At 40.5% G+C, this 72,089-nt stretch overlaps 1 protein-coding gene across 4 annotated transcripts; it reads right to left on the reverse strand.

The window, feature by feature from the left end:
* Positions 1-15,940: 15,940 nt before the first annotated feature.
* On the reverse strand, positions 15,941-41,818 carry HMGN3 (high mobility group nucleosomal binding domain 3). Of its 4 annotated transcripts, none has more exons than XR_012653027.1 (7): positions 41,598-41,818; positions 26,937-26,987; positions 20,926-20,955; positions 20,211-20,258; positions 17,770-17,883; positions 16,523-17,652; positions 15,941-16,101 (listed from the first exon to the last, which is right to left on the reverse strand). XR_012653027.1 is itself a non-coding variant. In XM_075046481.1 (7 exons), exons 1-7 carry the CDS (start codon positions 41,610-41,612, stop codon positions 17,242-17,244), a joined length of 372 nt encoding a protein of 123 aa, XP_074902582.1. In that variant the 5' UTR covers positions 41,613-41,818; the 3' UTR covers positions 15,941-17,241. The 4 variants fall into 4 exon arrangements, 3 of the variants coding, with proteins under 3 accessions (XP_074902582.1, XP_074902581.1, XP_074902583.1); XM_075046481.1 differs by having other exon boundaries at positions 15,941-17,255; positions 17,553-17,652; XM_075046480.1 differs by having other exon boundaries at positions 15,941-17,652.
* Between the last annotated feature and the right edge of the window lie 30,271 nt (positions 41,819-72,089).

Below are 72,089 nucleotides of genomic sequence, written 5' to 3' on the forward strand. Positions count from 1 at the left end.
ATAAAAGCAAAGCAAATGTCCGCTGATAATTACCTTTAAAAAAAAAATCGGTATCCGATGAGGAAGGGGGTTTAAAGGAGCGTAATTACTTGTCTTTATGGTTTGCAGTGCATCTGGGCTTTTTCAGGTCGAGCTGGGGCCTTGCAAGAACGAACGTGTTTGTGGACAATAAAATGGATTTAGCAGGGATCGATGTAAACGGGGGAAGCTGTCATTTTTTAATATTTATTTTGCCCCGATTATTAACTAACGCAACTTGTGAAGCAAGGCCAAAAGTATGTTTGAAATCACATAGAAACTAGACAAAGAATATTTTGTGCATAAAGACCCTGAAGGTCGCAACTATATAACTTTTAATAAAATTCAATTGAAACTGTATTTCTGGGCAACTGAGGGGAGGCCAAGTTGAGCTTTTTTTTATACATGTGTTTCCAAGGCCCCTGAGCTCGGTGTACGAGCCTACTGCTTGAGCTTTGTGCTTGGCACGGTGAGAAAGCTTGCTGCAGCCACCCTTCTGCTTTATTGCACAAATGTAACCGTGAAAGGTTAGAGAACGGAGGCTAAAATGTCACATATTTCCATAAAGTCATGTTACAAAAAGTGATAAAAATTAGATGCCTAGTTGCTGTGTATTTTGACATACAATTATCAAATGTGGTAAAAATCATTAAAATCGTAATCCAGCATGTGGTCTGTAATCGTGAGGGTAAATGTATTTTGTAGTACGGATTTTATTTATTTTTTTTAAAGTAAAATCATGCATACTAGATTTGATCATTTGATCTGTAGCTATGCTCACTTTATATATTTCAGAATGTACGGGTGTCTCCCTTTTCCTAGTTTTTATAACAATAACCACTCTGTGTTTCAGCTGTATTTTAAATCCACACTTCGAATAATTGAAATGGCAATGAAATCGTATTTACCATCTAATAAAGATTTAAAAAATAAAGTGACTTGAGTCTTTTCTTAGCGATGTAAAATATGTATTGTCATATCTCTCATAGGTGGTTCTCGCAACAAAGGGCTACGTGAATAATGTGATTAACATTTTAATTTCTGTTGGTGTTTACATAAAAGAAAGTATACTTACATACAACATCACTAAAACTATAAACCAAGGAATAGAGAAATTTTAGCAGTTAGAGAGTCTGAAAGTAGAGGAAAACTATCCTGAATATATTGAACTTCCCTGTTCTTTTGGCAGCTCTTTAACTTTTCCTGATGCAGTTTAAAATACAGCCCACAGAATCAAAATGTTCTTGGTGTTTTGACAGTAAAATAAGGATTGTGGTTTTGGTTTGTTTTGTTTTTTAATTTTCATAGAGCACCAAGCAAAATGGAATCCCGGTCCCTGCCTTGGGCCTGAGCACCGCAGTACTACAAATAATATTTAGTAAACAGCTTTTACAAACACACATTCCACTTCTTCTTACAGATGAAATCTGATAGGTTTTTTTCTTTATTTGTGGCTTAACATGGAAGTCACACAGGCCACAACAGAAGATGCAGAATTATTATTGTTTGGTGATGCATGTTAGAATGAGTCTTAAGAATTCCTGCAGCAGTAACAAATACTCCATTAATTTTTCAGAGATATTTTAAAAAAAAATTTTTCCCTGATGCAGTTAAACTGAGGATGTTTTTGTTATGTACACAAGTGCAGAAAAATGTCCTCGTCTCTGAATTTTTACTATCCGATTGTTTTGCTTTCAAATAATTCCTTTTCTTTCGTGTGATCTTGTCACCTTACATTATCCTTAAGTAAAAATAGATCAGTTCTGCTTTGTCAGTGAGATTTAATAGTTTTTTAGGAGATATTTCTACTCTGAAAGGTCTGCCTTAAAAAAGAAAAAAAAGTAGTAATGGAATTATTTTCCTTTTTCAGCTGTAACAATTGTTAGTTAAAATCTCAGATTTTAAACTAGTAATTAGACTGTTTTAACATCTGATAGTTTTACATACTCTTTTTGCAAATGTTGTGTCCTGTTATTTTATTTTGTGACTTTCAAATGCGAATATTCACACATGTTCACTAAAACAATTTTACAAAAAAGCAAGAATAAATTTTACTAGATTTTGCTGTTAATAAAATTGATACGTAAAACTTGCAGTCAGTTATGGACTGATCCCAAGGGTTGTTTGTTTTTTGGTTTGTTTGGTTGTAGGGGTTTTTTATCCCCTACCTTGGCCTTTTTTTTTTTTTTCCTACCTTGGCCTTATGTTTTTTTTTCTTCTCCCTCTTCCCCCCCCCCCGCCCCCCCCGCAAAAGTGCTATAAGCACTATAAGTATCCAAATACAGAAATGTTAGAATTTTCTTGAACTACTGGTTACTTTTGACAGCTAAGATTGTGGTATCTTTGGTGTCTTCTTGATTTTTCTGTATCTTGATCGTTTGGGGGGGGGGACTTTTTACAGATACTTTTTCCCTCATAATCGTTTCTGTCAGTTGTCAGTATGGTTTAATAGCTTGCAACCAGGAAGTGTGTTACTTGAAACTTGGTGGTAGCAGTTCTTGACATGAAAATCCTTTCTGTTTCTTGTGAAATTTGCTCTTTATCTTTTCTTTATAGACAAAGGAAAGTATTTAGGGTTTGTAAATTGTTAAGCTGAACAATGTAGCTAAATATTTGAAGCATGAAATTGGGGGGGGGGGGTCGGTTGAGAGAAACATAAAGCATCGACTAGGCTCTCCTCAGGTTTTGTTGGGTGGCTGGTTTGGGGTTTTGGTTTTGTTTTTTTTTTGGGGGGGGGGGGGGGGGTCACCTCAAATGAGAATTACCACCACCAGTTGCTTGCCTTTTTGTGACTGTTGATTCTTACTCTTGAAACCGACCATTAGTCTTACAAGGGCAAGAAGTGAGTGATGGTACTTAGGAGGCCAGCCAACTTTTTCATTATTGCCGTGTATATTAAATACCTGAAGAAAGAACCAAATGTGCCAAAATACAGTACTACTATGAGTAAATTCCTTCTGCAGTTTTAAACAATAACCTACAATTTAAGTAGCTTCACATCAAAATTCTTTTAAATACTCACTTGTTCATGCCTTGTGCCAAGAATATATTCTTCCTGCACCCTGCTTCCTTATAGAGTGCTTAGCCGCTGTGTGTTCTGCCCGTATCAGATGCTAAATAATGAACTATATGCTTCTATTCTTTACCTTTATTTCATTTTTTAGTGCACACGTTAACCACAGAACATGGCTGTCTTCCCGCTCCAGCCAAAACACACACCATTTCACCTTTCATTTGCTTCTCCCTGTTGGTAAAAAGTAGCGTAGAATTAGGTATCTGTATTACCCAAACCACCATCAGAATTGACAAATTAACATTTTGTAAAAGCACACAAGTAGATTAACCTCTGACAAGCACGTTTCTAGGTGTGCTTCTCATGTGCAGCTAGAAGGGTAAAGCAAATTCAAGTCACTTACGAAGACATCATTCATTTTTGTGTAAGAATAAATAATAAACCGCAAATTTACTGTCAAGCTTCTGAAAGTAGATCTATACGCCATCTATATTTTGAGCAGTAAATAAGTCTGGCTGAAATTCATCCAATGACTCTAAGAACCTCTTTAGTTTGTTGTTACCCAAATAAATATGAATTGCACTAGCCATGACATTCTTTTGGTTTCACTATTATATCTCTGAGTACAAAAAAACTTCCCTTACAAAGAGAAACTAAGAATTAGGCCTACGTAATTCCTACTGAATGAAGGAATTCTACTGTTTTATGGTGGGGTTTTGTTTGGGTTTTTTTTTTTTGTTTTAAAGCAATTTAATTTGTGCTCCTGTACTTTGTAAAAGACCTTCGATTAAATTTACTGGATCAGTTTGACAGTACAACTTTCTATGCTGAATACATTCCCTAATTACCCAGAGAATTTTGAGAAAATGATTAAACTGCTGTACTTAATTGTTTGCTATTGGGCTTTTCTTCACAGAGAATCTTGGCTATTTGCCATGCTCAGTTTCACATCCATTTGATGTCTCCAAAGTTTTCTGAGAATTCTAAGGATTATGTGGATTTTTTAAGTGGAGCTTTCAAAAAATTTATATATGGGGTGTATTTTAGAGGAGAGCTATTCCATAATGAAAATAGGAGCAGAAAGAAGGAATGTTTACTGTGTTGCTTTGTATATTGACAATTATTTTCTTAGATTATTACTTCCAGAAAACTTGAAAATGTTTGCTGTTACTACACTTTCTAGTAAGGTATTCCAATATGCTAAGGCAATTTTTGCTGAGCAGAAGATTCTCAAAATAAGGTGTGTCATTGATTTGTTTCACTGGTTTCATATTAGAGTTCTAAGTCTAACGACTTATTTTAAGTCTTAAGCGACAAATTTTATTTATATTGATAAATTCTAAAGTTTATTAAGACACAATTTAATAGTGTCCTTCAGTGACAATTTATCTTTCTGTTTCTCTAAATGAAAGTCTAGATTTCTGTTTAACCTAAAGTTTTAGGGCCATTTGTGATTAGGGGTTTGGATTTGATTATTTCAATTACAATAGTAGCCTGTTAGAAATGCAACTTATTAAAATACAGATGAGGGGTTATTTGTCTGACTCTTCAGAATGGGGCTGGTTATCAGTAGCTTTGGTATAGACTTGGAATTGCCCTGAAGTTAATACAGTGGACTATTAAAGATTTACATCTGTGTAATAACTTGACTGATTCTGTCATATTCTGTCATATCAGAGATGTAGCCTGATATACTTGTTAATGTATAATTACAGGAAAAGCCGAAGGAATAATATTTCAGTGTTTATAGACACTCATTGTGCAATTTAGATAAAACCAGAGAAGGCCATGAGAAATATCAGAGATCTACCCAGAGAAAAGATGAGCAGAACAATGTAGGTAAAATTTCACGATGTTACATTCAAAATAATCTATTGGAAGAAATAATATGAGGCAGTCGTGCTCCTTATGGGCTCCTAAACCAATGTAAGGAAAAAAGCTCTATTCGATAGCCGGTAGTAAATCTTTTTAAAAGACCATTCTGTTTATTACATACTCAACATTGAGAATATGGTAATTTTTTTCTAGAACTCTAGGATGGGACCAGTGAGATGAAACAATGACACCTCTTCTGTTGGAATACTGCGTTGAGTCTTTCACCTTATCTCCAAAGAATTAAAGTTCAGAGATATGCAAGGAAAATAGTTAGGATCAAGAAAAAATGCTCTAGGAGTAGGATTGAAGACAAGGAAATCAAATAAAATGTTTGGAGGAGGTAATATTTTAGTATGGCATACAAAAGTTCTCTGTTTCAGAGAAGATAAAGCAGGATCTTCTGTAAACTCCAGGACATAGTTCAAGAACTGAAATAGTTGAAAGATTTCAAATTAAAAATGTTTTCCCCCATCACGAAGTATAGCCATCCTGGTTTTACTTTTGCCTCAGAAATCACTAAAGCAAGGATTTCAGCAGTCTTCAGAAGAACTGACACTTCTATAGGTAAGAACATCCAGTGACAGTACACATACCTAGTTAGAAAGATCATTAGCCTGATCCAACACAGCCTTGCCATGTTTCTAGCTTTAAGACAATCCTTAGTTTTTCCTGAGTGTTTCCTTCCAGTGGTGTTTGAGTATTTTTATTTGTGTAGTTGAAATAACTGCTTTCCCCAAAACAGTAATGATGTAGTGCAAGTAGTACCAATATTTGCACTTACAGTAGAGATTTTAGTGCTGTTAGCATTGAACCATTTGGCTGACAGTGCCTACTTTTGTGTAGCATATGTGATTTGTCAATCATCCATGAAATACACATCACTGAGATTCTGATCTTCATTTATTGTTCAGCCTTCTGAGAAAATACTGGGCTACTGATCCACATTTCTCAATACTTTGTGTTCCTCTATAGCATCGACTTGGTGCCTTGAAAGGATTCTTTTATATTTTTCAGTTTGCCCAGATAAACTGTAGAAGAGTTTTGGTGTGCCAGGTAGGCTTGGTGGCTAATTGAGATATAAATTGTGTAAGGTAACCACTGATTTAAAATCATTGAACTAATCTCTTGATTTTACAGGTTTTAGAGTACCAGAGACAGGAAGTGCGATTAGACCCCAAATGACCCTTGCATATACGTAATGCTGGTTAAGATTTTTTGTTTACTTTCTTGTTTGTAACCGAATACTAATGTAAGATGGAGATTGGCATGTGTGCCTCCCTTTTCCAGGTGAGGACTTACTACAGGATTAAAAGATTGTGATCACTCTAGCTCAACTAATGTGTAGTTTTCCCATGCAAAGTGGAGCAGCTTATTTAACAGAGGCTAAGAAGAACCCTCTTTCAAGGATATTTACCCAGGTGGCTAGCTCATTCTCTTCAGAGATACAAAATACTGTTTTCTCTTCCCTGTGGAAGATTTTGAACTGAAATTGGATCCCTCTGTGCACCAGAGTGGGTGAAAACTACGGAGTTGTTAGATGAAAGGCACAGCCACCACTTTGGTTGGGACCTAGCTTGGTAAGCGTGCTCTGGAAATGCTCCATGAATGGGGCGCGCAAGCGAGACAAGCAGAAGATTTGTGGATTGTGAGCTAGTCGGAACAGGCAGCTTTGGGCACACTCATAAGTCTTTCAGGCACCCAGAAACTTTTACTCTTGGAGAATTAAGTATCTACATTTTGAATGGTAACATAACGTAAAGATTATTTTATAGTTAGTCTGTTACGTTCTCACCCAGCTTTGGGTCAGCTCATCACCGATGGGTATTCTTGCAACAAGCTCTGGAGCATTAGCACACTGCGAGTTTCTGCACGTGTGCGTTTTATTAAAGCTCAGGCTTCCAAGCTCAAATAAAAAAGGAATTGAACTTGATCATTCAGCGTCAAGTTTGACTACTACTAATTGCCTCTTGGCAGGCCCTTATAAGTAAAGCACTGAATAACACTAAAACTCAATCAACTAATGTAAAGAAACACGATGTCTTACAAAGACTAGATTGAGCATTTAAAGAAATACACGGGTATTTGTTTTTAACATAGTTCTAATTTTAGAGTTGGTTATTCTGGCTATAATAAAGCTAAGTTTATTTAGTCCATGTATCAGGTGTTATGTGTATAGGTTTGAAAGTGCTTTAAGAGAAAAATGACTCTGTAGGATTCATTAATCTTTCTACCTAAGTACAACTGAAGTTTGAATCCCCTAGTTAAAATGTTAAGTCATGCCAAACCTGCTCGTCGGCATTTGAGGAGTTGGGACCCTCCAAAATCCTTATCTAAAAATACCCAGGTTCTTTTTGTTTGCATGCAAGGTATTTTTGTTCTTAAAGAGCAGTTGAGCAATGTTTTAGGTTTTATCTGTTAGAAATGAAAGCTGAGGTTTTCAGTTTACTTTCTTCTAGATCTGAACAATAAAGTAGAATAGCAAATTCCCCACAATTTGAGAAATAAAAATAGAAAACATAATTTCTCCCATGCAGTCTAATACAATTCATAAAAATCATAGGGTTTGAGAAGAACAAGGGGGGGGGTGCTCTGTTGAGCTGCAAGAGGAATTACCCACATGAAATCTAGGTAACATTAAAAATAATATACTGACTTTTTAAAGAAAGGACCACGTGGATCCTGTTAATCACAATTTCATCAGAACTTAATTTTCATGTCTCAGAGCTTAAATTTCAAGACATAGTTAAGTTTCAGAGAATTCTGGAAAATTTGTTTTGTACAAACAGAGAAGAGGGTTGCCTAATACATTACCAAAAATATTTCCTGCAGAGCCTGCTAGTTGTCAGGTTTTTCTAGTTTTGGTTTTGCTGTTTTTAAGGGATGAAGAAGGAGTGTAGCAAGAAAGTGAGAAAGTAGTGAATAAACCAGCAGAAATCCAGGGTAAGTAAATGACCTGTACTATAGGAAAGCCATTTAGAAATGGGAAAAAATAAAAAAAACTGGACAGTCCCTTAGAAAAATGTTATGGCAGCTTTCTATCCTTCAGGTAAATGGCCAAGTTAAGGAAGAATTGATTTATGCCAGAGTTAGGAGTCAGTACCTTAAAATCACAGAGGTTCCCCCTGAACTTCTACTATTGACGTTTCTGGTTACTGAGAGTTAAACATTACAGTAGGGTCTCAAACCCCAGCAGGACGTTCCTTTTGCCAGACTGGCAAACTGGTGACGACAGACGAGGAGAAGCCTGAGGTACCCAACAACTTGTTTGCCTCAGTCTTCACTGGCAACCTCTCCTCCCACACCTCTCGAGTGGACGGACTGCAAGACGGGGCCTGGGGGAGCAAAGTCCCTCCCACGGTAAGAGAAGATCAGGTTCGAGACCACCTGAGGAACCTGAACGTACAGAAGCCTACGGGACCTGACGAGATGCATCCCGGAGTCCTGAGGGAATTGGCTGATGCAGTGGCCAAGCCAGTGGCCATGACACTTGAAAAGTCACAGCAGTCAAGTGAAGTGACTCCACTCCACTCCAGTGAGACCCCACCTGCAGCACTGCAGGGGGGTGGGACTAGGTGACCTTTAAAGGTCCCTTCCAACCCAAACTGTCTACGATTCTAGGATGATTCTTGTCCTCAGACCCTGCGTAGCAGCTGCTGACAATTTTAACAACATAGGGCCCTGGGGCTGTTTAAGTTATTACTTAAAACTTATTTTCAAAGTAGTAGATGTTCTTAAAAAATCAGGAGGAGGTATTCACCTACCTAATCCCATTTAAAAACAAAACAAAACACTGCACGCTTCTTAAATTCTAATAACATAGCAGCACCTCTGCTCTGTTTTTTCCAAAGTCCTTTTCTTTTGAAGTCTTCTACAAGTTCTAGCGAAAACAGTCCAAATTAGAAGCCCTAAATCCCCTTTCTTTGGGTCTTTTAATTTAAGCTAAGTAATTAACATTCAAGTAAAATTAGAAAACCCCTCAACTGAAATTGACTTTTTGATTTACGGTCCAGCACTCTCGGTGCATCCAAGATTTCGTCACATTAAGTGTAACTCTGAAACGTGTTGTTCCCGTATTCTCCCAACCCTGATTTTCCATTTGAAATTTTTCAGCAGCCAGCGTCCTTGGATTTTTCTCCTCCCTCCAGGAGAGTGGTGTGTGCACCTCTCAGTTCATTCACTGTTGGATGTTTCCAATAGCACAGGACTCTCTGCAGGAGGGCAGGTCATGGCATATTTACAGACAACAAAACTTTGAATTCCAGTACGCAGCAGGTAAGGAGTACTTCTTGCAGTATTCCTCCATTTTTAATTTTACCCATACTAGTAAACTGAAGGGTACTAGTGCCCACTCTATTTCTGAGGCCAACTGCCTCACGCCAGCGGCCATATCCATGTTATTAAACTCTTTTAACCACGAAAGCAGGATGGCTGCATCTGCGTTGTCAGCTGGGGCTGAGCTAACCCCTCAGCCATGCCAAGGGTTGCTTGGGAGAGCGCAAGGAACCCTTGCGCTGCAAGTCCGACGGCAGGGACTCTCCTGACAATAATTTAACGGTGTAAACAGCAGGCTTCAAGTCTCCAGCTCTGCTCCCTGCCACCTTTTAATTTGCTAGCGTAGTCACAGCCTCTGCAACAAACAAAACCACAGACTGCCCACTGTGCTTTACTTCTGAAAAATCGGATGTCTTTTTCATGAGGTATAGTACATAAAATATGGAATACGTCCAACACAGGTGTTCTTTTTTTAGGAAGTTCTAGAGGCTGAGAGAAATCCTAGCTAGTTTGTAACAAACCCTAACGCGTCTCAGTTCATTTTTGCTCAGCCTCCAAATTATCTGATTCTTCATTCTGTCCAGCAAATAATCAGAAAGTTCTGAAATGCTTAAAATGATCATAAAAGCTTCTCAGGGCCACACTACAGCTCACTGAAGGAAGAGTTGATGTGGAAGAAAAACCTGGGAAATAGAAAGTACAAAGCAGCTGAGAAGTTGAAAGAAAACAATGTAACATTAAATGGAGGCAAACATAAATTAATAGCTGTCGGGGAGAGTCACAGCATGTCTCAAACATTTACAGTGTTCTGAACTGGTAACTACCTCTAGTTAGAGGTAGTCAAGAGCTGGTTGCAGTTGTTTGCAACAAACCTATTTAAAAACGCCTGGGGGATATTGCAAAGGAGATGCTACGTGAATCAAAGACTCTGTCAGACCTTACTAGGAACAGGAAGGCTAGTGCATGAAAAGCACTGAAAAGAATCCTTAAAGGGGATTTGGGCATAAAGCTTCCTGCTACGTTGTTCTTCATCTGGTGAAAACCGGACTGTTAGGGGAACACCAAGTTTTGAAAAAAGTAATAGATAACAGAGCTCTTCATTCATGGTCCAACAATAACATAAAAGGTAACAATCTGCTAAACGTGACAGATGCGCTGTTGTAAAGAGAGAGATGACAGCAAATGCACTGTCTAATTGCTTCATGAAATAAAAGGGACAGTCAGCATCTTCCATGCTTGTCGATATAAAGCAAGGTTATTGTTATTAGTGATAAACTGAATCACTCATTGAATTTCGTAAGAATGCAGTATTTGTGCTGCAGGCTGCTCCCTGCGTATTACTTCAGGAGTTTTAGGATCTATAGACCTAAAGCACCACTCCACCACGAAAGGGTGAACCCAACGCTAACACTGAAGCATTCATCAGATAAGGAGCATTATCGTTATTTTCACCTAAAAGATCCAGCATTTTAAAAGTAAGTTGAGACAACCCTGTGATCATGCAAGTGTGAATGGGACAGTGGCTTGACAGAGCCAAAGAAAAGTGTCCCAACATCAGACACTGAAAACTTATGTGGCAGTGATCCCCCTCCCAGTTTCATCACTGAAGGTGACATCTACTTGGAAATTGTTTCATTTTCTGCTGGCCTTTGGGTCACCTTTACAACTATATGCAACTGCTGCTATAATTGACACTTGCAACTCAACATTTAAAATCGGTTTCATACACGTCCCATAGTCCTACCGGCATCTCTACTACCAGAGAACTAACCGTCGCTTGTAATTAATTCCTATTAACGTTATCCATCCACATCCACCATCTTCAAATCATTTCTGCCAGCTTCCTGACTCACTGTGGTCATTTAACAGAGCCAGCTGCCAAAAAAGTCCCAACCAACTCTATCCTTGCGCAACCTCTGGGAAGCGTGCCCTCTCCCTGCTCTTGGCACCAGAGCATCGGCAGCAGTCACACCGCTCCCTCAGAGGCACCACCACTGCGTGCACGCGGGGAATTCGTGTCCCACACCTCACCTCTGGCTGCTGAGGCCAAGCAAACCTCATCTGGTGCACGGCCACTCTATAAAGAAGCCTCAGGGTAGCGGCAGAGGTGCGACGCTCACGAGGCCTTCTCCTGGCTCTCCGTCTTTCTTTGCAATCCTCCGTCTCACCTCAGAGGCTGGTATCTCTTGTCACCGATGCAGATCGCAGACTTCTCAGTAGCATCTCCGTGCCGGACAGACTGCTTATCCTGTATGATCACCTCCATGCCAAAAAAAAGGGCATTGAAATTTTGATCTTCTATCCTCATTTTAAGATGAGGTGAAATGTTGCCGTGGGCTTTCATTCACGTCGCGGAGGATGCTCTCCTGCTGGCTTTGGAAGGGAGCCTGAACTCACTGAACCCTCTCACCACGAATGCCAGGCTTGGCTGGAGACTCACAAAACCTGTTTTCAAATTGAGTATAATGCATTCATAAATCTGTGTAACACAATGTGGTAAACTTTAATAAACAGGTTCTGGGCGCTTTGTCTCAGAATTACCTTAGAGTTTCACATACCTAGTTCCCTTGGCAGGTGAAACAGGCAAAGCTTCCTAAAAAACTCCAGAAGTTCATCAACACAACTAGTAGTTATCCTACAGGTGGAAATTTGGCACCGATAAACAAATGATACTTAAATGCAAAAATGCCCTCAAGTAGAAAAAATTGTTAAAGTTACAAGATTTACCAGAAGTATATCCCAGAGGAAACAATAAAAATAAAGTACCTTCTATAACTGGATTGTTGATAAAAGACCTGAGAGGGAAAAAAAAAAAAAAAAATCTAGTGACATTTGAGGCTCGCTTACACATGCAAAGAATTCTGCTGCGTTTCGTACCTCTTCCTAGAAAAATGTTTCTCCCGTGTTGTGCGAGATCTCTTCCTCCGCACCCACCCACCAGATTACAGGGTCAGACTTCTTCCCCCCCAGCTTATCTGCCACAAAACAACATTGCTGCGCAATCGCTGCAGAATATTCGCACGTCTCCTCCCCCGCATCCATCCGGGAGGGAACTTGCTTCCAACCTCACCCCGGGACAACCCGCAGCAGCCACAGCAGCAGCTCTCCTCCCTCCTGGGAATTCCACACAGCCATCCTTAACGTGACTCTGAACAGAATCACAGAAATTCTCCAGACCCGCCACTCGCTTTCTTATTCTCAATTCTTCTAGATGCAGCTGATGTACATACATCGGTTTCTTTCTCTCTAATGGGTATGAATCCCTTCATGTTAAAAGTTCACAACTTCCACCTTCTTACAGAATATTCCTGATATATATATAACATCAGAAATTAGGAGGTTTGGTTTTCAGAAATCAGACCCTTAGGATATTTTATTCTGATACTTCTAAAGAAAGCTTAGAATGGCCTTCCAGCTTAGTCCCAGGATAAGGCAAAAGTTCTCGTTCTACAACCTTTATTTTGTGAGGAACTACAGTAACATTTCACATTCATTTTAGAAACAGACTGAGGACTTTGACAAGAGTGCTACTTCCAGTCACTCCATTGTCATCTTAAATTATACTGCTTTCCATTAAATTGTTCATTATTAGAAGATTCGTATCGGACAGCTTAGTACCTGAAATCGTCCAATACAAATTCAGTTTTTATGGGCCCCTAGTCTGAAATTTGCTTCTGAGTAAGAATCAAAACAGTGATAAAAATTCCTACAAGTTATACTACTGTAACTTAAATGCAGTACTAAAATTAAGCACAACGGCCTCATGCACTCACATTTCTTTTTTTGAGCATGAATTTAAATTACTACCTTTATCCTTATCTTAGCAGGTATGCAAATATACTTTTCCATTCACATCTGGAAAAAACCCAAGACTAATTAGTATCAATAGACAAATTTGAAATGTTATTTTTCACCAGAACTCATTTATAGGCACTTTCAAAGGTGCTTACAAGAGGAGAGTATTTTGCTACACTAGCAAACACTTGTTGTATGCTTGGTACATATGAACGACTTTGTTGCTAATACTATGGTTCATCACAAAGGGAGTAATATATCAAAATAGTTACTTCTCATCTTGTCCATTCTCTATAGGAAAGCCGTAATTATTTCATTCTGATTTATTATAAATGCAGAATTGGGACATTATAGAAGGCAACTGGTGGCAATTTAGCAATATCTAGCCAAGTAACAGCTTTATAGTAAGTTCAGAGTTTCTGAATAAAGCAAAAAGTATGTTTATTATGGAGAACAGCAGTAGAAAATTCTTGCCTTTACAAAAAAATACTGGCACTGAACATTCTAGTGCATCTCCTGACTGTTATGTATGCAGCAATTTAACCAGCAGTTAAAGTATTCTTCAAGTCTTCCTACAAATAAAAGAATGATAATAAACCTTCAGCTAGGAGGATGACAGAGTTCTTGCCACGGGTTTCCAGACAGTCTCCTCTAACTTTTTGTGCTTTGATTCAAATATAGAAGCTTACCGAGTTATTTAATGTAAATTGACATAGTGGGTTAAATTGTCGCTTTAAATCTGATACCAGTCAGCTGCCCAGCAGTATTACAGATACAATGACACACGTGAAAATACAGGCCCAGTAAGGCAGCCGGGTCAAAAGCAATTTATTCAGAAGAGACACAGACTCCTTCACATTTCAGATCATTTTGCTGTTTCTCATCTGATGACACCTTACCTTTACAGAATACAGAATGGCCACTTGCTTCTCAGTTGTATAATCTCTTTAGAGTTCTATAAATTTTGTATAATTTCAGTAGAAATTTAATCAACATTGTGGCTGTTGAGGCTTGGTATCATGATGTACACCTTAGGATTGTAGAACTGCTTTATTTTAAATCACGTTCTCCCTTGTGACCTTATTTTCCCCTTCTAAAACTACATTAAAAAAAACAAACAAACAAAACACAGAACTGAGCATACCAAAAAAACCTTTTCCTGTTCCACTAGAAATTTAACTCTTACATATACAAGTAATTTATTCTAATAATGGATCTTTATTTTCTTGCTATTCCTTCTCCCCTTCCCTACTTTTTTTTTTCAGTTATGAACAGAACAAATAACTCTCAAACTTTTGAGAGCTGAGCAAAACATAGCAAAACAACTTAATTTTCACTGCTGTTTAGCATAAAGATTAACTTTCCACTGGCATTCCCATTAAATGCTTGCATCTCATCTGCACAGTTCTCCATTCAGAAAAAGCTGCCTTTGCCATTTAGAAGAGACAAAATACCAAGTGTAACCTTGTGCTGACATATCCAGTTAGCCCAAGGTCAGTTAAGGATAGGGAAGCAGCAGAAAGTCACAACCGGGAGAAATTATATAAAACTAAGGGAAGGTGGACCTTTAACTACTCAAATTACCTTTTTTTGATCATTCATTGTCTTGTTTCTGATGTACCTGACTTCTTTAGACTTAAAAACAATCCATCCTTCCCAATTTTTTTTTTTTTTTTAATTAAATGTACCTTGAACTACCCATCTGTTACATCCCACAAAGGGCAAATACCCCTTTCAGGGATCCCTCCAAACCTTGTGTTCAAGCGTGAAGCAGCTAGTCATTAAATACTGATGATGCAAGTTTCTTCATGGCTGAGATGCAGCACCTGGCACTTTCAAGTGCCACTTCAAAACTAAAATACTTACATACTTCCTGAAGGTGCTCTGCGGATCACCAGCTGCCCACGAAGACTCTAGCTACATATGTTTGAATGTGCAACCATTCTAATTTTAAAAAATGTGTTCTAGAACTTGATACAGTGCTTTGTAAGTTTTTCTGAAAACTTGACACATAGAGGAAAAAAAGATAGGAAAGCATCACATTTACAAAGTACTTCTGAAAAACCAGAAATGTTAAGTGAAATCAGCAGGATAGTGTGTTTCACTAAACTTCACCCAAGTGGATCTTCTGTTGTTAAATGCTTCTAACAGAGTTCTGGCACTGAGCTGAATCTCGTAATCTGGTCAAGCCAACAGAAGAATTTTGTGCCAAAATTACTAGGTTAGGATACTGTGTTTAAGGACCCAACTTCTGCCCACCTTTTAGGCATTTATTAAAAGGAGCTCTCTTAAAATAAGCCTGTCCAAAGATGTGGCAGTGTCTTGTGATGCCCGTGCCTAAGTTAAATCTACGTTAAAAGGGTCATTTCAAGAACTCCAACTGTCTAGATAGGATTAGGCAACTAATCTCTCAGTTATCCACACAAAATGGTGAGAGTATAGAAAACCCCTCCTCACAGGAACAATAAACCTGTAAATCGACAAATGCTTAGGAACAGCACTGATGATTCTGTGAAGAAGTTCAGACTGTTAAACTTCCCATGACTGTAGTGTCTAAATTAACAAACTTTCAACAGGGTCCATCAGAAAGCAAATCAGAAGTACTGTGCAGAACTACAAAGTACCTATCACCGAATAACAATATGGACTTTCCTTCTCATTAGGCTACAAGTTTTGTTACAGCCCTCTGCCTTCCATCACCAAAAGCAGAGAATTAGTTTAAATTTTCCTCCAAAACTAAGTTCATGATGCAGAGAACAGCTTCCTCTTATTTGGCTGTAGCAAGCCTATCACAAGAGCACAGGTGGCATTCATCTCAATGCAGGTCTTAACTACTGCTCTAGTTAGCATATAGGGTTTCGGTGATCAATCTTCAATTTTTAAGTATAGAGAGGCTTGGCTTCTTTTCTGTTTTAATTAAAAAAGGCAACTGGAGATTTCTTCCCAAAGAATAAATAGAACGCTAGGTCAGGCAACAGTCATTTATTTATTGACTTAAACAAGCAAAAGATATCCTCAGACATAATGGCCACCACTTGAGCAATACAAATCAATGTTACTGAAGAACAGGGAACATCTTTTCTCTCACCCCTCCCATCCCAGAAGTAACAATAGAAATACCAGGGCCCCTAGAGAAAAGAGAAGGAGAAAAATTATAAAAGGTGCTTAGAATGAGCTGCAGAATTGAAACATGGACACTAAAAAAATCATTAGCTAATCTACCATATCACCACAATCACCTCAAAAATAACTTTCATTGTTCCATTTCTACCAGGTACCAAATATATAGCGCTGTTTAACAGCGATTTCAATGTATTAACAACTGTCCTCAGCTGAAGCAGAACAGCAATTACTATTTATATTAAATTTGAGGCTGCAGATAGAAAGAAAGGTTTCCACAGAGTACGATGCAAATGAATGAAAAGAGCGTGGGGGAGAAACAAAGCTACTTTTAAGTTACTGTACGTCCCTATCAATCAAGCAATTCATTCTGTATTGATAGCTCGTTACAGACACAATATCCTGATAGAGTATGGCAACTCTACTCACCCTGTGACAGCATATCTGAAGAATGTATCTATGAAGAATGTATCTATAAGTCCCTTAAGTTGTGGGCCACAGAAAATCCCAGCCTCCTACTCCTGTGTGGGTATTTTTTAATCAGACATCAGCAAAAAAGCAAACAGACTGCATGCAAAACAATTGTTGCCAAATCATGTAGTCTTCCTTGTAACAGTTGAAAATATGAGTAAGGCATTCCTCAGATCTAGAGAAAACATTAGGAGGCTGTAGTTTTGCAGGCAAGGAGACCTTTTATTTTAATCCATTAAAAGAACCCAAAATAGTCAGCAGGTGGCCACATCTATCCATGTTTCATTAAAATCACATAAACCCTAAGTACAAAAGCACCACTGATTATTGCTCTAGAAAAACTGCATGAAAAATTCAAATACGCACAGTAAAAACATCACCATATGCACAAGACTTAATTTCTTAAAGCAAGTGTATGGAATGCTGATCCAATTTTACACATACCTTGCAATATTAAGTTGATATTTATATTACTTGGCAACAATGGGAATTTCTAAAAGCACTGTTATGAGAAGGGAAATGTTCATATACAGTTTAATATGTCAACTATCATAGTCCTAAAAAAATTAGCATTTACAAAATACTTGATAAAAATATCTTTTAAAAGTTGTCCAAGAGGTACATAAAATCAACCCAAAATTTTCATGATATTTCATTCATTCTTGTCACCTACAGATTCAGTTTTCTGAGCCTGCGGAGAAGAAAGAAATAAATTAATTACTATAGTAAATTGCCATTACATACCTAAACACCCCAACTACCCTTACTCCTTCGACTTCTTATTTGCAACAGCTCAGTTTCAAGCCTATGTCCATATTACATTTACACAAACGAAACAGGTACATTCACACACTTCTCTTAAATTATCGGTCCCAGCTTTTCAAAAGCAATACAAGCCTTACCTGTCAGCTTCCATTGTTCACACTGAAAAGCACCACACTACTATCTGTTTCTATTCACTGCACACATGCTGAATGCTCTACCGTACCCTTAACTTTCACTGTTTCAATCTGCCCTTTTACTGACAGTGTGCTGGGTGGGGCACCTCTGGATGTTGAAACACTAACAGTTGAGCGAGAGATGCGAATCTGCAATAACATTATGGGCAATAAAAAGAAACATTATGAACATGCTATCAATGTCTGAAAGGCTGAATAATTAAAAAAACACTGATTCAATCAGCAGGAGGTATGTGTGGAAAGTACCTCTTCAGCTTTATTGTCACCATTTTCAGATGGTGTAGTACCTTCCTTTGCAGCTTCTTGCTTTTCATCCTTCTTCCCTTTAGCACCTTTGTTGGCCTTTGTCCCAGGTTCCTTCTGACAGAAGATTAAAAACATGGACATAGACATTGTATGAGTAGCCAGCACCCTACATCTTTACCCAAAAACCTTCATATGAACTGAAAAGCAAATCTTGGCAAGCTACATGTGCTGGACTGAAACAGAAAACCAGCTAAAGACTACCTGGAAAAATGTATATCCACAACAGTCATATAGAGACTCTCAAAATTTCTAGAAAATGCTGATGTCTGCTTCATTATTGTTTCTGCTAGTTTACAGGGATACAAAACCCCCTCAAACTACTTTGGTAGAGCTGAACTGTATTATACAGAGGTATATACAAGATATCTGTATGAAAAAATCCAGTTACAGTATATTGAAAGCTTATTCAGCCAAGCACAAACAACACAGTTTGTGTAACAGCACCACACTTTCGATTAACATGAAATATTAAATTAGATTTAAAAAATTAAGCATTTTTGTTGGCTGTCCTTTTGTTGGTTTGATAACATGTGATGCTCATTCCATGTCAATGAAAGAACCAACCAATCCACAGGGGAAGCAAACACTGATAAAATTCCATCTGCAGCAACACAAAGCAGAGAATTTATCAAAAGGAACTATGCTAACAGCTACAGTTTCATTTGGAGATTTGCTCTTAAACAATTCCTATGATGAAATCTACTTTTTTTTTAATCTTTGCTCTATGTACATATTTACATTTATCATCTAAGACTAGTAGAGACATAGGTTAAGGATTTTAAGGGCAATGGGATAAAAATTTAATTGGTATTTAACTGACTATTCTACATTAGTATTTAAAGTAGTTCTGATAAACACTGTGGAGAACTTCCATGTTGATCATTTGCTCCAAATTCTCCATGCAAATGGCAATAGTAGCTGTGAACAGGGATATTAAGGTCAGTCCCCCTTCCTTAACTACCTTTCCCCAGGGATCCCCAATACAGGAGTGGGGCAGTGAGGAGGGAGTGCCAGTACTCCTAGTTCCAGGGCAGCCTGAATTACTCCTTTCACACTTCAGCTTCAGCATTACACAGCAGTTGTGGTGCTTAACTGAGAGGCTTATTGGTGGTGTGAGTATAGCCCTAACTCTGCACCTACGAAAGAACAAGCTAAGGACTTGACTTAGTAAATCCATGATCTGCAAGCTTTTAACACTTAAAAATTATCTCAAATCCATACCATCTTTGGTTTTTTACTAGCAGGTTCAGAGCACACACTTGCTGTTTTCTGTTTAGGAGACCAAGATTAACATACTCTTTAAAATGCGATCCAGTTAAGAGTTTGGAAAAAAGCAGATTACTGTATTAAAAAGTTACTTAGAATAATGTTGTAAAGGATTCGAGTTGCCTGAAATGAGCAGTTTAGACTGACTCCATAACACCTAGCTCATTTCACAACATGTACACGAAGCTATAGAAGCTACCATATTCCCTTCTTTATTAATACTGGTTTTAGGAGGGGAGCAGGATGGACTCGGCAAGACTTTATTGGTAATTTCATTTGATAAATCATATGTGTTCAAAGTCATAGAGTTTTACTTTTACACATGGACTTTGTATCCTGATACTTGCCCAACTGAGATACCAATAAAAGGACTTGAAAAATTTAAGCATGAGGAGTGCTAGACTCAGTTTCCAGCATGTTTTTTTTCCAATGAAGCAATTGCTCTTGTTTAACATTGCTCTTGGGCACAAATAAATCTACAGTTTCTGAAGTACGTGATTTATATGCAGAAATCCTGAAAAGGTATTTCAGACGCTAATAAGATTTTAATTTGACTGTAACTGGCCTAGAAAACCCAAACCATTCAATTTAAATATACTTAATTTCACCTTTAATTCTAATTGTGCATTCTCAGCAACAGCCAGGCTTCAAGAACAGATAAGAGTTTCTCACTATGAAATGAAGTACTGCCCTTCTAGACAAGGCAACAGGATGGCACAGAGTGATCTCAAATCCTATTGTAGAAATTGCTAGGTTTCAGGTAGACCTTACTCAACCAAACCTGTACATTTCAGGAAAGGTATAGGAAAGGTAAATATTCTTCTTAAACTAGGAATTCACTACAAACTAACATGGTCTGCATATCAAACAGGCAAGACGTTTTGTTTGGGCCAGTAATGAGGCCAGGAAGGGGTGGAACAGAAAGAAAAGAATGATCTAATTTGTTTTTTTTCCGGGGGCGGGGGGGGGGGGAGCAGCAGCAGGGAGCTGCAGGGAGGGCAGGGGAGCCCATGCCTCACAAAAACGCTGTGAATTGAACTGTTTGCAATGCAAAGAAGAAGTATACTTGCTTACTATTGGCTACAGTGATGGCAACTAAAAAGAAGAGTATTTACCTTCGTGGTTTTCCTTGGTTTGGGTTCAGGTTTTGGCGGAGCAGGTTTCTATAAAACATTTTTAGTTGCACAATGTGTTAGACATTACCAGAATCCAGGCAGCCACCTCCACACCCCAGCTTCCCCCCACCCCACACCTTCCCTTACTTCCTGCTCATTAGTATGCATCTAGAAAAAAGACTGAAAAACCTTAATGCACAAAAATGCACCTCATCACTATACACACCCATTTTCATTAGCTCACTCATCCAGCAGTCAAAGCAATTTGGGGGTCATTCTAAGAGTGAAATGTGGAGATTAGTAGTCACTAAAAAAAAAATTAGAAAAAAAAAAAAGATACGTTCTAACAGAGAAGAGGAACTAAAACTCAATACTAGTAGTGGCATCAAATTAAGTCCTTAAAGGACTGCTCTTTCTCCTTCCCAGAGACGTAGCTGCATTTCCACAACTAACATCAGCCTGTAAAACGATACGAAGTCATACTGCACGTAACAGACAGTGTTGCACTGAGGTGGGGAAATACATCTTTTGTCAGAACAACCTGAAACCTGAAAACCTGAAACCAAGAAAACACAGATAACTTTAGCTCTAGAGTTCTTAAACATCTGTCGGCAAGAATAAAAACTGAATCAAGCAAAATATAACAAACCTGTTTGGTCTGAGAAACCATATGTGCCTAGAAAAGTATATACCAAGAGCTGTTACACATACTTACAGCTGACAATCTTGCTGATCGTCTTGTGGGCTGAGAAAGAAAAAAAAGGAGAAAACACTTTTATAGGCTCACAGCAAACAGTATCCAAAGCAACAAAACATCAGTCATTTCATGGTGACAGCATAAAACATGCCCCTACCAAAATACATCTCTATTGCCAAACACAATTCCCATCTTCCTCACCTTGGATGATTTTAAAGGGACAAATTTTAAATTTTAAAGGGACAAAGTGATGTGAAAATCAGTAATAAAAACCATTCAGGAATTATAACATCTAAATCTCCATATGGTTAAATTTTTTTTTCTTCCTCTATTATACAAGTATTTCCAAGTCCCTTGCTGCTCTATGAAAGGTGCACAAATACAGCAAGCTTGACTACCTGTGCACAGGACACTGAACCTTTCTCATAAATACTTAGAATGATGTTTCTATAACCTAGCAGATGCTGCTTGTAATAGCGGGTAAAAATACCATCTAATTAACAGCAGAATAAAGTTAACATCCTTCCCTAGAGGATATCAGTGTGCTGCAATTTCAAAACATGAAACTAAGTCCTTGCACTTCCTCAGTTCCCTGCACACTCCATCCAGTCCATGATAGTCCAGGTGCACAAAGACAGCTGCAGGATGAGAGGGAGAAATTACTTCTTCTATTTAAACACCATTCTCAAAACGAAAGAAGAAAGTCAGGTTATTCTGCTTTCCTCCACTTTTATCACTTCAACACATCATCCTTATTAAATTTTATTTCACTCTGTTCTTTGTGATAAATTTATTACTGAAGATGAATTAAGTCTTAGAAATAGTTGTAAGCTCATTAGTTTGTTCACAATATTTTTCTATTCATTAAAACAGATGAACCCATGATCCAGTTACACAGCATGGTTATCAGAGTTAAAGTCTGGTCTATGTCATAAAACTGGAATCACACTTGTAGCCAAAATAAAGGGACAACTCAACTGCAACAAATATCCAATGTAACACAGCTTAAAATGTGAATCAAAAATATCTTCTTAATTACATATTAAGCATTTAAGTTGAGCTGAAAAAACATGGCTCCACACATCTTGCAACAGGAAAAAGCTGTCGTTAATATCTGAGGAATGCAGTAATTTGTATTCATTGGAGCCATTTAACTATTCTTAGTGGAAAGCAGTAGTGAATAGTTCAGGTCTGCGTCCAGCAAATAGAAGTCTTGTCAAAAAACACCTGAAGATATTTTCAGCTATCAAATATTTATGCATCATTAACAAAAAAAAAAAAAGGCAAATCTCTTTTCTTGGCAATTTAATATATCAACTGCTTGTTAAGCAGCCTAGCACTATTTTACAACAGGTTAAATAAAGCATTTCACTTGGTCAGGTAATCAAAGAACTCCTAACTCAAGGCATCTTCTTTTACAAATCTGTTTTCTTAACTGATAATTTCTATCCCTCAGCATTTGGGCATAGGAATGTTATGCTAGCTCTACTTTTTAAAAGATAATATGGTGTTTTAGATAAATTATAATTCCCTCCCATAATCCCCAACTGTTCCTGTTCCACGACTGGTTTCACAGAAGGCTTGTATTGCCATAAGAAAGACAGCATAAACCCTCAGTTCCTTAAAAATGCCTGATGGGTAGGTCATTTTAATTCTCATTCAGAGTTTGTATGTATTTCATGTTATCTGATTATAAGGGAGGAACTGCAGTGAAGTCAGCAAAGGTCACATTTTAGCGTGCTTTTGCAACCCTTGTCCCCCTCCAAACAGCTGTACTAACCCTGAAACTAGCAGCTCACCCAACGGTCTATTTGGCACTGCCCCACTAGCAAACATCTTTGGAAAGAGTCTATGAAACAGAGCAGACACAGAACAACGCTTTGCACTTTTCTACTGCACCAGCTTCTGGCAATCTACAGTTGCGAACTTTCCAGATAGATATTAGATATAGAACTAGATATTATACCCACATCATGTGTTTAATAGTCCCTGTGGCTCATTTTTTCCATAAATTGGAATTTCTCTATAAATTTGTCTAATAACCTAGTGAACCCATTTATACGTTCAGTTTCCATAACATCCTGTGATGATGCAATGAGTTCCATAATAGGATTATGCACTGTGTGGAAAACAAAAAGCAAAACCTTCCCCTTCTGTTGCTTTTCCTTTAAACGTCTTGCCTCTTACTTTCACTAGATTCCTTTCATTTTCAGGTTACATGAGTAATAATTCCCTGACTGCCTTTCTCTGTGTTACTGATGATTTTATCATGCCTCCATTATATAAAAAGTCAAGAATCCTAGAAAATTCGGACTGTTTGGGGGTTTGGGGTTTTTTTTTCGGTTTTGGTTTGGGGTTTTTTTGTTGTTTTTTTTTTAAGCTGCATTCTCTGTTTGCTGTACTATACTTGGTGTCCTTCTCATTCTATCACGGCCTTTTTAAGGAAGAGTCAGGAGAACTTCATTTAGTAGTCCCACACCTGGGTGCACAACAAATTAATCTTGTGATACACTGATGTTTCACACTTTGTCTTCTAGTATTTTTTCCTATATTCTATATTCCTATTACCTTTTGTTTAGAAGAACTGACATTTTCTAGTAACTATTCACAGTGATTTTGCAGTCTCTACCCAATTAACAGTTGATTTGATGACCATCACTGTCTTCCCCTCCCCATGTATTAATTTGCATTTCTCCATATTGAATTTGTGTTGGTATTTTATCACCTAGTTATCAGTGACGTAACAGCCTTCTCAGTCTCTCTCACTTGACTACCCTGACAATTGTTCATAAACTTCAGCAAACTTTGTCATTTTTCCAGTACCTCTTCTAGATGATTAATGAATATATTCAGCAGCACAAGCCCAAACACAAATCCTTCCAATACTCCACTGATAATTCTCCTCCATTATGAAAGTTAACTACTACTTCCCTACTCTCTTATAATATCTTTACCTGTTACCAATTCTTAGGAAGATCTATCCTTTAATCTATGCTAGCTTAGTTTAAGAACCTGCTTGGGGAGCCTTATCAAAAAGTGTTCTTTACATGCAAGTCAACTATATCAACTGGCATACTATCATTCTTACACCTGTTGACTTCTACGGAGAACTCAACTGCCTGAAGTATGACTTCTCTCTGCCAAACTAACGTTGACTCTCCCATTATACATTTGTCTCCATCTACTCTTTGTTTTTTCTTTTTTTTTTTTTTTTAAACTACTTTTGCAAGTTAGACTCACAGACTTTATCTTCCAGAAGAATCCCTTATCTAAAGTCCTGGAAGCATTTCATCACCTTCAGTTACTCTGGTACTGAGGCCAATGCAAGCAGTAAATTGCATACTGCACTTAACAGTTTGGCAATTGCTGGTGAATACTGTCTAGTTCTCACTCACACTCAATTAAAGAATGTCCTCCAGACTCTACACCCATGAGAAAAGACTCCACTGTGAGAACCTCCCTAAGAATTCTCCCTAGCAGGAGTTTCATTACCATTTTTCAGCTTCACATTTGCCATGCTGGAGGGTTTGTGCCTTTCCTCATTATTTCCCATCAACACAAAAAACACCTTTCAAGAATAATAAAATTTCCCTTATTTTGCTATTAAGCCATTCTGAGCTTTGGTGGGGTTTTGTTGGTTGGGGTTTTTTTTTGGGGGGGGGGGGGTGCTTTTGAAAAATAAATACACATTTACACATTTCTGGAAGCCTCTAGCATGGTACACCACAAAGCCTCTCTGCCACCTGAAACCACTAAAATTTTAGCTGCTCCTTTTAATAGGCTCTCATTTTTAATAAAATTTCCTTTCTTGGTATCAAATCTTACCATAGCAGAGTTTATTTGCACTTACATTCCTGCAAGAACGATGAACCTGAATATATTACAGTCATAATTACAGAATAGTTCTCTGATAACTGTCTTTTTTAACTAGCTCCTACATACTACCAAGGACCAAATAAAGAACCAATTATCCTTTCACTGGTCCTTTGATTTGTTCCTCCAGGAAGCAAGCATTTATAGTTTTAACTTTTTTGTCTTTGTAATGCCATCCCATGCCTTTTACCAAATCTCTGAAGGGTAACTGAAATCTCCATCAACACTGTTTCTGTCCTCAGAGCCTCTCTGATCTCCCTTAACATCCCATTGCCACTTCTATTATTGTGGTCAGATGACACCTGGCACAACTTCTACACTATATACTTCCCATTTACACATGGCTTGGCAATCCATAAAAGATTCTGCTGTACTTGTTGATACAATTAATCTAGAAAAATATTAAAGACACGTAACAGAAAGCCATTCTACCACTAATGCAATTTAGCTCTCAACCCTGTATAATTTGTGCCGTGGCATCACAGCCTCCCAACAAATTTCTGAGCTGCTCATTTTATCAGTGTCCTCATTTAGAGCCAGATAGTCCAAGTTGCCCAGATTTAGATTTGCGGCTTTTGAATTCTGGCTCAACTGTTTTCACAGGCATGAATTAAACAGGGCTTTATTTCTCAACACTGCTTTCTACCTTTTCAGATGCAAACTTTTATGGCTTCTGTGCTAGCCCCCCATCCAGATAGGGAGCTCTGACTTCATCCTATGTGCTCTAAGGAACTTGCCAGTTTCCGCTCAGATGTTTAATTTAAAATAATTCAGAAGATCTCCTCAGTGCCATCCACATAGGTCTCTTGGTTCAGACTGAAGCCACTCTTCCTACAGAAGTTCCACCTATTCCAAGAGCTCCCACAGTCTCTAATCTAATTCTACAACTATTTTCCTCATCCGCACACTAAGAGCTACAGGTGTATCTACTGAGACTATCTTAATGTTGTGGGTTTTTTTCTGTAGCATCAACAGCCACTATTATCTCACCTTGACTGAAGACTACTCTAAGAGCCCTCATATTTCAGAGTCAGCGGGCTCTCCCCAGAGAGCCTGTGTATTTCTGTAAGCTTTTTGGTTTTTTTTCTTTATTGTAGCAATCAGGTCTCAGATTTTTAGGGAAAAAAACTTTCATTTTTCTGGCTCTTGACGACATAATATTTAAACTTGGACAGGGAAAAACATTCATTGAGAGCAAAGGAGATTATATTTTTACTATGATTTAGTCAGCCTTTTCATACTTTATGAAGAAGAAACTAATTTGTCTTCTAGGAAATTCCATAGGAAGATACTGAGGTATCAAAATCTATTCCTCTCAGACCTCCTTTCTACTCCACCTGTTTCTTTCAGGAGCTTATTGTAAACAATACTATTGTTTGAAATATTTTGACATTTCCACTGTACCATCTTTTTCTGCCAGAGCAACAACCAACTTCTCAATTCAGAAAGTGTAAAATTTCATTAGACTGTTTTTCCTGTTCAAATGTGCTCAAAGATTTACAAGAACAACAATTAATTGTTAATTCATTTGAATATTCACCTATTCTTTTCAAGGTCCTGATTTAACTTTGCCTGCCACAAGTGATGACAACCTAAGAAAATGAATCCTCAGAATTCTCTACCTGTTTTTTAAATTTTCATTAAGGGCTGTGACACACTAGCAAACTTTACTGTAAAGGTCAAGGTATCGCCAGCTATATCCTTGCCTTCTCTGACAGAAGTTACTGCGCCCTTAAATTCAGACAAAGAAAACACACAATTATGTCAGCTGCTCCAGTTTACAGCCTGGTATCTTAATTCAAGACACCCTTCCATCATTAATAGTTTTGAAGTAGACTGGCTGAGGTGTGTGCATTAACCCTCTTCTGCCAACCCGCTAGAGACTGTTGCCACAAGATCCACCAGAGCTTGTCTATCAAAGCCCTAAGTGTTTCTGAAATTTATTTTGTGTACTACTAAGTTGTATGAATCCTCAGTGCACCAAAACCAAATTATGCCAGATAAGCTACAAATGTAGTTTACTGTCATTATTCCCTCTGAAAACACCTCACTAGAAGTGCCAAAGCAAGGCAGTCTTCTGATATGCAAGACTGCAGATCTCCAGTTAAATAATTACATGCCACAATAAATTAAAAAAAAAAATAAAATACACTTGCCTCTTGTTTAGTTACTTTTGCTGCATCCTTGCCTTCAGCACCCTCTGGAGACTGAAAGAAAATATTAAGTCAGTGTTTTTATTACAGACTTAAAAGCATCCAGGCAACAGCAAAACAAAGAGTATGGTGAAGATTCTTCTTTCTATACATTGCACCAGTTTAAAGCAGCCTGGCAAATGTACAGTAGTATTTACAAGCAGCATTGTACCAAAGCCATTCTAGATTTTCCAAGCAAGAACACAAGGACTGATCATCACCAGGTACATACATATCATATCACGCAGCATCCCTCGGTGGTCCCTCTAGCCAATTAGCTAAAGCATCCACAGGCTCCAGTGGGAGCTCCATCTAATCAGCAGTTGGTAGCACAACTGGACTGGAAATCTTAGGTTTGCTCTACTAGGGCTTTTGAAATCCCTGAGAAATTTAACACCTTTCTTCCCAAACATGAACTTAACTAGTAATGAGATGTGATAAGATGAACCAAAAAAGCACAGCATTACTGAGATGAGTGATTTCTTTACCTCATTTACTCCTTTTGTGCCTTAGGCTCACTCAGCTGGAAGCTTTAACAGTATCTTTCCCTCATCTCCTCCATCAGAACAGCAAAAATCAGTAAAACACCAAGACATTGACAGGAAAGCTAGGGACAAACATGTTTCTTCACAAGAGCAAAGTATCAGCCCGACCACCTCTAACACTGGTCTTCCAGAGGTACTAGAGAAATGTTAGTTTAACCACCCAAGGCGGGGGGGAGGAGGGGGAGAAGAGGGGGCAATCAAGCTTCTGCCTTTTGTTTACAACTCAAGATGTATTACTTCACATTTTGCAAATGACTGGGTTTCCACCTAGGAGCAAGCAATTCCTGGAAAAACAGCAAGGAGCAGCAGCAGTTAAAGAACTGCAAGAACGGCATGTGTTTCAAAAAGGCATTTAACAGGCAGCAGAGAAGGCAATTTGGTTGCTGTTTCTTTTTTCAGTCAGTAAAGGAGCAGGCTAGTTATCTTTTCCTTTGTCTTTCGATTTCAACCCTAACCCAAACCTCCCCCCAGATTTTGAGACGGAATGTCTCGGAGTTAGACATGGTTTGGAGCAGAGAAAAAGACCAGCTAGTTCGCAGCAGTTGACCGCTGCCTTCTCCTGGCATTGGGCTCTAACAGACTTACAGAGAGACACTCTTCAACCCCCCCGCCAGAGAATAAAACGTGCCTTTGTTACTGTGTGCTCTCCTGACAGAAAGGAAGCATGCCACAAAAGCAGCCGGTTTAAAAAAAGCCGAGGACTGATCATCTAAGTAGCTAGAAAACAGCAGGAAGTTAAGCGGCACTGCGCAGCGTAGAGCAACTCGGAATAGCAACCGAGTCAGGCATCCAAAATGGAGCCTGACTGCTCCCTACGCTGCTGCAGCCTCACCAGCCGCCTGCAGGATTGTTTCAGGTTTGCATTCTTAAAAGCCTTTCAGTTTGGTTACTAAAGAGTTGCTACAGCTTGATGGAGCGATGCTGGGAGCATCAAAAGGCATAAGGAAAACAAAACCAAGCAGTTCCATGATCCCTGTCAGTAACGCCGTCTTATTTCCTACAACTTCCCTCGTCAGCTCACGATAGGTACAAGCTCTGGGTATAGCTTCTCCGTAGTCCACAAATTCGTAACATCTGTTTCTCCTGTATGAATTTTCTCAAGCCTAACAAACTTTGCGCTGCACCCTTTCCCTGGGAGGCAACTCGAATAGCATCCCTCCTGTCCTGGGCACCTATTTATATGGAAGTTCTCTCAGATTTGATATTCTTTTCCTCAGGGTGGCCAAGAGGCTCAAGCCTTAACAGGGGTAGGGACAGAAAGACGGCATGATTCATTTACTTCAGAAGCCAGGCTAAAAAACTCACCGTAAACAAAACGCAGCTGACTGACACTCCACCATCGGGCTGTTTTACCCTGCTTCACTTTTAGGAACCACAGAGCTTTGAAACAGGGCTAAATCATCACAAGATGGCATTGCCCCATGCCAATAGCCTTGCCGTAATTGCCCAGGAGCAAACTCTCACCCTGCAACACTGCGCAGCCAACACACAGTAATCTACCCCATTCTTTTTAGCGGTAGTGAAAGACAAGTCTCCTACACTTCTGATAGACATGGCAGCCTGATTTTAGATGCCAATATTATTGCTTGACAACAGATTTTAAAAACTGCTCATGAGGCTAACTTCAAGGGGGAAAAAAATTATATTGAAATACTCTTAATGCAACCACAACCACTGTATGCTACTGTGATACGTTACACAACATACTTCAATTAACGAATTAGCTCAGCATTCCCTCTCAACTTAGAAAATCCAACAGCAATTCTAAAGGCCACATAACTTTCTCCACGGAGGACATGCACAGTAGTAATCTCAGAGGTGTGAATAAGCAGCAAGGGGTTCTGACACGCTCTCATTTCCATTTCAGACCTGCTCCCTCCTCTCTGCAATCACTACAAGTCCAGGTGTTTGGAGGCTGCGCTCATCCTCCCAGGGCCTTGGCTCCCCAGTATGCTGGCAGAGCTGCGTGGGAGGCCACGTCATGAATAAGGTAATTGATCCAGCTGAAAAATAGCCTGCTGCTTAAACAAATTCATAAACATTATAAATATATATACAAATTATAAATATATAGTCTTCCCTGCTCCAGCAGAATCATTTTACTGCACAGCTGCACAAACAATTGAGCCAGTACAACAGAATGAAGTGGCACGGGGCAGTTGCAAGCAGCCTGGGACTCTTTAAGCTGACACACACCAAAAAAATGTCAGATGTGGCTACAGCATATTTGTTAAAAGAGGAACAGAAACGTATCTTCCCTTCTGTGAGTCCTGCTTAGACATTCCAGTGAGCCCCAGCTGATATGGATCTTCATGCTAGTTTTTGCAGTACTTTCCCCTCTCCCTAGGGACCTGAGAGATTTGTACACAAACAGATTTGAGCCAAGAATGCATGCCACAAGCGGTGACTGTCTGCGCTAGTACCTGAAAGTCACAGGACTTCTATGTAGATACCACCAAAACCTTAAAGTCCTTGTCCCTAACTCTTCCACAAGAACCCACCCCCCACCTTTTGTCCTGGTGACAAATTACTGAAGGACCTCTGGTTTCAAAGCAACAAAGTACTAAGTATAAGTAACCCATCCCCTTGGCATGTTTTTCCACATGATGTAATGCTATGGCTCACTGTATTTCACATGACACCCCAGTCACATTAAAATGCTCCCTGGATACTGTGCCTTGCATCGTAAACTGTCAGGAGCTGGACTGTCCACACTGCAAGTTTTGTGCAGCAAAATCAAAGACCAATGCAAGCACTGAATCACTTGACAAGGGCAGTACTCCAACCTCAGTAATTCTTCAGCTGTACTCCATCATATGCCTGTATTATACTCATAAAGTAGTCCCTATAGGCCTGCTGTGCCTGATAGTGTATGGATGCCTGCAAGAGACAAGATGGATAAAATAAAAAAGCAATTAAGGACAGAAATAATACTGATTTCCCCCCCCGCAATCATAGAGGTACACAGAAGGAAAGAAGCTGACTGGCTAACTCTAAATATGCTTTTGACATTTAAACCAACAGCAAGTTTTAGGTTCAGATGACCACACATTGTGTCATACCTCAATTAGCACTACATATTGGCAATAAGATTGTAAATTAAGCTGTAGCTAAGCTTTGTAAGATCTGTCAAAGCTGCATAATTTTTATACCACAAGATTAAGCTGGAAGGTTGAATACAAGATTCCCTGTGTCTATCAGCAGCCAGCTTTTTTTTTTTATTTGCTTTTCTCCACTTCTTGTTAAGGACAACCTAGAAAATTATTTTGAGAGGATTCAGGGGGAAAAAAAAGGTATGTTAATAGCTGATAGAAAACATTTAAAAAAAAAATCAAAGGAATATTAAAATTGAGCTTGTTTGTATACACAGTTCTTGCATTTCACCAGCTGTGAAGTATACATAAGAGCCAGTGTTTCCACACATCAGGACAATACTGAGGTATCTGCAATGCCAACACCATTACAGAACTTAAGTTGAAAACAGAAACCTAGGTAACTGTTTTATACACAAATTCCTTTTTTTATTGTTCTTAAGGCTGGTTTACCTGGTAGAGATGCACCACAAAAGAAACAAAAAGCTTCAGTTTTTCTAATCAAAACCCTGTGATATAAGCAGGATGTAACGAGAGTACAGTAACACAAAGTAGTGAAGTTATTGATATCTGAGAGATCCAAAGGTACATATTTGAACTTGCAGTGTTCAGCTTTTGGATAAATATTTCATTTGTACTTAAATGAATGGATTGTACTATTATAAAGGAGTACATTAAAAAGCATGAAGAATGAGAATACAAGTATGTGAGAAGTAACACTCAGTACAGAACGTTGCTTATAAAATTAAATAAATGGTCATTCTCTGAAGGATCTTACTACTACCTGAAACTCAACACCTTGGCTCTGATAGGACAGAAGTGAGTCCTTTCATATCCGCGTGAAAAAAAAAAAAAAAACAACAAAAAAGCAGATACCAATTTCATTCTAAGTACCACGTTAAGAAGTTAGAAAGGCAGAAAGCCTTAACCGCCCTAGCACTTGAGTATTCTCTATAGCGTTCACTCCCTTCTTTGCAAGCTGTTTTATTCAGCCACATCTCGATACGCTGCCTGCAACGGGATTTGCCCGTAGATACTTTTCTGGCTCGCTGTTCTAACTGCAATTTCCATGATGTAATGCTTTGGTCATTCCTCCGACAACTGTTTTCAGCAAGCAAAATACGATAAAAGCTTGCAACAAAACCACAGTGCAAGAAAAGATGACATATCCAGTCCTAAGCCTTTTTCAGGGTTTACTGCACTGTTTTCTAAAATTTCTCCTCCACTCATTTCCCTTTGAGTAGAACTCTGCATTAGACTAAATTTAATTCAGTGAACTGTTTCCCCATACATGCTGGATCTTCTAATTATTTGTCTTCAGAGCAGCTTGAATTTTGTGCCAGTTCATAAATGTAATTAAAATGCTGTTTATTTCTTGGTTTAGATTAATTAAGACTACGTGCTGACTAATTTAACACCAACCAACTCCTTCAACACCTTCTAACCATTGTTTCCTCATTTAGCTCCTCAAGCATCTTACTGTTAACCTTTGTTTATAGCTAGTTCTTTGATCTGTTTTCAGCAGATATAACAGTGCCCACTGCCAAGCCAATGTGAATGAACTTTGCAAGTAAAATTAATTCTCCCTAATACAAGCTTTAAGAAATCAGGTATTCTACCTACTACACCCTTTCATTTCTTTCTTCTACCAAGAGCCTAATCCTGGAGGCGGGGGGGGGGGTGTGGTGTGTGTGCATGCCACTAATTTAAAAAACAAGTAATTCTGCCAGAACCACAAGTGAAGTACAGAGTAAATCTAGTTAGTGGCTGGATTTTTTAAATACTTATCCAAAATGATATCTGTCTTGCACTCTTCCAAAAAATCTGAGGGTGGTGGGTTTCTTGTATATACTATATATATATGTACACATATTCTTCACTAAAAAAACCTGAACAACAAGAAAAACCCTGGTTAAATATTTATTCTTTAAATGTATCATATTTTAATCTTTTCTGTTTAGAACTATGACAATGAAATATTATACAATATGTCATTTTTAGAATTTAAATCCCTCCATCTCACATCTATTAAGAGCAGAATATTTAATTTTCTAATTCCTTGGGGGAGAATGTCAAAATCAGAAAAGTTCTGAAAAGACAAACAGTACTTAAAAGTTTGTATTTAAAGAAGACCATTAATATCCCCTGGTATTAATATGCAATTAGGGGAAAAAAATCAGGGAAAACATTTCCTGATCAAAGTCTCCATTTTTGCTTAGAGATTCAAGCCAGAGTGACTGGTTAACATGCACTGCATTTTCAAAGACTATATAAGAAAATAAGAATACAAACTGCTTGGTTATAAACAAAATCAGTAGGTTCAGAAAATGCATTTTATTAAATTCTTTAATTCTTAACTGGTAACTTCTGTGAGCTTTTTGCTCTTCCAGACAATACAGAAGAGACAGAAATCAAGTGAGGCCTGGGGTATTTCTAGATATCCAAAACCAGACAGAATAAATGCTTTTCCAAAAGGGCAAATTCCTTCATTGTAGATTGAGGTTTTGCTATTCCCACTGAAAAGAGGTCAAAGATTGACCAGTATAATTTTAAATGCATTTATATTTGATGGGACATTTTAGAAGTCTCACAACTGGTTTGGCTTTTATTTTTCCTTCCAAGTTTGTCTTCCCTGTAGTCAGTTTTTTGAATATGACATCTACCTATAGCAGAGTAAAGAAATAAGAGCAGTTTCTAGAGGCTCAGATTTAATAAAACAGCATTGTAATTTAAAATTAGACAGGCAGTTCCTTTTTCAGACAGTGAAGTAATCAGCTGCATTTTGAAAAATACAGATCAGCCACAGGAGCAGTGAGCACAGTGCATTTGAAATTTTTCAGTTTCTCCTGAACACCAAACATGAGAATTCAGCTAGGTAGTAGGTAAATTCTTGTCTCAATATTTACTTAACTATTTTAATTCCACCATAAAATAAAAAGGCAGATTCAAAGAACATGATAGATGAAATCCAATCCCCAATAATACTATTTCTCTGACCTTTCAAAGCTGATGCTAGTTCTACAAGTGAGATTAAGCTGATCAACTCCTGCAAGTCTACATACAGAGGCAGTTTTTAAAACCTTGACGATTAGGTTCTGAAGACTGTATCTAAATAGAACTGATCAGATCTGCAAAGCAAACTAGCACAAAGTCCATCTGAAAAAATAGGAAAAAAAATTATTTTATCTACTTAGAGATTAAATTTAGACAACTACTTTCAGTAACAAACGATTCCTGAAAATAGCCACCTCTGACAAAGAAAAGTATTCCAAATGACTGAAAAAAAGGTGTATAATTCCTCCCCTCCCAGAGGGCATAACTGTGATAAAACCACAATAATCTAGAAAAGAACCTTTTTTGTTGTTGTTTCAAGTAACTGGTACTACAGAACATCAAACCTCCAAGATGACGGTAGCAGGCACAACTGGTACAGCGCCTTAGATACACCAACCCTTTACAACCCAGTAATAATTGCAGCTGGGGTTAACAGGAGTATTGCTCTACTACAGCAACCAGAATGGAGAGCTTCATAGACAACCTAAATGCAGCTTCAAGAGAAGGAAAAAGTAAAATGTCTTCAAGAGGGTGCAGGCAGGATAAGGAAGAAATGATGCAGCAGAGATAAAGGATGTTTTCCTACTACAAATAGAGCACTGACACCTCTCCTCAACTCCGCTTGAGAGGAACAAAACACTGCACAGGTAAAAATGTTGTTAGACACTGGATTGCCAACTATGGAAGCACTCTCTCCTACTACTAACTTGGGTAGCATTAGGATAACAGAGAAAGCTAGGTGGGAAGAGCAAACATACCCAACAGTCCCAACAAAGCCAGTGTTGATGGGAACATATGCAATTTTTTTTTTGTTCAGGCAGATCCCAACTTTCTTAGGGAACACAGCATTTTATATTTGCAGCTTTCACTGTTACCAAGTACACCCACTCTTTACTACAGGAAGACAGGAGCTGTATCTCCAAGTTACAGGAGTAATTAATTGAAAATTGGTAATTTCCAAAGACAGGAAGGGGAAAAAAAACCAAAACAAAACAAAAAACAAACCCAATGCCTTCCCCTGCTCCTCCAATGGTCCAAGGATGCAATTTGACCACTGAGTTGTTCTGATTATTCTAATGAATAAAAGAACACTCCTCTATGTACTCTTAAGTTAGGGACAATCAAAGAAAGACTGGCTAAGACTGCCATCTGATGAATGCCTGGCTGCTGCTAAGAAGAGTTCTGCCCTTCCCCACCTAATCATTCCTGCCAATAAGCCAGCTTAGCTCTTTGTGACAAGGTACGGGAAGCTGCATCAGCAGGCAGGTCTGGCCAAAACCTACCTCAAACACGTGTGACATACCGCAGGTTAAACCACAGTAAGGACAGGAATGAGTGTCTGGAATTGCTTCTTTTCACCTGTACACACCAGCTTGAAATATCTGGTGAACTACTGTCCCAATGGTGAAGTCCCACTCTGCCAATTTTGCTGACAATAAAATTGGTATAAGAGCATCTTACTTCTGCATGCAGCCAGTTCTTCATTCCCAGCTCTACTCCCTATTAACAGGTTACCACACATTCATTGTGCCACTGTGCAGCATCTCTAAATTGGATCAGTAAAATGATCCAGGATTAAAAAAAATAAAATAAAAAAATTCAACAGCACATTCAAACCTGTTAAGTAAATAAGCATTAAGAGGCTCATGGCCTCAAATCTAAGTCCAGCACCTGAAAACACCTCTTTGGCTACTGGACCATGGGATGAATCACTGTGCTACCTTGGTGCAGTTAAAGAACAGAAAATAGATAGTGGCCATTACAATCCTACAAAGTGCTAATTTCCAAGAGAAACCTCTGGATCTGGTTTACTTACACTTTACACAAAAGACAGTATTACAGTCAAGCAAAACTCAACTTCATACAATTTCTCTGAAACAATACACCTCAAAATACACCAGGCCTATACACAGCTACTGCTTGGGTATAAAACAGCAGAGGCAGTGAAGTTTTTCAAGACAGGCAGAAGAAAAGCAGCCTTAAACTAAACAGCATATACCTGCTACATTCCATTTACACACAGGACTTTATTTTTTAACCTTAACAATACTGATACTCTAGAATACAAAATAATATTACCCCCGTCATTGGATTGTTGAACTACTGTATATAAAAAGATTACCTGCCCCTGGTTAGTTTTGAACTCAGAGGTGAAGACTTACAAAGTAGATTGTACTACTGGCTACACCTTATCAGATATCACGCTTTAGTGAGTCAAGGGTGCATTAGGAATTATTTTTAACTGACAATTCAGTCAAAACCTAAGAATTTTTAGGTTGCCCATTCATTAAGTCCAATTGCATTTCAGTGTGATCTAAGAAGAAAATTTATATACATTGTCATCAATTGTTAATAAATGGGTCAGATTTTTACAGACTTGTATAAAATGATCAGAAACATTTTAGATCTATAAATCCTCAGTAAATGAGCTTTTAATCTCCACTACTCTAAAAAATATTCATAGCTAAAATTATACAATTATCTCTTTCTAAGCTATTTTAAAGTGTATCTTTAATATAAAACGTGGACAAATATTTGTTGCATGTACTTAATAGCCCTGTAAACATCATTTACTGTGACATGCCATAGCAGCACTACTCAAGCGTGTTTCCTCTTCAGTGCCACTCAACACTGCTACACTGTATTATATCTAAGAGTACCATGCGCAGATAAAAATTTGTGATCTTTTCTGCTTAATTTTTCTATGAAAGATGTGGATCCTTTGAGTCAGTCTGGTCAACAAATACTTGGAGTAGGCCAACTAAGCAGTTTGCAATTGCTTTAAATACATCAAGGTTTAAAATTCTCAATAGTTACAAATTTAGTACGAGTGGTACAATTTCTAAAAGTGGTAAGTGACAAAACATCCTTTTCCATTGCATTAGAAGACTCCTGCAATCTTTTAAGATGCTCTGACATCTCTGTGCTGTTCGCTCTGGTTGAATGTTAAGTGCATATCAGCGTAACAATCATTTTACCTGTCCCTGCAAAGGATGCCAAAGGTAGAAGTCCACCTGAGGTCTCTGCTGGCACGTTAGGTATGAGTTTGTCAGTCAGGGGTACCTCAGTGACACAGATGGAAAGAAGGTCATCTGCTGCTGCCTAGCCTGTATTCCAGTAGTTACTGAATGGTCTAGGATTGATCTAACAGGAAAAGTGGAAACTACCTTTTCAGAGCTCTGACTTCTGCTCTTAGTCCTCATGTAGCACAGGGAGAAAGGAGGAAACAGCCAACATGGAACACAGCAGCAGTTCAAGTGAAAGTCTGGAGAAAGAACTGGGACAGAATGGGAGTGGGGAGAGGGCAGCAGCCAAGACATCTGGATGTGGTACTAACCCCCTTTCCCCTTCTAGTCTACAATCACCTCCAGAGTGTGAAGTAAAATACAGAACCTCCCCCACTTCTACGTCCCACTGCTAACAGAGTGTGCCCTGCGAGTTGTGTTCTAGGATAAACTGAAGACTGCCTCTGCTACAAGACCAAGAACTTCCAACCTCAGTGATGAAACAAGTTGTTGGGAAGGTGCAGGTCCCCACAACATCACTGGAGCTTTTTTCCTGCCAAGTAGCTTCAAAATGAAAATAACTTTAGCAGAAAAAACACTTATGTTACATATGGTATGTTGAACTGACATGGACTGATACACAGCTGAAGTATCAAAACACGGAAAGGGACATGAAAAAGAGCCAAGCGGCACTTGAGTGTACTTCATACTGCCGCACTATGAACATAAACTCACCTGCTACTCTTTGCACAACATCTACACCTCATTCCACGGACCAAAGAGTGACAGTGGGATCATTCAGAGCCACAGCAAACAGAGCTGTCATCTGCAGGACCCTCAGCTTCGTTAGTTAATTGGTGTTTGATCACATACAAGTTGCTCCAACAAAATTTTAGAGAACCGGTTGTTATTCTAAGTTCCTTAGTCTCTGTGTACACAGCACAAAGCAAGATGACAAATTTGGAGAAGTAGCAACAAATACACCACTTGAGTGCAGGAGGTGTTTATTAGGGGGGAATAAAAAAAATCAGGACAGTCATCTTAACCTGAGAATCCAAGATGAAAGAAAGGAGCAGTCCAACAACGCAGCCGTTTACTTCTGTGCCCCATTTCCCTATCAGCGGATGAGGAACAACATTTCTCTTTGAATATCCATGACACTTGAGAAATGCAAACTCAAGCACGCAGAAGAATTTCACAAAGAGAACTGAGTTTAGGTGCAGACAAAAAAGCCTAAGTAAAATTCAACAACTCTAGGATAGTACATGTAAGAACGTGTATTTAACCCCAAGGATTAGAAAATACATTGATTAGATACCTGGTTGGCAAAACGACTAGCAACATAGGAGTCCCACAGGAAAACTATCATGTGATCATGTAGCTAAACGCACTACCATAGGACAACCCCGAATATGGCACCTTCTAACTTCCACTAAAGCAGCAGCATTCAAAGCAAAATATTCAGAGGGTTTGTTTTTCTGTAGTAACTACAACCAACTAGTCTCTCTGACTTTAAAGAAAGTGAATTTGCATAATGGAACAGGAACCTGCCACAGATGTTCTCTATTACATTTTTACAGCATTGACTGTACTGCAGAAACTAACATTCCTGACTACAAGAAGGCAGCAAATAGCCTATTGAAATGGCTAATTAGACCACAATATTTCTTATTTGCTCTGAAACAACAGCAATATTCAAAGATGTTATAGTTTAAAAAAAAAATTAAGAAGAAAAAGGTGCATTTAGTCCTCACATCTGATTCAACTTCAAGTCTTTTCAAAACAACACATGAGGAGCAGGTCATGTTGCACAGAGTCCTACTGAAGAACAAGTTGGGTCATTTTGGAGTGCAACCCCAACTAACTGACAGGCTCCCCATCCAATACTAGACAAGTCACCAGCTGCCCTATTAATATCCCTCAGAGATGGTGCACATTCCACTTAAAGGGGCAAGTACCGTTCATCCTGATGACGATCACATTAAAGCTGACACACATATGCTTATGCACATGGGTGTATGTGACCGTACCATGATTCTCCTTATCATGAGGTACAGAATGGTTCTTCATCCTTTTATGGCTAACACTGAGATGTTTTTATTGGGGCTGTTTCAAGGTCAAGTAGTTTTCCCAATGTGACCCAAGAGCTAATTCCAGCAAGACAAGCAACAGAACAAAACACCCCAATCCATTTCAAGGCGTTCCTTGCTATCAATACCACAACAAGCATTCTGGTTTATCCCACACTGGCATGCCATTCTTGTGAAAGGCCACGTTCGTACCACAACATGTTATTACAACAGACAAAGGGTGCAGAAGTCTGACAGAAGGAGTCCAGAGTTCAACCCCTTTTTGTTTTAGTACAGTAACCACTTCAACAGACAGAAAGTCCTTCCTTTTTCCTGTGACCATCAAGCAACGAGTAATGGTATCCCAATACCTTAGGCCGCAGACCTCTAGAGAAGGGGAGGCAGTCTACATTTTTTTGTTCGTAATATTCATAATGAACATAAGGCCGGGGACTCAGCAACTGACTTCAGTTTACATAGAGATGAAAAGAAAAGCAAACAAAAAGGACTAGCCAGTTTAGATAACTAAGGCATGTGCAAAAACAAGTACAGGTGGATTCATGCCCTTTCTGCAATATTATTTATTTATTTACTTAGCCCCGCAACTGTGACAATTTCTCATTTTGACTTTTTATGTTTACTTTCTTGTAAAAAGTCTGCTAACAAAGTTTTACAAGTTAGAAATTTTAATAGAAGAACTGACGTAGCTGCACATGATGGTTTTGTCTCCATGTGGAAGCTGACTGGTGTAATTATTCAGCTACTGCTGTATCACTAACTTATCACTCTGTGGATGTTATTCTGGAATAAAATTGACTACTGTAGAATACTTATGGCAATTCCACTTTTCTCAAAAAGCAAAGCCATTAACGACACACTTTTCCTGGAACGATTGCTTCCAAAAACCCATACTTCATATATAATCTTAAAATTTAAATGTTTACCCGTACAGTGCTAAGTAAACTAAAATTTACTGTGCCATTAAAATTCATCTCCATCGCTCTGATCCCATATGCAACATTTCTATTATTTTTTTATAATCTTCTAGAAAAAAGTCATGTTCTCGTAGACTCACTACTTGAAGATAGTTTCTCTTAATAAACATTTCACAATAGACCACAAAAACCTACACAAGCGACTTTACCCCCCTCTTAGGGAGAACAGCCTGAAACACTATCCATAGTGTAAGAACACAGGAAGGCAAAGGGAACAGGGTAGGAAGTTTGCAAGGTTTCCAAAGTTGCAGAGAGTCCTATGGGCACAGGATCGTTTTCAACTTTTTCCTGATGACAAGCAATGGCACCAAAAGAGCAGAAGCGCGCGAGGCCTACACGAAGGTGCAAAGACAGATGAGCAAGGGGAAAAACTGCCCGATGTTCCCTAACTTCAAGCCCAGTTATCCCAATAAAGGCAATCAACCCCACGGTTGTATCCATTTTCAGAACAGGAACCAGGTTCTTAACTATGAATTAAATAATTCAGCAGCGTACTTGACAATGTGATGTTTTGACGCCTCCCGTAAGGAAAGGCCAAGACCGAACACCGAGCTACGTGGAAGTCATCATCTACTGGTAACCGTATTAAAACCGATCCAAGCCCCACGGTGTTTTGGGAGGCCACAGGTGACATTTGGGAAACCCCCAAAAACACAAACTGCTTTGCCTGGGCTGACCCAGTTCAAACCGAAGGGCTGCAGCTATTCTTTCTTGCCGAAGCGGGGGGACCAGTGTCGAGCCTCTCGCCGTGCTCACTCGGCAGAAGGCGGGCGGTTAAGTTCTCTGCCAGGACCTCGGCAGGGCCGGGCCGGGCCGAGCCGAGCCGAGCCGAGCCCACCGCCGGCCGGGCACCTCACAGCGGAGGGGGGGCCGGCTGCCACCCCCCCCTCAGCCTGCCTTCTGCCAGCACCGCAAGCGAAGGCTCCGGCTTCAAGGAGGAAAGAGAGAGGTAGGAAAAAACAAACAACAAACAAACAAACAAAAAAAAACCAAAAAACACCCCCCACAACGCCGAGCCGAAGGGCCGCCTAAGTTTCTCTCCCTTCGGGAAGACGATCTCGCAACCGGCCCCCTGCCCCGAGAGCAAAAAAGAACGGACGGCGGTGGGAGCTGGGGGGTGTCCACGGCCGCGTCTCCCCTCAGCCCCCCGCCGCCATGGCTTCCCCAAGGGGGGGGGGGGGGGGGGGCGGCGGGGTTCGCGCGCGCTCCCTCAGGAGGCGCCGCCCCCGGGGGGGGCCCTGCCCGGATGGGCGCCGGAGTTGGTACATACGGGTCTGCCGCGGGAGGCGAGGAGAAGGGTGTAGTTTGTTTTAAACATGGCTTGCCTCTCCTCCCCTCCTCCTCTTTCCACCTCGGAGCCATCAACCCGGGCACGGCGGGAGGTGGTAGTGGGATCCGGTCGCCCCGGGTGGGGGCTGCCCCCCCCCCCCCACACACACCCCCCACCACCCCCACCCCACGGCGGCGGAGTTTGCAAGGAGGAAACTCCTCCCGCCGGGGGCCAGGGGCGAAGCCGCAGCTGCTGCAGCGCTTCTCCCCGGCGGCGGAGGGAGAGAGAACGAGGAGGAGGAGGAGGTGGTGCGGAGGGGGGGTAGGAGTTGTGGTAGCGACTTCACCCCCCGGGGACGGGGGCGACACCGCCCCGCGCGGCGCCGGGAAAGTAAACAGGGGGCGGCGGCGGCGGCGGGGAGGGGTGGAGGGGGCTTGCAACAGGCAGCAAAATACCCGGGCTCGGGAGCAATCCGCGGGCACCGCAACGGAACGGCGGCGGGGGAGCAGCAGGCGCTCCCCGCGGCCCCTAACGCGCGTTTCGCCCACCGGCCCGCCCCACCCCGGGACCCGCCGCACGCCCCGGGGCGCCTTACCTTTCTCTTCGGCATAATGTCCCTGCTCCGGGCCGCGAAAGTAAAGCGACGAAAAGAAGCTCCGGCAGAAGCGCGGATCCGCCCGGCGCTGGTGGTGCTGGTGGCGGCGGCGGCGGCGACACCGGCGTCGCTGGTGCCCGCAGCTCTGCCCGCGCCCGGTGCCCGCCGCGCCGCCCCGCCGCCCCCGGCGCCCCGGCAGCCCCCACCGCCAGCGCCCGCCTCGCCGACGGGGCGGGCGGAACGGGGCAGCTCCGGCTCCTGATTGGTTCCCTAATTGCGTCGCGCCCCCCTCTCCGGCGGGAGCGGGCTAATCAGGGGCAGCCCGCGCGGGTCAGAGGCCGGGCGCGCGGGCGCGCGCGGGGACCGTTGGGGCGAGCGGCGGCGGCCGCGGCCGCGGGCCCTGTGAGGAGGGAGCGGAGGCGGCGGCGGGTTCGGCCGCCCGGCGCCCTCGGGGGGCGGCGGGAGCGGGGGTGGTGTGGATGTGGGGGTGCCGCTTGAGGCCTGGCGTCAGGTACCGCGTCCCGCCCTGCCGAGGTTCTTCGTTAAAGGGTTGGGAAGGCGAAGCGGAGGTCCCGGCGCGAGCGGCATCCGCTCGAAGAAACGACGGTGCCCGTCGTAACGGCTGAATTATTTCAACCTGTTTAAATTTCCCTTCATTTTCTCCTCCCCCTGGTTCCGGTTTCTCCTCCTCGGGTGAAATCCGCCGCAGCCTTTCCCCATCGCGACCGTTCTCCCTGCTCAGACCCGGGGGTTTATTTTGCCGTGTAAATGCGTTCATCCCCCCCCTCCTTCAAATGTGAGGAAGCCGTTTTTTCAAGTCTCCTCTTCCCATACCCTGTTGAGTCACTAGCGAGGCAAACCGGTGCTGCTGAGAGAAACGCTCCATTACAAGGTGGTGTAGGCAGTTCTTCAGTGAAGTCGGAATGCCAGCAAATACCTTTTTTCCAAAATTTTCGTGAGAAAAAGAAAAACAATTGACTCCTTATCAGTTCGAAACTAAATGATCCCTCTTGAGCACCTGCAGAAGCAGCAGAGCTGAAAGCAGAGGTTTGCCAAGGGGTTGGTCACCTGCCTTTTAGCCAGGAGCTAAGCACTTGGGATGCCACAAGGATGTGGCGGCAGCTATAAGGCCTGATTTTCCCCGTTACCTGAGGGTATTTCAACTCATACCTCTTGTTCTCCCGTAACATTATTTTGGCAACAAACTACAGCATCTCTGATGTCGGAGAACTTAGATTGCCCTGTTGATACTGTTCCAACAGCTTTGTTGAATTTATATTAATTTGTACTAATGATTCACCAGGGCAGGAACCCAGCTGGGTTTGCTCCCAGTTAAAGTGTATAAACCACCAAACCAGGGAGTCACACCCACTTGTTTGCATGCTGCTTCCATACATTTAAGTAGTTTATATGAAGTGGCATAGTTCCACACAGAAAGACAGAGAAACATGCACTTCAGCATGAGGTGCCTGTGCTAATAAAAGATTAAGTCCTGCCTTACACAGTGTAATGCCTAGGTATTGATTAACATAAGAAGCAAACAAGTCAGAATAACTCTATACCTTAATCTTTCCCTATTTCTTTTTTCACTTGTTCTCCAGCGTTTTTCCCCACATGTCCTTAATCATTTATGGATGATAGGAGCAACCCCTACAGCTTCACTGTGGGCTATCCATTCAGAAAGAAAAACCTTTTTTTCCCCTCCATTGAACCTGAGTTTGGTTCAATGGAAACATCACACCTCAGGATGAAATCACTTAGGAAAGTTGCTGCTCTGTAGAACAGTCCAGTTGGTCTCTTTCTTCACTCCATCAGTGTTTTCTGGGTCGCTACAAAATTGTTCTAGTCACTTTCTGTCACTAGAAGTCCTATCAGGTCTCTGGATAGTGGCAGGTTGTAGGGGAAATTCACTGACACATGAGAATAGCAACAAGTTGTTTTTCAACTACCCATATACTCAGCCCTCCTGTGCCTGTGTTACACTCCCTCTGTAACAGGACTTATGTTCAGACTGGCTGGCCTGCTGCTGCAGCCTTCCGTAAAAAAGCATGGGAATTGTCTGGTAGTTTCTTCTTTATGCAGCAGTTTTCTTTTTCCATCATACCTGACCTGCTAGTGTTGAAAAATACCTCTTGCCTGAAAAACTCTGCCACTAACAACAAGAAAAATGCTGATCTGTAGGTTTTCAAAAGGAAAATGCAAAAATGCTCTCTTCCAATATGTGATGAAAACTTCTGTACCACAGATGAGGCCATGCTAGAAAAGCCGTATTTTGACCATATTTTTGGTGGTCATAGAATTTAGTTCATAGCTTATTTTAACTTCACAACTGTTCCTGTTTATAACTAAATAGGGGATGCAACTGTAACACAGTACCAGTTTTCTATAACAACATTAGAAAGTACACAGATCAAACTAATGTAACCCCACATCACCTTTCATGTCCAAGGGATGACACTTCTAATACAGAGCCGCCCAGATAGATAGCCTTGGAACTGTCAAAAGAAACATTATTGTGATCAGTTCCTTATAAAGGAATATGTGGCTGTAGGCTGATAATTCAAAATGGTGGCGGTAAGGGGTGATGGATATACAAGCTAAGCAATCAACATACTTCTAGTTAGTCCCGCTCTTTCAAACATAGGAACTCTGAAGTCTTGTAATTATTTTCTTTTATTATCAATATTAATATCTGGTGCTGTTTAGAAATTCCTGTTACTTCAGAATTGTTATTTTTAAACAAAAATAATCTATGACAGTTGCCTTTGAAAGGAAACCTGTCAAGCACTTCAGTTGGTATGAAGGAACACCCATAAACTGTTTAAAATTAGTTTCAGAACAGCCTTATGGTTTATCTCTGAATAAGAAAAAAAAAGTTCAAGCGCTCCACATTCACCACATTACTATCATAATGGTTTCCAAGTTATCAAGCTTTTGGAACACGTTGCAGTCCTCAGCAAAGCTCCTTCTACCATTGTTTCACGGATATCTCTACCACCTTGAACCACTACAACCACACTTTAAACCTCTTGAACTTTCATTCAGTAGTGCTCTGCACAAATACTGCAGGGAATAGCAGAAAACAGAGATATTTAGTAGCTAGCTACTACAAGACAGAAAGCAACGCCAACTTTTCTACCATACTAATCAAAGTGCAATCAGTTCCACATGCATATTAGAAAGGCAGTTGAATTTGGAAATCTAGTAATTCTCTTTTTTTTCTGTAAATTTCTCCTGATTATTTGCAGAAGTAGAGCAGCTGGTATACACCGTTTCCATAGAAGTCAACAGGAACCACACCAATGAAGTTTGGAGCAGAATTTGGCTAACACCATAAAACCCAGAGAACTTGGACTATTTTGGACACTTCCATGCTATGATCAGCCTACGAGTTGCTAACATTTAAGGTCACAGAATCACAGAATGATTGAAGTGGGAAGGGACCTCTGCAGATTGTCTAGTCCAACCCTCTGCTCAAAGCAGGGTCAGGTACAGCAGATTGCTTAGAGCTGTGTCTAATTAGGTTCTGGCTGTCTTCAAGGATGGAGACTCCACAACCTCCCTGGGCAACCTGTTCCAGTGTCTGACCACCGTGACAGTAAGTGTCTTCTTACATTCAGATGGAATTTCATGTAGTTCAGTTTGTGCCCATTGCCTCTTGTCCTGCCACTGAATATCACTGAAGAGACCCTGGGTCCAGCTTCTTTACTCCCTCCCATCAGGTATTTGTACACATGGATAAGATCCCCGAGCCTTCTTTTCTCCAGACTGAACAGTCACAGCTCACTCTGCTTCACTTTGTACATCAGAAGCTCCAATCCCTTCATCATCTTCATGGACCTTTCCTGGACTCTCTGGTATGTCCATGTCTCTCTCATACTGGGTAGCCCAGGACTGGACATGGCACTCCAGGTATGTCTCACCAGGGCTGACCAGCCTGTAGTTCCTCCTTCTTGAAGACAGGAGTGACATTTGCTCTCTTCCAGTCCTCAGGAACCTCTCCTGATCATCATGGCCTTTCAAAGATAATAGAGAATGGCCTTGCAATGACATTGGCCAGTGCCCTCAGCACTTGCTGGTGTCTCCCATCAGGTCCCATGGATTTGTGTATGGCCAGTTCCTTTAAACTTTCCCTAGCCTGATCCTCTTCCACCAACAAGGACTCTCAAGGACTTGGGACTCCTGAAGACAAGTCTTGCCACTAAAGATTGAGGCAAAGATGACATCGATTATCTTGTCTTTTTCTGTGTCCTCTGTCACCAGGTCTCCTGCCCCATTCATCAACAGGCCCATTTTATTTTCCCTAGTCTTCCCCTTGCTGCTGATATACTTGAAGAAGCAGTCTTGTTGCTCTTCACAGCCCTTGCGAGATTCAACACCAGGCTGTCTTCAGCTTTCCCAGCCCCATCACTGAACTTTCAGAGAGCGGCTCTGTATTTCTCCCAAGGCATCTCTCCCTGCTTCCACCTCTCGCACACTTCCTTTTTGTGTTTGAGTTTTGTCAGGAGCTCCTTGCTTATCTACGCAGGCCTCCTGCCACTTTTGCTTGCCTTCCTACACATCAGGATGGACCATTCTTCAGTCTTCTGAAGACCCCCCCCCTCTCTTCCCCCAGACCATATCCCACAGGATTCTTCCAGGCAGGTCCCTGGACAGGTCAGAATCTGCTCCTCTGAAGCCCAGGGTTGTGATCCTGCTTTTTGCCTTGTTCCCTCCTCACAGGATCCTGAACTCCATCACCGCACGGTCACTACAGCCAAGACTGCCCTTGACCTTCAGAACCCCAAGCAGTTCTTCATTGTTTGTAAGTGTTGTGGGTTAACCCCCGTACGCAGCTAAGCACCAGACAGCTGCTCGATCACTCCCCCCTCAACCCCAGTGGGACAGGGGAAGAGGAAAACAAGAGTAAAAGCAAGAAAGCTTGTGGGTCAAGATGCAAATTGTTTAATAAGCAAAAGAGAAGTGGAAGAAGAGAGAAAGAAAACAAAACAAGTGATGCAAAGGCAATCACTTACCACAGGCAGGCCAAGGCATATTTAGTTCCCAAGCAAAAGATGGCTAACCTCCCTAAACCAGGACAGTTGGATATCTACAACAATCACTGTGATTTATAAAAAAAATAAAGACTGCAGGACAGTAAGTTATAAAAAGCTGAGGAGAATCAGGGTTCCACAACTAACAAGTCCGTTAAGCCTTGATGCAGTAGTACAGTAGAAACACTCACCCTGGAGAGGCAAGTGAATATTGGAGTTAAATGAGAAGCACACCACATGGTTATCTAGCCCATTGTCAAAGTAAGGCAACCACCTGCCATTCTAGCTTGCTTACTCTATTACATAAATCCTTGAGGCAATTTATGACCTATTTATACAAGTGCATTGTTTTGCGTGACTTGCTGAAGCAAGAGCAAAGGCCTTCACCTGTCGCAGGTTCAGCAACACCTCCAGCCGTGATGCCTTCTAAATGCTAATATAGACACTAAATTGCCACAACTAACAGTGTTCTTACAGTATTTTTCCTGTCCCTTGTCTGAGCTTCCTCCCTTCTAATCTCCTTGTGTACAAAAGCTGGACCAAGAAAGATACCGCCTTTTGAGATAAAGTAGTATTAAAAGTAGTAAATCTTGAATTAATCTGCACAGCCAGGGGAAGAGCCTTTCTAATCTCCATTAGGCAAGAATTCCAGAGAAGTGATTCTATCATCTTAAACCTTCTCCTGAGTCATTCTACTTGCAGTAGGCCTGTCTTGAGAACACTGTCTTTTATTCTTTGCCAGCCCTTTCTAAAAACAGCCACAAACACATACCTGTAAGTACACACTCATACTTCCAGTGCGCTATTAGTATTTGTTTTCCGAATGTAGGAGACTTACCTTGAACACACTGCTTTCCACATTTATTCTTAGCCTGTCTAAGCCCTTCTAGAATGAAGTAGCTAATAAATGAGAACAGAGAAGCACCCTGAAGTGCTTTCTACATTGCAGTATACATCAAGCAAGCAGAAGTAGGCCTGACTCCTCTTCAGAAGGCTTTAACAAAGGTCTTATGCATTGCTCTATCTACCACTGAACCCGGTAAAGCTAGAGATTGCTCTTAGGTCTGTTGATATACCAACTTATGTGGCCACACCCTAGTTCACTACTTATCAAAGGGGTCACAAGTATTTAGAAGTATTTAATTAATCAAACCGTTTAATAGACCTGAGTCTGAGAGCAATCACAGATACAGTGTGGGGTTTGGGCAAATGCTAACCTCCAGTTAATGAGGCAGGGCAGTAATCTGTAGCTGGGGGCAATAGACTTCATTTAGCTGCTGCTAACGAACAGCCCGTCTGACTGCAGCTGTACTGCAGCATTCTAGCCTTCAGACAGTTAACTGCAGCGATGCCCTGTTTCAGTTGCAGCTTTGCTAGGTCAAGGGACCCCTCCACCTCCTTGACCATAAAAATCCTCTGAAAGCTGATGCCCTCAATTCCACTGGCCCAGTCTTTCAAACAGTCACTCTCTATTTTAGTTCAGGCAAACCAAAATGGACCTGCAAAGACCTGTCATTGAAAGTGAGTGGGCCTGGCTCATTTCAACACAGGTTGGGGAGCAATCAGACAAGTTACACTGGAGGAACCTGGGAGGTGGAGATCTATGGTGGGGGTGGTAGTGAGCAGCTGGGAGTGCCTCAGGTGTTCTTCACTCAGCCTCGCTACAGCCAGAACTAGCTGTGTGAACACAGAAAACTGCCCTGAGTATGCCCTTTAATTGATGGGGAGAGTTGGGCAGCTATAAGAGGTATGTCATCCTGTTAAGGTTCTGAATGACCCTTTGAGATTGCAAAAACTGTGTAAATATTGGGAAGAGATTCATAAATCTAGATTAATATTTTCCTGATAGTATAGAGTAGCATTTCCATCACTATCATGCTTCTCTGAAATACTACAGCTGATGGACAAAAACAGGGAAGAGTTTCTTCTAAATTTTAAAATCAAGTTTAATTTTAAGGCAAGTTTAGGTAAGTGATAGGTCCTCTGTTAATGTACAATGAGAAAAAAACACCCCCCCCCAAAAAAAACTACTGACTTATTTCTGTTCCACAGCATTTAGCCCTGCTGTCAATAATCAGTAAGAATTTAACTGTAGGGAATATTATAAAGGGACTAATTGGATCAGCTAAATTTAATAGTTGTTTAAAAAATTCTCTAAATGTGCTGGGTATACATGTATTTACTTTGGTAAAAGGTAAGTGGGTTTTTTGGTGTAGATACTGTATAAAGTTCATGGTAGTTGAAGATGTGATGAGTCCACCTTGACTAATGACAAAATGCTGCTACAACACAGCAACAGTAATATTTCTGAGCTTGTCACTTAGTGACACTTTGAACAGCTCAAGCCAATGCTTTTAATGTTCTTTTGAAATTCTGGACCAGCTGAAAAAACCCCCAAGCACTTCCTCTGCATCCCCTATTACTAGTTCTTTTCAGTCTTTGCTTAGAGGTTCTCTGCTATCCATTCATCTGCCTCAAACTGGAAAGGTAGCAAGCATGCAAGAGAACGCAAACTGTAGCTGCAGTGGTCTGGCACAGAGTTCGTGAGATTACAGCAATGAGATTGCCCTTCTCTCTCCTTTACACTGAGGCTGCATCTGGTACTGGGTAAGAGGCTGCTGTTAGTTGTTAAATATGAATCAGTCTTCTGTACTGCCTTCACACTAGGGACGTAGAAGTTAGTCTATTAGATATTTTGTGGCAAGGAAGTAGTGTAAATATATATTAATTAAGTCTTTCCATCTTCCTTGCATATGTTTTCCTGGGCTAACTGTGCTTGTCCCTTTTTGTGTATATTTCATGATAAATATGTCAATAAATAATTGATTGAGCTGACAGGAAGAAAAAGACAATGCAATGGAAACCTTATCAAACAAGGCCTTTAAAAAGCCAGGGTAATTTAAATGGGAAATCCTAAATCAACTGCTAGATAATGTAGTATGTCAACATATTAACCAGTAAGTAAACGTATTAACCAGCCACAAAGTCAGAAATTATGTTTGTTGATATATCAAAGTCTAGTCATAGCAGTCAACAAAGGCATAAGGAACAGTTAATGAAACTCAGGAAATAAAGATAGTGTATCATTTTATGGACTTCATAAATTATAGCTTCTAAACACCTCTTTAAAAAAACATTGCCAGAGTGCTGCTTTAGAATAATTGTTGAAAAATATGTTTTGTTCTCAATTAGACCTAACCACTTAGGAGATTTAGAGGCATTAATGCTCAAAGAATGCTTAAAGTTCAGGAATGCATGATAGAACTGTTATTGTAAGAGTGCTTGTTTCTGTACAGTAAACAGTATATAGACATTGTACCAAAAAAGCATTTGTTGGTGAAATTTTGTCACTATTTAAAAAAAATAAAATAAACAAAACCTGTATAAGCATGCAGGCATGGTATATTCTAATAAGATATCTTTATGAAAATTTTAGTGTGTTAGATATGGCTGTATTTACAAAACTCTTTTTTTCTTTACAGTATACTTGCACTCATTCTTTTTTTTCATTACATGCAAACCTTTTTTTTTCCCCCCTAAATTAATCTTATAATTATCCCCTCTAGTAAAAACAGATACGAGAATATAACCAGCCCACCCACTTCTGCTACAAGTTAGCTCCTAACACTGTAAGATAAATAAAACCAAACAAAAATAAACCAAGCACCACCACCCTCCAAACCCACAAAACTTTACATCATGCATCCTCTTCAAACTGAGGAGACATCATTGGTGGGATTTCCCAAGGATTTGCTGTCAGCTATCTGCTGCCACTGAAAACAATGAAACCATTGTCTTTGATAGAAGCAAAGTTAGGCCAAAGCTGAGTGCTTCTCCAAATCCTTTCCCTGTCAACGGCAAAGATGAAAAACATTTGAAAATATGTATTATACTTAAAATGTTTACAACCCTATATGACTAGCTCTGTAAATGCCTTACCAAAAACTGAACTAAAAAGAAACCAATCTTCCTGAAAATTCGTATTGCTGCTTCTAATCCCCAAATGATAAACAATTAGCTATTGCATGCATTGTTATCTTAGGGGAACCTGTACAGCTGGGTGAACAGTGGAAGTCAGCAAATACAGTAACAAGTGTTTTCAGTGGGGAGCTGAAGGGATCCCATAGTTGCTAATTTAGGCATTTGGAATTTAAACAGTGGGGAACTTTAGTGAGAAGATAGATAGTTAGCTGGAGTTGACTGAAGGTCTCTTTTTGTTTGTTCATTTTTGTTTAACAACCAGGTATCCACAGCTGAGGCTATGTAACTAGTATGGCCTTTACTGATATAGCGATGCCAAAGTCAGGGCATTGTAACTGAAAACTTCAGAGGTCTACACACTTTATAGAGTAATTTTTTCTCCAGTATGGTGATGGTGTAAAGCCTTAAGAGATGTTTCTGGCATGCTCTAGTAGGTGAGGCAATCACCCCCATGGGGACTAGCTTTGTATGTACAACTAGTGTGTCTCCTGGGTTTAATTTTCTTCATCCTAATTGCCAGCAGAAGTGATGATTGTTTTTTGAGGGTTCTCAGTGCTATCTCCAACAAAGACATTAAAGTATTAAAAGAAGTTGGGAGGCTGAGCCTAGATGTACTGATTAAGTGAATTTCTTAACTTCTCCGAGAAGAAATCAAAGCTGCTGAAGCACAGTGTGCTAATGTACTCTGAAAGCACTTCTACAGCGTACTTTGTGAAGTTAAACTGCCTCAGTGTTTTGCGACGGTATTTCTATATGCCAGAGACATGTCTTTGAAGGGGAGGAGAGGTGAGATTTATCTGCTATACTGAGTGCCATTTATCTTTAAACCTTTCCTTAAATTAAGAAGTAAACTCGATTTTGTATTTATGCATATAATTATATATATACACATATACAAAATGTATAAATAGGCATGGGATATAACATGTAATAGAAAATATAAGACAATACACATCATTGTATATTGTAATATACTGTTGTAATATATGTTGCATGTAGCATGCTATATTTTATACACAGAGTAGGATATACATATAGTTACGTTGTTGATTTAAGGGTTCTCTGGCTTCTTCATTGGAAGTTTGTCTTGGTCCTTAGAGAGGAAATGACTGGGATCACAGCCTCAAGCCCACCTCTGCAGCTTCATAGATCTGCTGTTCATCTGCTTCTTTGTTTCCCTTTAAATACCCTATCTGAATCTATATAATGCAGCTAGATTATGAGAAAGAAATTTGCTAGAATTACTGTTACCTTGTAATGCAGATGTAATACCTCTGCTGTGGAATTGGTGTGCCTGAGCGATTCTGTAACACACAGAATGTACTTCATGCTCCAGCGTGAAGCAACCAGCTTTCAGTCAGCTCTGTTTGGTAGCCCTCTGTAACACCCTTTGTTATCCAATATAGACATGCTCTCCACCGCTGACTAAAAACATTGCCGGGTTCGACCATCATGTGAGACACAGAGATGTGCATGAAGAATGAAATCCTATCCTTATTGAAACTAAGGGAAAAAACCACCCCAAACCTCTCATTGAATTACTTAGGCTCAAAATTTCAAAACGCAAGATACAGAATTATTATCCTTTTGTTGTTGAAGATTGTTGCAGTGTAGAGTCCAGACACATTCATAGGACATATCAATAAATGAGAAGACCTGTAGCGGTTGCCCTTGAAATGATGCATATCCTCAGGATAAATGCAATACAACCACCATAGCTGAGAAATCGGTATCTTTCTTCAGAGTTTGCACCTCTATCCAAGAGTGAACATCACAGCATTGAAAGTTGCAATCCCTTTGATCTCGTGCAGGATTTATGAAATTTCTGTATAGGGTCAGCTCTGGTCCCTGCACTATGTGTGGTCAGAGGAAGGTAGCACTAAGTGCGTTGTTAGAGTCAGCATGCTCTAAGGTTTTGGCTTGTCTACACCTAGCCAATGCTGGCTGTAATTCCAGCTCTGCTCCGGGACTTAGGCATTCAACACTGTAAGAGGGATCTCTCCCCTCCTCAGGCCATGTGGCAGCAATGCCTTTTTAAGAATAGGAGCAGATCTACAAACTTGAGATCAGTGGTCTTTTGGCTAGGATTTCTGGACATCTGCAGCCTGTTGGAGCTGCAACTGCCAATAATTTATCAGCACCAGAGGAATGAAAAAAGTCTTTGAGTTCCACCCAGTGGAAAAGAGGATGTGATCCTAGGCTTCTCAGCCTTAGGGCCTTTTACCCAGGAGGGGGGAGAGCTATTTTTTTAGGTTTTGCTCCAAGAACTGTTCATGAATTTTCTTCACTGACTGTTTCTTATAAAAAGCAGAAATTGTCAAAGCAGAGCTCGGATTCCGGATGTTTCTTTAAGGCCAACTGGGCTTCCTGACTATATTCCCTCTTTCTTCTCAGGGAAATAGAGGAACATCGTGGCTTTGCTACCTCAGCTGGTGCAGGTGTGAGATAGGTGCTGAGATGCTTCACATACACCTTCAGAAGAAACCTGAGAGATCTGTAGCGATATGTTCAGAATGAGCAGAGGTTTTCAGATTGTCATTTTGCACTTGGGCATCTCTTACCCAGGTCTGGGGCCTGAAATCATTGACCCCTCTTTTTTTTTTTTATGTGCATATCAGTATTTGATTTGATGCATATCATCTGGATTTAGCTAATGTCACACAATATGGGCGAGATGGCAGAGAACAGAAAAATGAGACAAACACAACCTCACAGCTGAAAGCAGAACTTTTAATAGCAGTAAGGATTAGCTCACTTATGGAGCAGGTAACTGAAGAGCGTCCTCCAGTTTCAAAATCAAGAAAGTAAGTGTAGCCCGGTGCTAAATTACTGCATTGGAGCACAAGAACTGCAAGATAAATTCCCATGGCTCGGTGCTAATATTAATTTAGACTTTTATGGACAGTGTCCCGCTGCAAGTCTAAGAGCTGTATACCTTTCTGAGCAGACACAACTTGCTTATTCTGCTTGTGCCTGGAATTGTTTTTCTGGTCTCTTCTGGTTTTAACTGCACAGTGTGAGCCTTTACTCTGGATGGGCATGAGTCAGCTCCAAACCATAAACAGTGTAGCCATGGTTAGTAAGCCTGAGCTACTAAGCCTTTCTGATAGTGGGCACAACAAGTTGCGTCTGCTTGGAGCACAACCAAAGCAAGCTCACATCTGCTTGGGGAAAAAAAAAAAAAAAAGTGTAAACATACCCTCTCTGTTCTCTTCCTGCTTCCTCCCCTGCCTTTCTCTTTCCCTCTCCCTTTTTTTTTCTTTCTGTCCCACCCACACGCATCCACAAGAGCACCCACAGAAACTCCACCTATCTAAGCCCTCCACCCAGATAGTTCAAATTCCTGAGTGGGATCTCACAGGGCACACATTTGTTTAGAGTGGTAACAAGTGGCTGTGTTTTGGTATGAGGCCCCTTGCACAGTTCCTTATAATGAACTTGAACAAAGAGCAGTTGTTATATTCATCCGTTTCAACAAGGTTTTACTCAACCTAAGAAGTGTTCATTTTTGCCTACTACAGCTGACTGAACCCCAAAAAGGGTAATATAGGTCGTGTCGGGGGAAGCCCCTCTGCTGAGCTCCACTTTTTGGGGAGTTCCCTGTTCAGAGGAGTCACACTCACCATAAGTTTCAGTAAATCCACTACAGGAGGGTATCAGTGCCCTGCAGCTCCCAGCACAGACTCTGGCTGCGGAAGTGTCAATAGCAGCCCTGCTTTGTTGTTGACAGTGGCAGCCAATGACATATGAATTTTGAGTGACTTTTCATGTGGCTACAAGATCCAGGTTCCATGGGGTGTTTTCATGCACAGGATAAGAAACAGGTTACTCTTTCCCTAAATTTTCTTTTAATCTGCCTTTTCTTCCACTAGCTAGGCACTAATTATGTTGTACATCATCTTCTGCCATTTTTTTGGCACGAGCATCATGCTGGCACAAGTCAGTGAAATTCAACATTCATTAAGGTTAGACTGTATTTCCTGTGCATTGCCTTTGTCTTTTTTTTTTCCCCCTAAGATGATGACTTACAAGAATGAGACTAACACTTAAATTAATTTTACAACAGGAAGCCCTCCATTTTAGACAGCAAAGCTACATAAGCTGCATCTTGACTATCATTGCCTTGATGCCTGGGATTTAGTTTTTCTGAGATTTGGGGATTTTTACCAGTAGGTTTTGAAAAGCATCAACAGTCGTAGTCACCTACACACTTGCATGAGGACTGTATTCTCAAGCAGTACTTCTTGACAGAACAACTATGAAAAATGTTGAGAAGTAAAAGGATCTTCACAGAACACATCCCTTTCTTTTTAAAATGTATAATCCTTACAGGAGATTACTGATGGGTGAATATTAGAGCTGGTCTGCCTTTTATTTTGAGAGCTTGTTTCTCAGGGAAAGCTGTCTTCTGGCAAATTAAAGGAAATTGAGTTTCTCAGGATCTTATTTCCCCCTGCACGGAAGAAACTGATACAAAAGAAAGGAAGCTCGCTTACTCCTGTGAATTCTTCCTCTACGTATATGCATGTGTGTTTGTGTGTGATATTTTTATCCCAGTGGCAAAACCCAAACACATCAAGTGCAGACCCTATAATTTTCTTTTCTCATATTATCTACATCTCAGGGAAACATCAGAAGCTGGATAAATATGGGTCTCCCTCTGTCACTTATTCCTGCTACCTGCTGGATGCCACAGGTCCTGCAGGTTCATCTGCATGCTCTATACCTTAGTTAAATGTGGGAGGAATATTAGTGTCACTGTTCTAGTTGGAAGATACTTACACAGCTCCACTATTACAGCATAGTCATAAGCTTTAACACATATTTCTTCCATAAATCCATTGCTGTCAGACTAGCACTGGTATCCCCATTTAAAAAAAGGGAAGAGAGAAAGAAAGTGTAAATGACTTGCCCAACATTACATATATGCATGGTCATGCAAAATCACATTTCTTCCCTGGCGGAGCAAGGCTTGATTTATTTCGCAAGCCAAAATAGTGCATTAATTTGTTTAACAAGCCCAAAATAGTGCCTTAATGCTTTCATTTCTAGATCAGTACCTTGTTATGGGTGAATTAAGTATCATATAGTACCTAAAACAAATACAGATTTCTCGTATCTGCCAAGTATATGCAGAAACTTCACAGTATTTGGGCTAAATGGGACAGTCAGGGATAGCAGATGGAGTGCAGAGCTTCACTTTCAAAACAGGTTTTGGGGCTCGGAAATGTCAGTTAAAAAACCCGTCAAGTCCCACATGGTCTTACCTGCTGGAGAAGGTGAGAATTCCATTCCTATATCTTCTGCAAGTTAATTTCCCATTCCTGCTCAACATCCTAAACTTTCACAGCCTGCACTCTAGGGCTATGCTATGCTATGAGGAGGGAGAATCCAATTAATTATGTCCTACCTCGCATTCAGCTTTCAGCAAGCAATTATTAGACAAAACCTGGCTGAGGCCCTTATTTGATTTAGGAGGCTTGTGTGTCTTGGCATTCATCAGGATTTACTGATGTTGATAAATTGCTCTTCTCTGTCATGGCTCTAAATAGATATATATATCAAGTTTGTCCAAGGCTCCTTGCCGAGCCTTGATCTAAATGGTTTTTCATCTAGGAGTACGGAGCAGTTGTTCTTTTATCTCAGGCTGCGATATGGAGGTCAGAAGAAATGAAACTGGCATTTGTCTAATTACGAATTCCATTATTATTTTCTATCCTCAAACAGCTGGGGGTAAATCCACATGAGTCTGCTTCAGTAAAGCTCTCCTGAACTAGCATAGTAAGATAAATTAAAAGTAGCATGAACCAAGTATGTCCTAGGATATCTTTACATGCGATATCTAAGGGAGCCTAGGTTGCAATCTGCAGACATGCTGCTGCTAGATCCAGTGCAACAGAATTGAAAGAGGTCGGTCGGGAATATATTCTCTATGAAGGCTCTGGGGTGCTGCCTCCTTCCCCCCGTCCCGCACCTATTTGTGTTAGCTGCTCTTTGAAGAGTGGTTGGAGGAGTAACACGCAGACAGATGAATGGGGGAGTATGGATATAGCTGCCTGGTAGTACAGCATGAACTGATTGTACTAAGTTTGGTTTAGTTAAATTTCAAGATAATTGACAGGGTGCTCAGAGCCCTGGGGCACTTCTGCTGTATTTTAAGCCAAAGGAAAGCCAAAGAAAGAGGAAAAAAAAAATAAAATAATGTATTTTTCCTTCCTTTCAGCCTCCTGTATTCCTAACCAGGAGCTTTCTAAAGTATTTTAACTTGGTTTTCAGACTAGTTCTTGAGATCATAGCCACAATGGGGAGGAGTCTGCTTTTTCTCACACAAGTGCTGACCTGGAATTAGTTGGGTTTTTTTCCTCCCAAATTCATTCTAAGTTCTTGTGAGTCACTGTATTACTTGACAGCTGAATTTAATGCATCTAATTGTTAAGTTCCCTAGCTGCTAATGTTCAAAGATCAGTTACTGGCAAATACCATGTAATGTCTGTAATAGAATTGCGGCATGTATGTGTTAAATAGCTTATGGGTTTTGTTTGTTAATACCGGGTAATTCAGGCTAGGCTCTTTTGATATAACCAAATATAAAATCTAATCTGTTTTGACCACCTCCATCCCATGTAATATTCAAATTTGTGCCAGTTTTACATGAAAAACTACAGTAAAGGGCGTATGTCTTTCAAATTCCAAAGAACTGCCTCGTACAACTATGCTTGTACCCCAATTGTCTTTTTTATGTAATGGGTAATTATTAATGAATTACTTATTAATTAATTTTAGTGTAATGGGTAATTTTATGTAATGCTTACTGCAATCATTAGATTATTCCTCATTGATATAGCTATATGTTTATAAAAAGAAAGTCTCTTTTTCCACAAATGGTACTTGCTATCCATTGTTTACTACCTGTTTTAAAAATTTGCTGTCCGATCAAGAAGTAGAAAAGATGTGAGGAGTTAACCCATCACAAGTGAAAAGCAGAGAATAGCTGAGCTTATAATAATGTGGAAAAACCCAGACACAATTTTGATGCAAAAAAAAATCAGTAGGCATTTTAAAATAAGTAACCTCTGTAAAATATTACAAACCTAAATGCTGTCATGAATGTTGCTGAAGTATTCACAAGGACAAGAAGGGCTTAACTTGATGAAATGTGATTATCTGGAAAATGCCCTGACTGTACAGCTCTGTGGGGAACTTCCCTGATGCAGAACTTCCTATTCCTGAAGTGGAAGTGGTACTCTTGCCTTCCATCACTGCACACCACCTCCCAGGGAAAATTCACCTCCACCTCACCAGACTATCGCCTCAGCTGAGCTTGTGGAAATCAGGTAATCTTCTGGCACCGCGTATCTGTATATCACCTTAAGCTTTCTTATGTCAAAATGTCAGCAGTACTAGATATTTTTATACTGCTTAATATCGGTATTATTGTTCTTTTATATGTCAGCCTGAAGATATAATAGTATCATAAAATGGTCTAGATGTCAAGGTATTTCTTTATTATATAATAGTCAGTGCAGTTTTCTCTGCTCTCCTTAGCCTTACAGTAAAAGTTGACATATTTCTTTAGAAATCATTTATTACTTTACATATCTGATTAATATAATAACAAACCAGAACATATATTTACAGAAATGGCATGTTGGACCTAACAATTCAATAACTAAACAAAAGCAAATACCTAATTAATTGCATTATTTGCTGTTAGAATAATATTTTCAGTAGTAAATTTTTGTATGGACAATCAGAGGAAAAGCCATTCCTGGCTTGAAGGAATTAAATTAAATTTCTAATCTTTTACTGACTGCTTAACTAATAGTATAGGAAAACAAAGTTAATCAGGATGACTCAGTGTGAAGAAAGCAATTGTATGGGGTTTTTTTATGGCCATGCAAATTTAAGTGAACCATAAGGTTTTAGACAAATATATTTATGTTTATTGGCACATTATTTTTGCAGTATGTGACAACTTAGTAATTAACTTTAGTAGATAACCTCGTATGAACATACACCAGCTTATATGCACTACCTACTGTAGAGATCTCCAGAAACTATTGTATTCTGTACAAAACCTGATATATAATTTAAGGCAGATATTCAGACCAGCACTTCATTTTGAGCAAGCATTGTCTTTTGTACTTAATATATACAAGACTATTGAAGGATAATACTAATTATTATCTAGTAGGTGAATCTCACTACTATTAATTATCAGTGAACTAAAATCTAAGTGACATAATTATCTTGAAAAATGTCTGCAATAAGAACATGCCACACTGTAGCGTATCAAAGGTCCCAGTAACCCAGTATCCTATCTCCAGCAGTAGTAATAGGGAACAGAGACAATCCACAACCTCGTTAGCACTGAAATGGGTGCAATAGTTTGTTTCAGAAACAACTGGTTAAAGCACAGCAGGAGTTTGATTCGTCTCCTTTACCAGCAGTTATCTGCAGTGTAGATGCCTACATCTGAGCTAACCGTCTAGCCTCCCTACCCAAAAATAGTCACTGGAAGGACTAGAATTATTCGTTTCTGATTTGCAACCTTAAAATATCTGCTTCTCTTCAGGGACTGTAAGAGGAACCTGCAGTGACTATCTCAGACATAGACATTTACATGACTTCCTCCACAACCTTATGTTTTAAAACACTCAAATGTTTATATATGCAGGTAGGACAGGAAAGCCAGGGGCACTGCATTCATCTTATCTGCAAACAAATGCGAGGGAGATGCCCCAGGTAAAACAACTTCATTCAAACTCATTCATCTGGACATGTAAACTGTAGCCAAAACTAACAGAGCTCATAGACTTTTAGACTAAGAGAATTCACCAAGGAGCTTGTTGTTGTCTGGTGAAGAATGATGATGAAATGGAAGGATTAACAAAAGTGATTTGTACCTACAGTGAGGATTTTAAATGGGCAAACTTTGATAAACCGGGAAAACTATATAGTGAAGCAGGCTGGACTGAAGTGCTTAGGGAAGGGAATGCTTGAACTGGATTTTTCTGAAGTCAAAACTGCAAAAAATAGTATGGAATTTTTATTCAGAAACTGGTAGGAAAAGGTTCAGAATCAAGCTGGACTATTAACCACCTCAAAAGGATATTAGAAATAAGTAGACACCCTTAGAGAAATACAAAAAGAGACTGAACAGTTTCCTGGAGGGCAAAAAGTGTAGAGCTAAATTAAGAACTGCTGACAGTTAAGATGAATTAGATCCTGTAAAGGCAATTAAAATAGTAGATTTTAATTTTAGCTGTATAAACAAAAAGACAATCGGAAAAGAAGCAGGGTCTTATGTAGCAAAGCTGAGCTTACTTGCTTTTTTGCCAGTATGTCTGGGATAAATGGAACAAAATCTCTTTTGTGGTCTAGTGAAAGGTGTCCCTGCCCATGGCAGTGGGGGTGGAACTAGATGATCTTTAAGGTCCCTTCTAACCCAAACCATTCTATGATTCACCAAAAGTAGATTATATGATAACAAAACATTTTTTTTAAGACAAAATTATTTTCTCTCTTTTATCTCTCCCTTGACATGCAATAGTTTTAATCAACTTGGATGTTGCTTACTCACTTTCTATTCCACACAGAGAATCACCAGTTTATGAAGGAGAGGATATATACAAGAACTGAAAAGAAGATAGTTAGAATACAGATGACAGGAGTTTGTGCTGAAAACATAGTCGTAATACTAGGGGGAAGTATGTAGCAAAATTCCTCCAGGAGCAGTTTTGGTCTGTCTTGATTTCTAATTTAATATTTTCATGTAGTATATATTGTCATGGGAAAATGTGCATATCCTAATGAAATCTGATGATGATACAAAATTGAGAGGCAACATTAACATAGAAAAAGATTTGAATATCGAGGGTATAAAACAGAATCAGAGGGTATAAAAGAGGTTTGGAGAGGAGTTTGAGGATGGAATGGCATTCAACAATGCCTAGTGCAAAGCAATAGACTTAGGAGCAAAGAACAGGAGTGTCTGCTATACGTACAGAGGTTGTCATCAGGTGACCGCAGGAGAACTATGTGATACCGAGACTATATGACTGTGAAAGAGGCAAATGCGATCCCAGGATGTATCAGGAGGTGTCAGTACCATATGTAAAGCTGTCCCTGGACTATCTTTTGGATCGACCACCATTCTCTGGTGCAGTTCTGGCGATCCTTTGTCCCAGGGCAATACCTACCTTCACCATCATGCTATAAAAAGAGCACTTTGGTGGGCTCCATCCAGCACAGTCCTTATATTCACTTTGAACTGAAACCTCATCCCACCGCATACACAAACACACACACAGAGCGTTGTTGTTGTTGTTGTGATGATGATGATGATGTTGTTTTAGATCCACTTGAGGAGGTTTCGTTTTGGACAGTGCGGATGCTCTGCACCGCTGGGTCTGAAGGTCACCTGGGAGGATGCCTGCAGACACAGGCACGGACACAAACTGCCCGTAGACATTCAGGACCAGCATCTACCACCTTGCTACAGTCTAGACAGCTTTTCTGGCTGTCACTGGAACACACTAATTCCTTTCCCGATCTTTGTGATGCAAACTCTCAAAGCAGCTCTTGCAGCTACCATGGGGATACACTCCTTTTCCCTTTGGCTATCCTAGGAAAGCTGGACAGTTGCTAAAATCCCAATTGAATAATTCATTGCCGCTTTGCCAATCTAAAGGAATGTCTTGCTAAATAAGAGAGGTGTGGGACTAGTGCCTCTTAGCCCATTACTTTGATATCATACTTAGGTCAAAAGAAAGAGATGAAATATTAATTCTGAATGTAAAGCAGATGTCACAATTGCAAAAGTTTATAGGAACAAAAAGAAACTGCTTATTCTGCTGGTACCAAGATCAACAGCTAAAAAAAAAATCTCCTTCTCTACAGTCAGTGTTTTATAGACACACTGGGCACCTCTACTCTGGTAAACACACAGGGCCAGGGAGTGAGCTTTAACACTAGACCCCATGGTTGTCCTATTAAAAGTTTTAAGGAAACTAAGCAACTCTGGCATGAGGGGGAAGTGCCTGCATGGATGTATAATTGTTTAATTGTCAGTTTATCCCTGGTTCTGCATTTGACTGCTCTAACATCCTCTGCAAGATAAAAACCCAGATACAATTTTGGGAGTAGCTCAATCCAGAAACCAGTTCCAGCAGGCAGTTAGAAAGAGACTATCAGGTTCAACTCCCTACACAATCCTTCAGCAAAGTCTCCTAATCGGCTTTGTACGCTTTCGCTTCCTAGAGAACACAACACAAATCCTCCAGTTTCAGCCTCAAATGATATGACAGTGATAGGCTGCCATATAGTCCTGAAGTTATTTCAGAGACTTTGTGATAAAAAAAACCCACAAGATAATAATTATGTCTTAGGATCTTGGGGGCAATACATAGGATCCAGAAGAGACTCGATGCCAAGTACTCTGTAGTGTGGACATGGCTGATTTCTCTAGAGGGGTCTAGCCCTAAGAATGGGGACCTTTGCTAATCCATGCCGTCTGGCCCCAGGGTGAAGCATTGGTCCCAGTCATCTCTTATTTACCCGCATAGCTGGACCCATCTCTTCACTGATTCTGTCTCCTTGTCTGCCCTTCTCACATGTTGTGTCCCACAGTGGAAGCAGCCTCCTGGTATAGCATCCGAACTCTTACAGCCAGTACTGTTTCTCTAGAGGTTTCCAGGGAATCCATTCAGATTCGGTCATCCTGCCCCCAAATTATTGCACTTAATTATTCGAGAGATGATTTTCCTCCTGTGGTTTTAGGAATAGACTCACCTTTTCAAGGATGGAAATGTCACACTGCCAGAGCAGGTGTCATCCGTACTTGGCTGACCTTGACTTCGCATGGAGTAAAACATCTCCCTTTGTTGTGACTCTGTGTGTACGTTTCAGTGTGAAGTGTCTCCATCTACTGAGCTTCTATTTTATATCAACCTGTAAATAGGATAATGTACTTCTGTGGTGGCTTAACCCCAGCCAGCAACTAAGCACCACACAGCCACTCACTTGGTCCCCCTGCCCTGCAGTGGGATGGGGGAGAGAATCAGGAAAAAAAGTAAAACTTGTGGGTTGAGATAAGAACAGTTTAATAGAACAGAAAGGAAGAAAATAATAATAATAATAACAATAATAAAATGATAAGAATAATGTTAAAAGGATTGGAATATACAAGTGACGCCCAATGCAATTGCTCACCACCCACTGACTGACGCCCAGTTAATTCCCGAGCAGCGATCCATGCCCCCCCAGCCCCATTCCCCCAAGTTTATATACTGGACATGATGTCCCATGGTATGGAATATCCCTTTGGCCAGTTGGGGTCAGCTGCCCTGGCTGTGTCCTGTGCCAACTTCTTGTGCCCCTCCAGCTTTCTCGCTGGCTGGGCATGACAAGCTGAAAAATCCTTGACTTTAGACTAAACATTACTTAGCAACAACTGCAAACATCAGTGTTATCAACATTCTTCTCATACTGAACCCAAAACTATACCAGCTACTAGGAAGACAATTAACTCTAGCCCAGCCGAAACCAGGACAACTTCTTACAAACAGTTACGTGAATTTAGTACACCCCATTCATTATAGGTTCTTGGCTGACATAGGAAAAGATGATAATCTACCACTTTGGATGAAAATGAGTTTGAGGTTCTCCTCTTTTATGAGAGGAGACAAAAAGGTTTGGCTTGGGTAGCTTAGAAAAATGAGAATTGAGGCAAACAGAACTGTAGGATAATTCAGGTTGGAAAGGATCTCTGAAGGTCACCCAGTTGAACCTCCATCTCAAAGGCAGACCTAAATTCAGTCAGATTAGGATGCTCAGGTTTTTGTCCAGTTGAATTCAGAGTATCTCTGGGTACTGAGATTCCACAGCCACTCTGGGCAACCTGGTCCACTGCTTGGCCATTCTTCTGTAAATTATTATTTTTTTTTCTTCTATCCAGTCAGAATTTCTTTGTAGCAATTTGTGCCTATTGCCTCTCATCTTTATTTCTGACTACCTTGAAGAAGACTCTGATTCTGTCTTCTTTATAAGCCCCTAGTAGTCCCCTAAGCCTCCTTTTCGGGCTTAACAAATCCACATCTCTCAGCCTGTCCTCATATGTCATGAGCTCCATGCTGAACTTGAAGATACAGGGTGTGCCTTTCTTTCCTCTGTTTTGATTTGATAGAATCAGTTTTAGCATTTTTGGCTAGGGCAAAATGTTGCAATACTATTGCAATACTATTCTGTTCACTCCTAGGATCACTTTATATTTTCATTGGTAATATGAAAGGAAAAGAAAAATGAAAACTGATGTGGGTCTCTAAGACCATTTATTATATCTGGGGTCCAGAATGAGCCATGTGCAGCCCATCATTAGACAGACTATGAGGAAAAAAATACTACATTTCCTGCATTAATTCTATAGTCTGAAAAAAAGTATGTGGAATGGAGACCAAGAGATTAAAATTCAAAAGCTCATGCTGAAGTGGAGAGATACAAGAGAAAGAGTTCACTGGGATGGATTTCTAGCTCTTGGCTATTGCTAGCCTCCTTTCTTGGGAAGCTCAGCCTTTGCTAAGCAAAGAGTTAATGAAATGCTCTGTATTACTGCGTTGAACATTCTCTAGCAGCACATTCGGTTTGACATTAAAAGGAAAATAATTCAGCTAGTGAGCTGTAGTGCGCTATTGCCTGCTCTAAAATTGTGGCTATGCTTACTGCATTTTCTTGACATTAGTGATCAGATCACAGAGACTCCACTTTTGTTTACAAATAATTTCTTTTTGAACTAACAGCATTAGTGCTGCTAATGTTTTGGGGCTGACTGCAGCTATAATCATGTCTCTCTTCCATGCCTAAGCTAATCAACTAGAAATGAACCTTGGTGGGCAGGTTCTCTAAGGTGATCAGCGTAATGGACCCCTGTCAGCAGCATGGATTTCAGAGGCATTTTTCATGCATATAACACTCTGTTGATTGGGATCAGATTGTACAGTTAGGGTCTGCGATTTCTAGGGACTCAGACATTGTCAGGAGGAAAAAAGCATTTCTCTTCTCAAGCAAAAAGAATTCTGCTGACATGTTCTGAATAAAGCCCATTGAACCACTTTGTTAGCATCTCTTAATGACTTTCCTGCTTCTTTTGACTCCCACCTACAGAAAAAATGGATAGTATTATTTTACAGCAGATACCTGCTTTACATTGGGAAGAGAAAGATTAATTACACAATAGAACCCCAGTATTTGAAAACCTGTGACCCAAACTTCTCCCTCTAATAAGCTACTTCTTCCACTATTATCTTCCTCTTTTGTATTGATTTGCAATTAGGTACAAATCCTTGATGTCACCTAACTACTCAGACAACCAGGATTTCACTGCAAAGCAATGATGCCCAGTAGTCTATAACACGTTAGAGTATTCTTTCTAGAGCCACAATAACAAAAGACACATGAACTTGCATCTCTAGTGTTATGGGACTGCTACGCTGCGCATACTGTCATGTTATATTGCATTAATTGACTTAGGAAAGTTAACAAAAACACCACCTATAAACAGATCTGTGAAATAAATATTTAGAGTTATTCAGAAAGACAAGATGAACTCCCAAAACATAATTATATTTTCATAGCTTGTTCAGCTTAAGCAGCAATTTGGGTTCAGTGGGACTTTAATTTATTCCTGAATTGTTTGCTCATCACTTGATATTAGATTGCCTAGTAATACATTATTCTCTGCTGTTTTCAAAATGTGAGGTTGCAGCTCAATATATACTGAAAGAAAAGGCTCTATCAAGTGTATGTTCTCTTGTCGCTAGGACCAGCAAAAAAAGGAAGAAATCCACAATACAACTAATCATGCCAGGCAGTAAGACAGTAAACCATCTTTCCTCTGTTCTTGGGAGCAGTGACTTTTTCCAGCACTGTACCTACATTTTAAATCATGGTCATTCTTTTATTCATTATTTTCCTTCAAGTTCTAGTCACTGGTCACTTCCTCATCACTGTTTTGTATTCTTGACTTCTTGTCTTACAGGATTCCTGAAGACAAGGCAGGAATAGAAACACAGCACTTGAGTTGACCAATGACTGAAGCAACCTACTGGATACTCGTTAATTAGAATAATTAAGGAAACCATTAAGGAAACATTTGTATGACTCTTGCTTTTGTAAATGATGTACTACAGATCCACTGACAAATACCGGCAGATTATTTTGCTTAGAGAGGACTCTGTCCTGTATTTTCTATGTGCATGCATTTCAGCTGTGAACATGGGCCAGGCTTTGTCCAGCTTTTCACCCACTTAATCTGTACTTTATTTATTTTACAAAGAACTAACTAAAAAATTACAAGTGTTCTATTGCCCTTTGCTAGGGAGTGTCGGTCCTCTAGCTACACCCTCGATGCTGTACATCCCTCCCAGCAGTATTGTTGATATTTAACAAGTATTCCAGAGTGATAGAGGATGTTCACCCACTCATTTTCAAAATGCTTTTGGGAATAACGTGCTCCACTTGACAGGGCATTCCTGCTGAATGAAGCTTGAAGGAAATAATGTCAGCTCATGCTCTTTGTCTTTGTTAACAGTATATGTTCTCCCTTAACGTTAGCTGTGTACAAAGCTCAATACTGAAAGATGACTCTATGCTGATTTTCCAGACTGGCAAGCAGAAAATTGGCCAAATATATATTACTAAGCACATGTTAGACAGTGTTAAGCACTACCAGTTTAAAAAATTGTAAAGACAAAGAGGCACATCCATCTTCAACCGATGGACTTTCAAAAGATGATCTATTGCTGAGGAGTCTCACTAGCACTCAATGTCACCCTTGAAGAAACTGCTTTACACCAGCACCATCATGAGTAGCTTCCAGCCCCGGCAGTCAGCGTGTGGATGGGGAAAGAGCGCACCGAGCCTCTCACTCGTACGTATGTCAACGTTACGGGTTTAATGAACCGCCTTGTCACAAATCCTGTGAGAGTAGCAGTCCTGTGGGGATAGCTGTTTGCAGGGCTTAGGTACAGAGCTCGGGATAGATGCAAGAGCCTTGTCAACAACAGGGCTGTCCCACAACCGTAGGCAAAGTCAAACCTTTTTATCAGCCCCTGCCTCCCGCTCCCCTCCAGCAGCATCGGCGCTATCTGTGTTTCCATCGCTCTTGGAACAAGAGGAAAGGATGGCCATTCTGGAGTGGGAAATGAGATGAAACAGAGGGTGACGGGCTTAAAACCTTCCGTTCTTCCCCCTGCAAAACCACAGGACTCTTCAGTCTGGAGAGGAGAAAGCTAAGGGGGATTTAAAAAAACATGTAGGTGGTAGATAAACTGAACCGTTATTCATTGGAACCTGCAATACTGGAACTAGGGAAATTGAAATTGAAATCACTGAAATGAGTGATAGGGCATTTTAAAGCACATACAAGAAAGTACATCTTCACACAGTGGATAGTGAACTTCTGTGGTTTGTTGCCACAGGGGGCTGTGGGGGGCAGATGGCATCAGCAGCTTCAAAAGGGGCTGGACAAATTCATGTCCAATGGGTTGATAGCCAGATAGTAAAGAAAATGAGCAGGGATGTACCCTGTGATACAATGAGTGTGGCTTACGGTGATGTGGGAGAAAATGAACTCAGAAGGGTCCTGTGCGCTCTCTAAACAGTCTCTCCCATTGCTGCGCTCAGCGACAGAGTACAGGGCTAGGTGGACCGCTGGTGTGACCCGTTTCTTATGTCCCTACCTAGAAGGACAGTAGCGACGGAGGAACCCGAAAGCCATGTCCTACACTTGCAAAGTACTGGTATGAGATACGGTTTTCAGAATACATCTCGTACCGTATTTTGAGGTTCAACAAGGCCAAGGGCCGGGTCCTGCACTTGGGTCACAGCAACCCCATGCAGCGCTACAGGCTTGGGGAGGAGTGGCTGGAAAAGGACGTGGGGGTGCTGGTCGACAGCCGGCTGGATATGAGCCAGCAGTGTGCCCAGGTGGGCGAGAAGGCCAACGGCATCCTGGCCTGTGTCAGAAATGGCGTGGCCAGCAGGAGCAGGGAGATGGTTGTCCCCTGTACTGGGCACCGGTGAGGCCGCCCCTCGAGTCCTGTGTTCAGTTTTGGGCCCCTCACTACGGGAAAGACATGGAGGGGCTGGAGCGTGTCCAGAGAAGGGCAACCGAGCTGGTGAGGGGCCTGGAGAACAAGTCCTGTGAGGAGCGGCTGAGGGAACTGGGGCTGTTTAGTCTGGAGAAAAGGAGACCCTCAGTCTCAGACCTGATCGCTCCCGACAACTACCTGAAAGGAGGGTGTAGCAAGGTGAGGGTCAGTCTCTTTTCCCAAGTAACAAGCAATAGGACAAGAGGAAATGGTCTCAGGTTGCACCAGGGGAGGTTTAGATTGGGTATTAGGAAAATTTTTTTCACCAAAAGGGTTGTCAAGCATTGGAACAGGCTGCCCAGGGAAGTGGTGGAGTCACCATCCCTGGAGGTATTTAAAAGACGTGTAGATGTGGTGCTTAGGGACATGGTTTAGTGGTGGACTTGGCAGTGCTATGTTAACGGTTGGACTCAATGATCTTAAAGGTCTTTTCCAACCTCAACGATTCTATGATATTGTAAGCATCGTCCATTCAAGACCAGGAGTCTGAGATAACTTCTGATTTCTGCTCGTCAGCCGAGCACAGCTGTGGCAGCAGCTGGATTGCAGTTTGGAAATGCGCCTATGGGGACTGGCCCTGCTCTCATTAGAGTGAGGAGGCAAGTCTCCGTGCTTGATGAGGGGGCCTTAACAGCCACACAAACAGCCATAAATGATTATGTTTACAAAGGCTGTGAAGGGAAGCTGCAGCCAAGCCCTTGTCAGTCTAAGGATGGAGAACATCCTTCCTGAATGCTTCCCTTGGCCGCAAGAAAACTGTGAGTTAATCTGATACTTTAATACTACACAACTCCGCTTTGTAAAATTGCTTTGAAGCAATTCTGATTTACAGCAAGTAATCACATAGCTAATGAATTTTTTTTTTAATTGAAGAGAATGAGCATAATCTAGTTATAACGACTTTAGAAGAGTGTGACCAGTTTTTACACTAAAGCCAAACAGGATGACCCAGCTAATTATAGTTCTGACAGCCTGATATCAATCCTGGGCAAATTAATGGAATGACTGATACAGGACTTGATTCATCAAGAATTAAAAGAGGGGAATATAATTAATACCAGCTAACAGGGGTTTACTGAAAATAGATTGAATCCTACTATGTTGATATTTTTTTTTTAAATGAGATTTCATGTTTAATCTATAAAGGTAATAGAATAAATAAAAAATACATGACCTGGTATGCCACAACACTTTGACTGAGAAATCGTACATATCTAAAGTGTACTGATATGTACACTTATGTAATAAAAGAAGGATAAACTGTTTAATTGACAGTGTCAAAACGTAGGCATAAATTTGGAGTCACCAGTGACCTGGTTCTTCTTACAGGTGCCACAGGGTTCAGCTGGGGGGCCCGGACCTGCAACAAAATTCTGACGCTAATGATGTTTGAAGATCACACAGGAAGGTGTGAAAGCAATAAGTAACGAAGAGACTAAGGCAGACAGCAGCGTGGATTGCTCTTCAATGTGTTGAACATGTGCTTCAGGACAGTCCGAGGGAAATCGTACATCCGTGGGACAAAGAACGCGGGCAACGCCTGAGAAAGAATCGGGGAATCTGTCCTGTTGGGCAGCGGCTGTGAAAAGAAGTGGTGGATCGGAGTTGCAAAGACGCGACGATGAAGTCTGACTGTGGCCAGTGATAACGTGGTACAAGCTGGTGAGAAAGCTCGAGTAGCGTTGCTGCACTGCTAGTCTCCCTTTCTTGATTCCTTGATTTCGCTTCTGTAGAAATAGCTTTTCTATAATGTGCTTTCATCTGCTCACTCTCTGTGGGGTATATCTCTTTTACCCTTAGCAGCCTCCTCAGTGCTGGACTCTTTCTGGAGGAACACAGCACAAGTTTCTGGGATGGACAGGATGAAACGTGTTCTGAGGAGCCCGTCCCTCTTCACTGAGAGAAGGTGAAATCTAGAAACTGGCTTAGACTAAGCCCCTTCCTTTTAGAGAGCTAAAGTTGGATAAATGAATCCCGCCTGATAACTGGAATTTTAGACATACTTAGAGACCACAAATCCTTTTGAGTGTGAATAGTGATCAGGCTATCTGGCACTGAAGTTGATTAAGCTTTCTTTCTAGTCAAGATAAAATGACAATACTTGTTAAAATGGTTTGAAGTGGTTGTCTGTGTTCCCTGGAGTTGTCTATGATCCTTCAGACCAAAAGAACTTACAATATTGAAATTAATATACTTTGTACCGCAAGCACCCGCCATATGACATGAAGGGCAAAGATAATGTGTTACAGAAGCTAATACGCTGCAAATTCTTTTCAAGGGCTTGAGTGAGTTCAGAAGCCGAAACAGGTAAATTAGAACATTTTTAGAAATGCATTAAAGCAATTTTGAATTGAGAAGCAGAGAGAACATTTAGACAGAATTCAGCAAAACAAATGTTGGTTATAATCAAAGCTAAGTATCATAAAAGATGAATTGCTGATACAATCCGAAAAACTGTGTAATCTTGTTTATTGTTCTAATTGGCTACATCTCAGTTAAATACCAGGAAATGATTGATCTCTCATCACAGATGCTTTGTGAGTTTGGTTTTGGTGCATCATAAGCAATTTTAACAGCTGGGTATAGTTATTACAATTCACTAATCAAAACATCAATTTTCTATAAATACTTCCAATGACATAAATTAGCTCTATGGCTAGAGTAGTGCCTTTCCTCAGGTATATTGTAGATGCCTAGAGCATACAGTAAAAAAAAAATCTTTCTTGCACTTTGAGTGAAATCCTGTCTCACTGAGGTCAATACACTGTCTTCAATGGAGGGGGATTTTCATCCACTCTCCAGTATTTCTGATTTTTATGAGCACCGAATAATTACGATGAACCCAGTCATAATACTTGCCTGCACTTGCAGGGTGGGACCTATGTGCAGGGAAACTGGAGATCTCTCAGAAGGGAATATTTATAGAGCTTGCTCAGGGTTGTCACCTCCCTCGACCTGCTGGTCACGCTTCTTTTGGTGCAGCCCAGGATGCAGTTGGCTTTCTGGGCTGCAAACGCACATTGCTGGGTCATGTTGAGTTTCTCGTCAACCAACACCCCCAAGTTCTCCTCAGGGCTGCTCTCAATCCATTCTCTGCCCAGCCAGTATTTGTGCTTGGGATTGCCCCGACCCATGTGCAGGACCTTGCACTTGGCCTTCTTGAACCTCTTGAGCTTCGCACAGTCCCACCTCTCAAGCCTGTCCAGGTCCCTCTGGATGGCATCCCTTCCCTCCAGCGTGTCGACCACCCCACGCAGCTTGGTGTCGTTGGCAAACTTGCTGAGGGTGCACTCCATCCCACTGTTCGTGTTGCCGACAAAGATGTTAAAAGGGTCCGGGTCTTCTCCATATTCATCCCAGCTGGAGAATAAATTAGTATGGGAAGTTCAGTTATACTCCATGAAAACAGCTGATCAGAACTTTTTGGTAGCATGGAAGTAAACTTCCTATAACCATTCCTCCATGCTCCCATTCCTTAATGTAATTCACCACATTTAATGTAATTAATTTGGAAAGTAGGAAGAGCAGTTTTCCCAAAGGAATTTCCTGACTGACAGCTGTTTTACATAATCAGCACAGAAACAGCGGTGCTGGAGCATACGCCAGCTATTACCTCCTAATGGACATTTGTTTTGCTTTACTACTGTTTTCCTCAGCAAGACAGCTAGGGAGATTCAATTTACATTTCTTCCCCTATACAATTAACTCTTTAGCTAAGCATGTACGTTACAGAACCTTTTGCTTTGGGGCAATAACGAGCACCCAGTGCCCGGTGAGTCTGCGAGTCACCGAGGTATTCCCCAGAAATATCAGCATCACAAAACCAGTATCAGTTCAAAAAATCCTCCTTCCCAATGAGAAAATGGTATTGTCTCAGGTACTATTAGCTTTGTGTAACTGTGAAGTAAAGAAGACACAAGGACCCCAATAATGTTTGTAAAATGATTTGTGAATGCTTAATGAGGGAAACTATATTCATTTTAAGAATTATTCAAGCATTGGAGCCTTTTTGACTGAATTTGTGAGGTGAAGTGGAAAAGCACTATACAGAAAAAGCAAATAATCATTTGACGCTTTTGTGCAGCAGAGAGTAGTGAAGGAGGGGTGAAGAGCAGTAACTATGTAATAAATCCAATATTTGATTCCTCCCGAATAATGCTTCCCTTCTTTGTGGGACAAAAAGAATCACATCTTTCCCTCTTGGCTCATAAAATATACAGGTGACTTGTGGAATGTGCCCCTAACTTTCCATGTTTGTTTTAAATGAAAAGCTATGTATTCTTCTAACCTAAATTTGGAAAGAACCATCCACTTGGTAGGAGTTCCCCCCG

The sequence above is a fragment of the Buteo buteo genome, chromosome 15 (assembly GCF_964188355.1).
Source record: "Buteo buteo chromosome 15, bButBut1.hap1.1, whole genome shotgun sequence".
Taxonomy (NCBI): domain Eukaryota; kingdom Metazoa; phylum Chordata; class Aves; order Accipitriformes; family Accipitridae; genus Buteo; species Buteo buteo.

Excerpts from the sequence above, each read along its gene's own strand:
- HMGN3 (XM_075046480.1), bottom strand. Across the intron at positions 20,259-20,925 it reads GATCAGCAAGATTGTCAGCT|AAACCTGCTCCGCCAAAACC; the intron begins GTAAGTATGTGT and ends AATGTTTTATAG. Across the intron at positions 17,653-17,769 it reads GTGACAATAAAGCTGAAGAG|ATTCGCATCTCTCGCTCAAC; the intron begins GTACTTTCCACA and ends ATGTTATTGCAG.